Genomic DNA, 70960 nt, shown 5'->3' on the forward strand with positions numbered 1-70960 from the left:
CACAAAGGACCAAAATTTTGAATAATTATAAAAACGTCCGATTGTCTTCAAATTACACACGTCACAATAGTTTTATTAACCCAAGGTCTGGCGTGAAGATGAAATATATCGGCGCACTCTTTCTCCCCCCACAAAGGACTCATAATTTTGAATGTCCACGGAGCTCATAAAACGGGAAATTAACATCCGATTCCATTCAGACTTGTACCATCTCAATATTTCCATCAACACAAGATCTGTTATAAAGATTGTAGAGATCGGAGAATTTCATTTTGTACCTCCCCCACAAAATGTCAACATTTTCAAATAAAATAATTTATTGCACCGAAAGAGAAAGAATAATCCGATTTTGCTCCAACTTTGCAAAACTCAATATTTGCGAAAATGGACAATATGACTATCCCACATATCTGCTACCATCAAATATCTCTCCAACAAAGATTCAATGTTTTGAATAACAAAAACGATCATAAAATCCGAAACAAGCATCTGGATATCTTTAAATTACACACATCACAATATTTTTATTAACCCAAGGTCTAGTGTGAAGATGGAATACGCCGGTCTACTCCTTCTTGTACCTCCTACACAAAGAGTCAAAATTTTAGATATTCATGAAGCTCATAAAACGCGAAAATAACATCCGATTCCATTCAGACTTGGTACATCTCAATATTTGCCTCAACACAAGATCTGTTATAAAGATGGTACAGATCGGACCATATCTTCTGGTACCTCCCCCACAAAGGGTGAAAGTTTTGAACAACCAAAATGATCATAAAATCCGATATATGCATCCTGTTTTCTTCACACATCCAAATAGTTTTACTAACGCAAGATCTGTTGTAAAGATGATATATATCTTCCAACCCCTTCTGGTACCTCACCCACAAAGGGTGACAATTTCCAATACTTATATCTGTCATAACCTGCAAAACAAGTTGGCGATTCTTTACAACTTGCTATATCTAAATATTTTTCTTAACCAGAAATCTGATGTGACTGTCTAATTTATCGAAATTAATGATTCTGCATAAAATTGGATATAAATGTTCGATTTCCTTCAAAATTTTGCACATACCAACATTTTTGTCTGTATTAGATGAAGTATGAAAATAGAAACGGACCGCTATATCTGTTAGCTCACGCATATTTCCATATTTTCCAAAAATCTGAACATATCTCATATAAAGTACAGGCAGTGGTCGATATAGTCCAAATCTGTCACGTTGTAATATTTAAATCAGTCATATGTCGGATACAAATTTGTCAACATTGGCCAATTGCTTTGAAACTTCCCCCCCCAAAAAGGTCAATACTTTGAATAATCATAACTCAAAACTGGGGGTATACATCTGTCGGCAAAACCGATTTTTTACTTGTTTTAATACATTACATTACAATTAAAGAGTACATAACAAAAAAGAAAACACTTTTGAAAAATCCACACCAGAGTTCATAGAGTTTATCATCACAACAATAATCTTGAAACCACATTCATGAGTACATAAAATTGGGGAAATTCACAAAAGACATAACTGGTCACCACTTGATGATATGGAATATATGCATATATAAACATATATATGTATCTCAGCTTATGTAAAAGTTAACCGCACACCCACTCTCCAATCAGTGCCAGGACCTTAAGAGATCAGAAGTTATTTGCGTTTCCTATAGTCATGATGAATACGTATTGATCCCGAATAACGGCTATTACCATTTTGCAAAGAGTTCGAGCGATGTATCACTTTAGCCGAACCATCAATTTGTGTTCGACCATCGGAACTGCGATATAAATTGGCAATGGCCTCCAAGGCCAATTCCGTTTCATCCTCCTTCTCATCGTGCTCGGCTGAGAGGGTTAAATCTATTTGACGTTTTACTCGAACAGCTGCTGGTCCTGTAATGGATTTGTGTCGCAGTGTGGAAGCATTGCTAATGATTACCATCGCGGCCAATAGAAAAAATATTGTATGTAAAATCGAAAATCTATTCACCGTGAGCATTATTTGAAATCTTTTGAGGTGACAGACGGGGGTGCCTATGTTCAATGTTTGAGTATTGTTTTAAGACTGATTTCATATTTTGAAAATAATCTTGAATTTTTGTTGTATTCGTCGATGTATTCGTCTGGAGCTTGATTTTCATTTTTGCTGATAACAGATCAGGGTGAATGTAGGCCATGTTCATGAGTTTCTCTCTTGTTTGTGTAAATTATTTCCCCCCATGGGAAGGTTTCGGATGTTTCATTCGTTTTCTCTCTAACTATATTACACTAAATTTTAATGGAAGCATTTAAAATAAATTGTGAATCAGGTGGGTCATGTTCACCTAATGGTACAATAAGGAGGTAGAAGATCTTCGCAAACACTAGACTATGCCCGTTTTTTGTCAAAATAATTCAAATAATATGCAACAAGTTGTTTTTATTTATTTGATATTTTTCCTTATTTTTAAGACCAGAAACGAATGTTTAGAAGTCGGGCGGCCCTACACCCCTTTGCATACAGGATGAGATAAAAAAAAACTGAAATAAAGTCAAAGGCCATAATTTTACAAAAAATGTGGGAAATATCATAAAATTTTAGAATAAGTTTAGATTTGTTCGATCTGGTCACCTTTGGCACGAATTATGGCCTTCAAACGGCCAATGAAACCGTCACACGCTGCCCGAATGTTGCACTGCGGTATTTTGGCCCGTTCCCGGCGAAGCCCTTGCTTGAGGTGATCGAAACTTTGGCATTTTTTTAGTGCCAACCTTGCTTTTGAAAATACTCCAGACAAATTTTGGTGGCCATTGTGCGCTGGAAATGAATCGGGGAACCTCATTTTGTAATAATGTGCTGAGTGCAATGGCGTTGAGTCCTGTTGAAATGTCCAAGGTCTGCAGCTAAAATGTTTGCGTGCCCAAGGCTTTAATACACCCTCCAGAATATTTTCGCGATTATATTTGGCATTTATTCTGATACCACGGTCGATTAATACGAGAGGAGAGCAACCATCGGCTGTTATGGCGGCCCACACTATCACCTTGGCCGGCGCTTGAGTTCTAGTGGACAACCGAAGGTGCACATTTCCAGCTGACCTCTTTGGCAAATAAACACGATCATTTTGTTATTTTGTTTGTTTACAAACTGCTGGACAACGAATGTTTTCTCATCGGAAAAACCGAAATCGTCAGTTCGCCACTTTCGGTTAGGCCAAGCGAAGTAACTCTTTAGCTTTTTGAGTCTCTTTTGAGGCGGTGTAAGTTTTTGCCCTTTTTAAAATGTCAATGGCTTTACACCGAGCTCATTTTTCAATATTTGCCGAATGGAATATTGCGATATGTTCAGCTCACGAGCTATTTTTCGGCCACTGCGACGCTGTTTCGATCGCTTCTTTATTTTTCGAACAATTTCAGCTGATTTTGCTGTTTTCTACCGTTCACTTAGTATCACGTAATCGGTAAACTGTACGAGACACAAAAGTTTTATTCACATTTAAATGCTGGAATGCTCTAACGATAGCCACTTGTGGTTTTCCAGGATAATATAAAGAAATCACTCTATCACGCTTGAATTTCATCACGAATTACTTTTTTTCTGGAAAATTCTCACCAAAATGCTTTTGTACGCTTTTAAACAATATAATGAGCTGTCACTGGAATAATTTTAACAGCTGTCGGACGAGTGACTTAGAAATGACAGCAGTCTGAAGTTCATCTCACCCTGTATGGTCCTCGGCAAAATATGGGATCGTAGCAAGTCAAAAAATTCTACAAAATTATTTGTTATAAATGTCTACTATAGGTTCCAGAATACACCAAAAGTCTATATCTTACCTACATGCCAGGAATTCGTAACACATTTTAGGGCTATAATCGTACTTTGTGTGAATTTATGGAAAAATCTACTACAAAGCATCATTTTCGAAGGATGACTTCAAAGACAAAAATTTTCGTCATTAAATTTTATTATAAGTCACCAAGATAAGATTTCAATTGAATATCAAAAAATTCTTACATTAATGTTCCTAAAAACTCTAGAAAACATTTCCAAATTTTTGTGATCAATTTTTCGAGTTGATACCTTAAAAGTAACATAAAATTTCATTTGCGGCCGAAGGTGTCAAAAGAAGAAATATTATATACAAAATTTCACTGTAAATCTCAGAATAAACCATACATCTAGGTACCATTGTTTTTAAGGAAATGACGTTCAACACATGTAAAAATTATGTATTTATATTTTTTACTGCTAACATTAAGACCATTCCACTCTACGGCAAAAAAAAAATCCCTTAATACTTTAGTTATTGGTGAAAGGGTTAAAGTAAGAAATATCCTACATCCAATTTCACTATAAATCGATATCGAAAGCGTCACCAACTTTTACTTTATTAAACGCTGTAAAGCACCACAGCTATATTGGCAAACATCTATTTACCAACTATATTGGCAAACATTTATTTACCAACTAAATTTAGGAAATAATCACAAAGTGCTTGCAAATAAACGGTATATTATTTATTGGGCTCTTTCTTATTTGCGCTCCAGACAACTCGCATCTGAAGCCTGCCATTATGCTGTTCAAAGTCTACATTATTCTTGGGAGAAAATATTCCATATAACAAAATCTTACAAATGTACTTTCATTACGATGAATTTCATTCACTAAACAAAAGGAAACAATTTCTAATTCACTTTAAAGTTTTGGTTCGCTGATTTGGGCTGGTGGCCAATCCCATTGCTTGGCTGGGGCAGGCTGAACCAATTTTTCCCATGGTTTCCAACCCAACATTTTGCGGGCCAATACCAATTCATTTTCAGCCTGGACAATAAGTTCTTCGACTTGGCCACAGCCAATGGCCTTCTCTAAAGAGGAGATATCTTTGTGCTGAAAGGAAAAATAACAACAAAATTAATTTAATATAAGAAAAACGATAAATACAACAAATCACCTACAGTTTCCACAGCTTTCGAACGTTGTTGGACAATTTGTTCGGTGTATTTACGGTAGGCAGCATCTTGTGGCATTTTGGCCACGGCTCTCAAAATTTTACCATACAAAGCCGATAGTGTGTGATGGGGATTGGCGGCAACGGCCAATCCAGTTAAACCGGTGCTCTGTAAGAGGATATATTAATAATTGTTGGCAGATAAGGTTAGAACATTTAAACCCCACTAAATATTTAGAAATCTAAAATACTCTGCCCTCCAGTTATGACATAACAATAACAAATACAATTCGCATAGCCTGAATATAGCATGTACGTATACCAATTTCTGTTTATTGTATATTGGGAAATAAAAGGTATTTATTCTTCAGAACTTACGGCTTTAAGTATTTTAGACATTTTTATTTAGTATTTGCAAGTCAAATTAATACTAGCAAAACTGTGCCGTGGTTGTTTCCAAAAAAATCCGATTAGACCAATTTGACAGTTCTGCTTCTTCTTCTTCTTCTCTTGTCATAATTTCTTTCGATAAATGCTCTCATTTGCTAAGTATGGGGTACATGTTATCGGTGTTCCATGGTAGAAGAAAACAGGTAGGTGATACATGTAAGCATGGTAGAATTAAGAAGGAAATGTCATGCAATTATATGTTTTCAATTGTTTCAAAATTATACATTTGATGTCTTGTTGTCATAATGTATATTTATGAATTCATTGTACATACACAAATCAGAGATGGGAACCTTTCTTCTCTGCAGTGAAATTTGACAAAGTACATTACAGAAAATGCATAGATGGGTGTACTTATTTGAAATGACTTTACCTTCTTTATTTTACTACGCATGTAAACATTGAAATGCCAAAAATATTAAAAATAAAAAATATGTATTCCAAAATTTCGGCGTGATAGCTACTTTCTAAAGCTAAAAGCTTTGGGTGTATGTCAATGACATAAAAAATATTTGATATAAAACCCCAAATATATTTTCATTCGACAACCGAATTTTCCTTTATGATATCAAAAAAAAATATAAAACTGATAGATTCTTGCAGGTTCTGGAACACAGCAATTGTTAATAAAATAGTAAAAATAATGTAACGACGTTATAACAAGTAAAAAAGCTGTGAGTTCGGCCTGTCTGAAATTTGAATACCCTCCACCATGTGAAAAGAATTTGGCAATTTTCGAAAAAAAAAAAATCCGTTAAAAATTTTGTTAAAATCTTAAAAATACCAAATGTATTTGTCATATTAGAGTCTAAACGACGACGTGGACTTGCATAGGCAACTTTTTGTCACAAGCCATTACAATATTCAAATGCCAAACTTAAAAAAAAATCCGCGAATAATGTAGCTAAAATCATCCATATAGGGAGGTGTACAGACAATTTTCTGCCTTAGGCTGTAGTATCCATTACGAACTTCAAATATCAAATTTGAAACAATTCCGATGAATAATGCCGCTAAAAATCATCAAAATACCGAATATAGGGAGGTATCGTTATATGGGGGCTATAAGAAGACGTGAACCTGCAAAGACAATTTTCTGTAATAGGATTTAGTATTCATTACGAACTTCAAATACTAAATTTGAAACAATTCCGGTGAATAATGTCGCTAAAATCTTCAAAAAAAAAAACCGAATATCGAAAGGTCCCGTTATATGGGGCTATAAGAAGACGTGGATCTGCGCACATAATTTTCTGTCTTAGGTTGAGTATCCATTTCAACCTTCAAATACCAAATTTTAAATAATTCCGGTGAATAATGTCGCAAAAATCATCAAAATACCTATTATCGGGAGGTACGGTTATATGGGAGCTATACCAAAACGTGTACCTACATGCCTCATTTTCAACACTAAAAGACCTGCAGACATAATATACATTTGAAGTTTATCAATCTACTTCATTTCGTTTGGAGCTAGAGTGATTTCCAAAGACGGGCAGAACCGACATAGAATTTTATGCTGATCAAGAATATAGATACTTTGTGGGGTCTAAAATGTATATTTCGAGGGGTTACAAATGGAATGCCAAACGCAATATACCCTCCATGCTATGGTGGAGGGTATAAGAAATTGTGTGTTTGCGGATTAATGATGAATTTCAATATAAAATCTCTTACATTCATTGGTTTATTTACATTTTCTGACATACTCTTTCCAACATTTCAGCCTAGTAAGTGCATGGCAAGAATCTAATAGATTTGCAATTTTTTTCAATATCATAAAGGAAAAATCCGCTGTCATGGCAAGAAGTTTTACATTCTTGCAGTTCTGGAACAATAATAGGTAAAAAAATCACCCAGATTTTTTTGAAGGATTGTCATCTAATTTTGGCAAAACAGTTCTCTCAGAACGAATTTAATATTTCTCTTTTATTTCTTAGTTAGCTTTTCGTTCCCCTACTTTCTGCAAAATTAACATATTATTCTTTTGTTTCTTTAAATAAAGACCGCCAATCATGGTAGAAGAATATCTGTAGACGCATAGACACAGCTGCTGGGACAATCAAATGTCAAACTAATTTTGGAATTGAAAAAGTTGAATGAAAAGTTATTTAAATTTGTAAAAAATGTTGAAATACACGAATTATAATTACCTCCGAATGACGTCGTATAAGAAAACATATAAAAATCTACTTATATTTGAAAAAAAACATTTAATTTTTTTCACATATCAATGCTTCCAAGCGTTCTTGTATTTACCTGTATTCTTCTGCCATGCCGCCAATGCAAGTGTGCATGGCAGAAGAATACAGGTAGATGCATCAAAGCTTGGGAGCATTGATATGTCAAAAAATTTTAAATGTTTTTTTTAAATATAAAGATTTTTATACGTTTTCTTATACGACGTCATTCGGAGGCTATTATAATTCGTGTTTTTCAACAATTTTTACAAATTTAAATAATTTTTCATTCAACATTTTCAATTCCAAAATTGGTTTGACAGTTCATTGTTTCAGCAGCTGTGTCGATGCGTTTACCTATATTCTTCTACCATGCAAGTGTGTGTTTATGTTTTTAACATTCCGTATGAACATGACATAAAAGACAAATTCCAAATGGCGACTCCACAGTGTGAACATCCTTTCGATAATCCACCAAATAATCTTCTTATTAGGGCATACTCTGAGAGAAACGGTACAAAAATCCAACTCTCATTCAATGAGTGCATGTTTTTTTTTTTTTCAATAATATTTAATATTTTATTGATGTCAAGTGTTATTAAGTATGTATATTTTTTTGAACTAGATGATTAAATGCAATACACTCTATACTGAAGATGTTGCATAAAAACCACGTTATCAATAAATGATTAGGCACTGAAGGAAACCCAATGTAAACATATGAATGTGAATTGTGTGTGCGTGACACCGACCGCCTGAGTTCTGATACTACACAGAGAGTGGCTGGCGATAGCACTGCAGAACCCAAAGCAATCATAACTTTATCAAGAACACACGAATAAAAGCTATAGCCAGAGCAAATTTACTCCCAGTCTGAAATAAACGTCTTGGTTTGCGGTGGTCGTGTGTGCTGGCGGAACTTCTATACCCGTGAGTAGTGAGAGTGACTGTTATGATGAAGAAGAAAAAGCTAAGAAAGTTTAGGGGGAAAACAAGTGAAATTGTTAATGAACTCTACTGCAAATTCGCAAATTCTTTGAATGTTGATGAGTGTGTGCGTATGTCGTTAATAACTGTGGAATACTGGAAGGCACTGAAAAGGGGCGTTAAGACGTGGAAACTTCAAAAAATCCAAACAAATCTATTATTAACGGAGGTCAGCATCTTTTCCACTTGACCAATGAATTGAATGAGTTTTGTGGATGAGTGTGGTGTCGTCTTTGTTGCCGTTGTTGTTGCGCTTTTAATTTTTGAATTAAAATGACGATGTCTGACAAGCAGCTGCTCATCTTCCTCAACATCTACTCACCTTGCCTGGTGCGTCTAGTACACAAACAAAATACGATACAACCGCTCATGTTGTTTTGGGGGGGAGATTTTGTTGTCTGACCGGTAGAGTACAATCACATCTTCAACGACGATGATGATGACGATGATGTTGATCATCATCATCAGCGCCACTGTTTCCAAACAATATTAGACGACAACACTGACAACGTGTTTGTTTACACACCAGCAGCAGAGGAACTATTTGATATTTGGTGGATCATTGGCCAGCAACGGAAATAACGGCAAGAACTTGTGTAAAATATTCAAATTATAACACCTAAGCTCGTTCGTACATACAAAAGTAGCCGAGAGCAAATACAACAATTATTATTGCCAGTTCATCAATTATTTTTGTTCGCAATTGTTGTGGTATTGATGAAATATAATTCAGTTGATTCGGATTGTTCTGTTTTTTTAAGTTTTGCTGACGTCAATTGTTTGGAATAAATCAAGCCTATCGATCTGTATTTTACTGTGAAATTTTATCTACTTACACTTTCGTTTTCCTTCACTGTTCCAGTTTTAATAAATAACCACAAGAACAACAACAACAAGTAGCATAATGGCTCCCCCAACTGTTCTGGTAACCGGAGGAGCTGGTTATATTGGCTCACACACAGTTCTGGAGATGCTCAATGCTGGCTACAATGTCGTCTGCGTTGACAATCTATGTAATGCATATAGTTCCGGTACAGCAAAACTACCCGAAGCCCTAAATCGTGTCCAAGAGATAACCGGAAAGAAGGTCCACTTTTATCGTGTGGATATAACAGATCGTGAACAAGTTCGATCGGTATTTCAAGAGGTATGTTGAATCAAAAAAAAAAAAATTTTTTTTTATTTATTTTATTTCTAAGTTCAGCGAACGTTCTTTGAAATTCGTCATTAATATTGAGAAGACGTGTGCGCATGTATTTATATGGAGTGGGTAATGAAAATACGTATATATGTAGTAACGTATATGTATGCGGTTCATTGACCGATATTTAACCTAATTTTTTACATAAGTAGTTTAGGTTTTATAACCGGTTTAGAAAAGTTTTTCAAGAGTATTTCTCATATGTTATATGAATATTTTTATACCCTCTGCCATATGGCTACAGAGGGTACATATCATTTGATATATCATCAGCCATATGGCTACATAGGGTATATATCATTTGAGACGGCCAAAAGGTACCCCATCGAAATAACGGTTTTTTTTTTACCCTAGGTCTCTTTGAACCAAATCCGTTTCAGGACATTTGGTGCGCACCATAACTGTCGAAGGGAGCATCCGATTCGATCTAAACTTGGTACATGGTAATATTGTTATCAAACTAAGAGCGAGTTTGAAGATGGGCAATATCGGTACAGCCCTTCTGTTACGTCCCCGACGAAAGGTCAAAATTTCCACAGGAAATATTTTACTGCACACGAAGAGAAAGGAAAATCCAATTTTGCTCCAACTTTGAAAATCCTAATCAGTGCTAGGTCAGGTGCGAAAATGAACAATATTGGTCCACTCATTCAAGTACATCCCCACAAAGGGTAAAATTTTGAATAAATAAAACTCTTATAAAATGTGATTTAAGAATCCGATTGTCTTCAATTTACACACATCACAATATTTTTATTAACTCAACTTATCCATTCCTTCTGGTACCTCCCCCACAAAGGGTCAAAATTTTGAATATCTATGAAGCATAAGATGCGATATTAACATCCGATTCCATTCAGACTTGACACATCGCAATATTTCTATCAACACAAGATGTGTTATAAAGATGGTAGGGATCGGACCACTCCTTCTGGTACCTCCACCCAAAAAGAGTCAACATTTTGAAAAACCAAAATGATGAAAAAATCGGAAATAAGCATAATAATATTTTTATTAGCTTAAGGTCTGGTGTGAAGATGGGATATATCGTTCCACTACTTCAGGTACCTCCCCCACAAAGGGTCATGGTTTCGAATAACCAAAACGATTATTAAATCCGAAATAAGTATCCGGTTCTATTCATTTTTCACACATCCCATTATTTCTACTAACACAAGATCTGCTGTGAAGGTGGGATATATCGGTCCACTCCAGGTACCTCCCCAACAAAGGCTCAAGATTTTCAGAAACCATGAAGCTCATAAAACGCGAAATTAGCATTCGATTCCATTCAAACTTGGCACATCTCAATATTTCTATCAACACAAGATCTGTTATAAAGATGGAAGAGATCGGTCCACTCCATCTAGTACCTTCCCCACAAAGGGTCAAAGTTTTGAATAACAAAAACAATCATAAAATCCGAAACAAGCATCCGGTTCTCTTCAAATTACACTTATCACAATATTTTTATTAACCCAAGGTCTGGTGCTAAGATGGAACATACCGGTCCCTTCCTTCTGGTACCTTTTCTACAAAGGGCCAACATTTTGAATAACTATGAAGCTCATAAAACTCGAAATTAACATCCGATTACATTCAGACTTGGTACATCTCAATATTTCTATTAACACAAGATCTGTTATTAAGATGGTAGAGATCGGACAATTCCTTCAACCTACCTCCCCCACAAAGAGTTCAAGAGTTCGAGATTTTGAAATAAAAAAACGCTCAAAGGTAGCGAAATAAGCATCCAACTCTCTTCAAATTTCACACATCCAAATGTTTTTGCTAGCGCAAGATCTGTTGTCTAGATGGAATATAACGGTCCCCTCCTTCTGGTACCTGTCCCACAAAGGGTCAAAGTTTTCAATACTTTTGTCTGTGAGATGAAAAACTGCAACAAAGTCTAACGCCTTAATTTTTACATTTTTTTTAAATTTTGTGCGCCGGAAATGAAGCGATGAACCTCAGTCTTTAGTGGCGCGTGCTGAGTGCGATGGAGCTGAGTCCTGCTGGAATGTCCAAGGTCTACGGCCAAAATGTTTGCGTGCCCAAGGCTTTAATTAATCCTCCAGAATATTTTCTCCATAATATTCGGCATTTATTCTGATGCCACGGTCGATTAATAGGAGCGGAGAGCGACCATCGGCAGTTATGGCGGCCCACGCCATCACAAAATAATTCGTTATATTAGCAAATTTAGAATCACCAGAATATGCAAAGCTTTGATATGAATTTGTTGCAATAACAATCGGCATTAAATGCACTATTATTATAGTTTCCTTTTTATATTATATTGCATATTTATATGACATTTTTTATTTGGCATAAATGCAAAAAGTATGCGCGTGTGTCTGTGTGGAAGTCCGACGAGCAATAATAATAAAAAAAACAAAGTACACTTTTGTATCCACTTAAGTTTTTCCCGCAGCAGATTGTGTACGTGATTGAAATGTCGATTTGGCCGACCTTAGAACAGAACATCACATTTATAGGTGAGCAAATAAATAAAAAGCAAATAACAATGTTTATAGTATCTGTGTGTGTTAAGAGATAACTACAACTGCTAAATGTAATATTTGCACAATTGCTCTTCAAGTGGGGGAATGAAAAGCCTAAAGCCTATCTATTGGTATTTTGTAATTGTAATCATTTTCACAACTATACTATGTGGTGCTATAGATATTACATTTTATATGATGTTAATGCAGATCACGATTAATAAGACATTCCTTAATTTCCATGATGCTTGGAGTGTTCAAAGCATATGTAACAATTTTAATATCAATATAAAGATATTGTACCTAAAGGGACTGTGATGAATCTTAATCAAATCAAATTGAATAATCGCTATTTAAAGATTAACAAAATTATATAATTTGTTTAACCACATGCTCTTCCTATGTTATCTGTTAGCAATTTTTTAATTGCACATTATTTCCCAGAAATGATAAGTAAAGGTACTTCAAGTATGTATAGGGTGATATGAAAAAACTGCAACCAACTTCAAATTGCTGTCATTTCTAAGCCACTCGCCCGACAGCTGGTAAAATTCTTTCAGTTACAGCTCATTATATTGTTTACAAGCGTACAAAAGCATTTTGGTGAGAATTTTCCCGACAAAAAAGTTTTTCGTGATGGAATTCAAGCGTGATGGAGTGATTTCTTTATATTTGGCTGAAAAGCCACAAGTGGCTATCGTTAAAGCATTCCAGCACTTAATTGTGAATAAATCTTTTGTGTCTCGTACCATCGCTCGTTACCGTTACGGTATCGCGTCGCAGTGGCCGAAAAGCTAAAGAGTTGTCTCACTTGTCCTGGCCGAAAGTGGTGAACTGCCGAATTTGGTTTTTTCCCATGAGAAAAGATTCGTTGTCCAACAGTTTGTAAACAAACAAAATGATCGTGTTTACTTGCCAATGAGGTCAGTTGCACCTTCGGTTGGCCACCAGAACTCAAGCGCCGGCTATGGTCATGGTGTAGGCCGCCATAACAGCCGATGGTCGCTCTCCGCTCGTATAAATCGACCGTGGCATCGGAATAAATGCCGAATATTATCGCGAAAATATTTTGGAGGGTGTATTAAAGCCTTGGGCACCCAAACATTTTGGCTGCAGACCATGGTCATTCCAACAGGACTGAGTACCATCGCACTCAGCACGCGCCACCCAAGAATGGTTAATGAGGTCCCTCGCTTCATTTCCAGCGCACAATGGCCACCAAAATCTCCGGATACCAATCCGTTAGACTATTGTGTCTGGAGTATTTTGGAAAGCAAGGTTGGCACTGAAAAATACACACTTTCACACTTTATCTATAAAATATTGCTATGGGAATGAGCTAAATGGATGTTCAAAATATTTACCCTTTGTGGCTTAGGTACTAGAAGGAGTGCACCGATATATCCCATCTTTACAGCACGTCTTGTGTTAGTTGAAACAATGTGTTGTGTGAAATATGAAAAGAACCGGATGCTTATTTCGTTTTTTATGATCGTTTTGGTTATTTAAAACGTTGACCCTTTGTGGGGTAGGTACCATAAGGGATGGTCCGATATGTACCATCTTTCTAACAGGTCTTGTGTTGCTGAAAATATTGAGATGCGCCTACTCTGAATAGAATCGGATGGAGGTATTTGATGGAGTGGACTGATGTTTTTTGCACCTAGTATTGATGCAAATATTAGGATCTGGCAAGCTGGAGCAAATTTGGATTATCGTTTCTCTTTCTGTGCAGTAAAACATTTTTTTTTTAAATTTCGGCCCTTTGTGGGGTCCGATATTGCCCATCTTCGAACTCGATTTAAGTTTGATAATAATATTACGATTTACCAAGTTTGGACCACCAGCCAGATAGTCGGAAATCGCTAGATCGACTGTCCTGCAACAGATTTGGTCCAAAGAGACCTAGGGCCGTAAACTGTTATTTCGATAAGGCCCGTTTTTACTATATCAAATGAAAATATTTTTTTGAAAATTTCGACCTTTTTTTGTGGACGGAACCGAAAGGAGTGGACCGATATTGCTTATCTCCGAACTCGATCTAAGTTTAATAACAATATTACCATGTACCAAGTTTAGATCGAATCGGATACTCCCTTCGAGAGTTATCGTGCGCACCAGCCAGACAGACGGGAGGACGGACATCGCTAGATTGACTCCAAATGTCCTGAAACGGATTTGGTCCAAAGAGACCTAGGGTCTAAAATCGTTATTTCGATAAGGCGCTTTTTTGCTGTATCTGTAGTCATATGGCTGAGGGTATAAATAGCAAAAATGTGTAACAGAAATTGGATAAAGTATGACATTTCTTTTTTCGAATTAGTCAAACTGAAAATTGTGGAACGCATTGAATATTATGACTTTCATTTTTTTGTTTAGCGAAGAAATACATTTCTTTTCGTTTTTCAAGTAATTTTTAATGCAGTAACAGTGATAAACAAATAGTCCATGATAACAAAAATGTCTTGAGTAAAGAATGTCTTATCTCGAGTTCTTTTTTACCCTCACTTTCAATACATACCAATTGTGTTGGTTTTTTTTAACACGTATGCAGTACATGAGGAAATGTAGATATCAAGTGTGACGTTGTCGGTAGTTTGTTATATGTTTATTTGCTCATGAAGCAATATTATGGACCCACAAAAATATACAATCAAACTCAAGCAATGCCAACCAATTTCTTTCCTTTAAAAAAAAAAAAAAAAAACAAAAAAAAAACAAAAAAAGAACATATTCAACTGTAAATATTTGCTATGTCTATGTTTCCTGTTTCAGAAGGGGAACTTCCAACTGAGTTTCAAAAAAAAAAAAAAAGAACTGAAAAAATATTTATCTAATGACATTTTATCTAGCTAAAAATAAAACTTCTTTTGTAATTCTTTCACTGTGGAATATTGAGAAATGATTTTATCAAACAAGATAATAGATCTAATTGATAATTGATATTGAACTTTTTTAACATTACTCAGTATTACAAATCATTTCAAAATGCACAATTACATCAATACGTATTTTCATTGACAATTCGAAATATATTAGCCGCAAGGCTGATAGTAATTTTGAATGAAAGAACCAAGGCTCCAGGCCTACATACAGCGTGAGATAAAAAAAACTGCAACAAAGTCAAACGCCATAATTTTTACATTTTTTTTTAATTTTATTGAATGAAATCAAGAAATGTCGGAATAGCATCAAATTTTAGAACAAGTTAAGATTTGTTCGAATTGGTCACCTTTGACACGAATTATGGTCTTCAAACGGCCAATGAAGCCGTCACACGCTGCCCGAATGTTGCTCTGCGGTATTTTGGCTCATTCCTGGCGAAGCGCTTGCTTGAGGTGATCGACATTTTGGTATTTTTCAATGCCAACCTTGCTTTTGAAAATACTCCAGACATAATAGTCCAACAGATTGGTATCCGGAGATTTTGGTCGCCATTGTGCGCTGGAAATGAAGCGAGGAAGCTCAATTTGTAACCATTCTTGGGTGGTGCGTGTTGAGTGCGATGGTGCGGAGTCCTGTTGGAATGTCCAAAGTCTGTGGCCAAAATGTTTGCGTGCTCAAGGCTTTAATACACCCTCCAGAGTATTTTCGCGATAATATTCGGCATTTATTCTGATACCACGGTCGATAAATACGAGTGGAGAGCGACCATCGGCTGTTATGGCGGCCCACACCGCTTGAGTTTTGGTGGCCAACCGAAACACGATCATTTTGTTTGTTTACAAACTGCTGGACAACGAATGTTTCCTCGCCGGAGATACCTAAATTCGGCAGTTCACCACTTTCGGCCAAGCGAAGCATTTCTTTAGCCCTTTTGAGTCTATTTTCATTCTGTTGCGGTGTAAGTTCTTGCACTTTTTGGAATTTTAATGGCTTTACCCCGAGCTCATTTTTCAATATTTGCAGATTGGAATATTGCGTTATGCTCAGCTCACGAGCCATTTATCGGCCACTGCGACGGCGGTTTCGATCAAGTCGCTTCTTTACTTTTAGAACCACTTCTGCTGATGTTGCTGTTTTCTTCCGTCCACTTCCTTGACGTCGGGCTACGCTACCAGTATCACGGTAACGAGCTATGGTACGAGACAAAAAAAAATTATTCACATTTTAATGCTGGAGTGCTCTAACGATAGCCACTTGTGGTTTTCCAGCCAAATCACACTATCACGCTTGAATTCCATCACGAATAACTTTTTTGTCGAGAAAATTCTCACCAAAATTCTTTTGAACGCTTGTAAACAATATAATGCGCTGCCACTGGAATAATTTTAACAGCTGTCGGACGAGTGGCTTAGAAATGACAGCAGTCTGAAGTTGGTTGCAGTTTTTTCATCTCACCCTTTTGACCCTTTGTGGAGTGTCCGATATTGTCAATTTTCGCAAGCAAAATCAGATTATCCTTTTTCTGTCTGTGCAGTAAAACATTTTCTTTGAAAAGCTCGAACTTTGTGGGGGCGGTACCAGAAGTAGTGGACGGATATTGCCCATCTCCGAACTCGATCTAAGTTTGATAATATTATTACCATGTACCAAGTTAGGACCAAATCGGATACTCCCTCCGAGAGTTATCGTACGCACCAGCCAGATAGACGGACGGACGGATATCGCTAGATCGACTCCAAGTGTCCTGAAATGGATTTGGTCCAAGAGACGGCACGAGGAACGTTTTGGCCTCTCTAGCCATATGGCTAAGGGCATAAAAATTAAAAGGTCGAAAAAAGGAAGCATTAATTTTAAAAAGAACAAATGTTTAAAAATTACAACAAATCCTTAAAAATTTGTTTACCTCCCTCCAAGAGTATTGTTTTGTCATTTTTAATATTAATCTGTTTCTGTCTTCCTTTCTTTTTTTGCAGCATAAAATTGATATGGTTGCACATTTTGCTGCCCTCAAAGCTGTCGGAGAGTCATGCCGCATTCCATTGCAATATTATCACAACAATATGACGGGGACAAATGTTTTATTGGAAGCTATGGCCGATAATAATGTCTTCAAATTTGTGTACAGTTCCAGTGCCACCGTCTATGGTGAGCCACAATTTTTGCCCGTTACCGAAGAACATCCGGTAGGCAATTGCACAAGTCCTTATGGTAAAACCAAATACTTTACCGAAGAAATTCTCAAGGATTTGTGTAAATCTGATAAGGTATGAGAAATACAATATGTTTACACATTTTAATACATTCAAATATGATGCTTTTCATTTTAGCGTTGGGCCGTTGTTTCGTTACGCTACTTCAACCCGGTTGGTGCCCATCCCAGCGGCCGTATCGGTGAAGATCCCAATGGTGAGCCCAACAACCTGATGCCATACATTGCCCAAGTGGCTGTGGGCAGACGTGACTGCTTGCAGGTGTACGGTTCAGATTTCCCAACCAAAGATGGCACTGGCGTACGTGATTACATTCACATAGTAGACTTGGCCGAAGGTCATGTCAAGGCCTTGGATAAATTACGCAACATTGCTGAGACGGGCTTCTTTGCCTACAATTTGGGCACCGGCGTTGGCTATTCGGTATTGGAAATGGTGCATGCCTTCCAAAAGGCTTCGGGCAGAAATATCAACTATAAATTGGTTGATCGACGTTCCGGTGATGTGGCAACGTGTTATGCCGATGCCAGCCTTGCTGAAAAGGCTTTGGGTTGGAAGGCTACTCGTGGTGTGGATGAAATGTGTGTCGACACATGGCGCTGGCAAAGCAATAACCCCAATGGCTATGCCATAAAATGATTTACTAACTGCATTTGCTTTTATGCATTTTTTTGCTATTTCACATATTTTAAACGAAACATTCTTTAAACAAATGTATTACTTTATGTTTATATATTTTTGTTTTCCGTTGTATTTTTGTTTGTGTTATGTGTTGTGAGTGCTTCTTGCCTAATATGGAAATAATTGTGCAAATGATGATGATGATTGAGAAAAAATTATATATTTTTTTCAAATGCATCCGTAATATAGCTTTTGTTTGTTTTTGATGTTTCTTCCCTTCTTTCTTCCTTTCTGTTACTATGCGTCGCAAATATACACAAAACATAGTCATTGTTTATAAAAAGTAAACATTTTCTTTAGTATATCCGTCTTAAAATGTTTCTTCAAATGTATTTCCCAAAAAAAAAAAAACAAAATAAAAATACTGTTTTTAGTTATTAGCAAATTAAATTTTAAATCAGCTCATATTTAGTTAAATTTTTAATCAAGTAAAAGAATTGAAATCATTAATGCATTTAAGCATTTTAACTATGAAAATAATAAAAAATATATATGTATAAAAATTTACAAACATATGTGTATGATAATGATAAGAAATGTATTTATGTAACAAAAGAAAGATACTTTTGCAAAATATATTTTGTACATAAAGTATAAATTGGTTGGTATTTTTGTTTTAAATGTAAATTAGTATACCCTCAGCCATATGGCTAGAGAGCGGGTACATACCGGGTGAGATGAAAAAACTGCAACCAACTTCACCACTGCTGTCATTTCTAAGCCACTCGTCCGACAGCTGTTAAAATTATTCCAGTGATAGGTCATTACATTGTTTATAAGCATACAAAAGTATCTTGGTGAGAAGTTTGCTGACAAAAAAAGTTATTCGTAAAGGAATTCAAGCGTGATAGTGTGATTTCTTTATATTTGGCTGGAAAATCACCACAGGTGGCTATTGTTAGAGCACTCCAGCATTTAAATGCGAATTAATCTTTTGTGTCCCGTACCATCGCTCGTTACCAATTACGTGATACTGGTAGCGTAGCCCGACGTCGAAAAGTAAAGAAGCCACTTGATCGATACCCGCGTCGCAGTGGCCAAAAAATGTCTCGTGAGCTGAACATATCGCAATATTCCTTTCGCCAAATGTTGAAAAATAAGCTCGGGGTAATGTCATTGAAACACCAAAAAGTACAAGAATTTACACCGCATCAGAAAGAAAATAGACTCAAAAGAGTTGCATCGCTTGGCCGAAAGTGGTGAACTGCCGAATTAGGTTTTCTCCGATGAGAAAACATTCGTTGTCCAGCAGTTTTTAAACAAACAAAATGATCGTGTTTACTTGCCAAAGAGGTCAGCTGAAAATGTGCATCTTCGGTTGGCCACCAGAACGCAAGCGTCGGCCATGGTAATGTTGTGGGCCGCCATAACAGCCGATGGTCGCTCTCCGCTCGTATTAATCGATCGTGGCATCAGAATAAATGCCCAATATATTCTGGAGGAGGTGGCACACAAACATTTTGGTCGCAGACCTTGGACATTCCAACAGGACTCAGCACGCACCACCCAAGAATAGTTACAAAATGAGGTTCCTCGCTTCATTTCCAGCGCACAATGGCCAACAAAATCTCCGGATACCAATTTTGGGCCAAAATACTGCAGAGCAATATTCTAGCAGCGCGTTACAGTTTCATTGGCCGTTTAAAGGCCATAATTCCTTGTTCGATTTTGAAGTCAGATATCTGATACTGCAGTGGTTAGTCATGATGACTTCCACAATCCTTAGATCAGACCTACTAAGTGATAGAACGGAGCTTTTTCTTCTCAGCAAAATTATCGGCCAGATGGCCTTAGATACCCTACAGCCGGTCTCTTCTTCCAGCTTCTTCGATAAGAGTTGTTTTGAAGCATCTGACATAATAGCTTATTGCTTAATAATTTCCCGTCGTGGAAAAAACTATTTTTTCTGTTTATCTTTCCTCTTTAATATAGGACCAGCAGGACTCCGAGTGGAGCAGTTGTCTTAATTGCACATGCTTAAACCTAATCTCCAAGATATCGGTCACAACATTATCAACTCGTCTAATTAAAAATTTAAAGGGCGAATTCCTCCTGTCCAATCCGCCTCTTTTTAAAACTAGTATCTAGTGCCGAATTAGAATTGAGTTACCTAGTCTACAACTGGTTCCTATGTTTGAACAGTTGACTTTTTCTACATGGTTTTTAAAAATATAATATTATTGTTTGACATGGACTGTCTTTCTCACTTATACAATTTCTTACACTTCTGTATGTTGGGCTTATTAGGCAGGAAGACTTATTGCAACATGTACTGTTCAAGATAGGGAAAACATACTTGAATTTATCAAAAGTGTGTGTGTGTTGTAATCTTTGTCACTCTGAACTTCTTTGATTCCTACAAAGATCATGCCTCAGATCTTTTCCCTACGTTCATGGAAATACTAAAATCACATATATTTAAGAGAGCAATAAACCATTTTCCCTTTTGTTGGAATATAGTATTCTAATTTATTTTACAAACACGAACTAAATTATAAAATGTACATGTACCTAACGAAAATAAAGGTATGTTTACAACACTAGGTACCACTTATTACAATACAATATGAAAACCTTAAGATAAAAGATACTTTCGACCATATAGCTGTGCCTTTTTCTCGAATGTTGGTGACTTAATGGGAGTGTTGATTTTATAAAAGGAATTCATGGAATACTTAACATACGTTTCATACATTTCGTTAAAGAAATTCTTGATGCCCTCATCATTTTTCTGGTCGTGGACGATAATGAAACGTATCTGACTGGCTGTAACAAATGCCGAGACGAACCATTGATTGAATCGATCAATCGATTTTAAATACATATTGGGTGTCTTCCACTTGTGTTCGTCCACCAAATCAAGAGCAGCATGCGCGATAAATTGGCTGAGATGACGATGATCCTCTTTCTGGAATGATATGAAGACATATTAACGATGATGAATTAGATTAGGGGAGTATGGTCTGTTCCGAAACATGCAAGAATCTACTAGTTTTGCATTTCTTTTCGATATCATAAAGAGAATATCGGTTATCGTAGTAAAAACATTTACATTCTTGCAGTAGTTCTGGAACAGATTGGATGCCAAAGAATTCCATACCCTCATCTCTTTGCTCACTGCTGGGAATTCCATTTCAAATATGGGATTGTCTTGATGACCCACAATCACGAAATAGAATGTGGGCATTTTGATTGTAAGCCAGGAACTGCGTCAATTGGATTTCCTTAGATATGTTGCAATCGGGAGCAGCTCCTCCGTGTTCTCCAATGTTTTATTTTCGTCTAATTGTAGGGACCAATAGACTGAAAGGCGACACTATGTAGGAATCAATAGATTGAAAAACGACTTTGAGGCGACACTGTAGAGATCAACAGATTGAAAACAGACACTATGTAGGGATCAATAGATTGAAAAGCGAAACTCTGCTGTTAGCTAATAAAACAGTTGTTATAGGGAAGTGGTGTAATTATAGCAATTATGTGGATACCAAGTACTTGACACTTGCTAAAATATAAAACAATAGAATTATAGGAGTTACTGGACGAACATATATATAGGCCATAATTTAAGCTTTATTAAATTGAACATTTCGGTACAAACGACAAAATATCGATTGTTCGCATCGAACACCAGATGTTTCTACCAAAATTTTCATTTATTTTTCAATCTAAAGCCAGTAAAGGAAGGCCAAAATCGGGCTTCGCCGACTTTATAATACCATACATCACTTTTCATATATAGTAGAGTTACATATAACAAATAAACGGGGAATTTATAAGAATTAACAAGATATATATGGGTAGCTATATCCAAATCTGAACCGATCTCTATAAAATTGAGCAGAGAAATTTATATGCTGTATCTGATATTTGACACAAAATATCTTTGTTGTGGAGAGTATTTTAAGGGTGTGAGGGAGTAAAATACAAAATCGAAAGAAACATATATATGGGACCTATAGCTACAACCGATTTTCACCAAATTTTATACACCTTCTTCCAGGATAAATTCGTTAGTATGTTCCAAAAATCCATTAAATTCGGGTTTATATAAACCATTTGGTGACCAAAAAACTGAAATCGAGTTAAGATATATAGCTATATCCAAATTTGAACCAATATCGATAAAATTTGGCAAAAGTATTTCTGAGATGTATTTGATAAATTTCTCCGAGTATCGTTGTTATGGAGTGCACACTACGGCTGTGGAGGAGAAATTTAACAAATCGGATGAAAAATATATTTGGTAGCTAGAGTCTGAACCGATTTCGATCAAATTTGAAACATTTAGGGTCTTTTTGGTTATATGTGCAAAATTCCATACTAATTCGAAGATATATATGGGAGCTATATCTAAATTTTGACCGATTATCTCCAATTTCCTTGGGCAAAACAAACGATTTGTGCAAAATATCATTTCGATCGGACAATAAATGCGACCTGTACTTTGTTTACAAACATACATTGACAGGCGGACATGCATAAATCGTCTAAAAATGTGATTCTATGCAGATCATCAAAAGAAACAATGGGGGGTAACTCGCTTCCTTCTCTATGTTACAAACAAATGCACAAAGACCACAGTGTGGTATAGGGTATAATGAGCTTAAAAACAAATTTCTATTTTTTTCGATATTAAATATTAGAATCTGGGCCCTGCAAATTTTAAACGGTAAAATTAAGTAACAAATATGTTTTTTTATTTTTTTATTACACAGTATTACAAATAGGAAAGGCAAGTAAAATCGCTATATATATTATTTATGTCGATTTTGTGAACAACATCTAAATAAAAAAAACATGCATACACAATATAATTAAATAAATACTTCTTTGTACATAGAGAGATTGCAAAATATAATAATAATTACACATTATTGCCTAAAACATAAACATTTTCTTAATTAAAATTATATAATATAATCGATTTTATTTTGATGTTGAACTTGGCGGTTCATAGTCGCCGTTATTGGGAGATGATAGGCCAACTTTTTCCATAAGTTCCGTTAGTTTTTGTGCCTTACGATCCTCATTGTGGGCTATGACGGTACACAGATGTTCTGTCAGCAGTTCCTTTTTCTCTGAGGCATTATGCAAATCCATTTTGGCTTTCAGAAATTGTGCCTCAATTTTTAAATAATTTTTTCTGCAATTAAATATTATTGAATTAAAAATTAGTTATTAATTATTTTTTCGATTTATGAGCCGGCAAATACTTACTCAATATTGGAGAAATGTATGCATGCCGCTTCGATTTGTTTCCTTAGTACGGCCACATCAACTGCCAGATCGTTGTCCAATTTGGAAAGCTCTGCCTTTATTTCTGCAATTTTTCGAGCTTCTGCAGCGGTTTTTTGGGAACTATAAATATAAGTGAATGATATAGAAATAAAAAGTTACTCTATCTTATTTTACTACAAACGAGAATTAACAATATACAAAATACTAAACGAAAATAATTCTTTTTGATTGCCTATAAAAATTTGCTATAAAAATTATATGTAGGCGTTTCACATTCGAATAAACAGCGGGTTCTCCCCTAGCTTATTTTACTTTTCCATTTTCACAAATTTCATATCAAATTAATAGTAGAATGGGGGATTAAACAACCTCAAGTTAAGGTTCTCAAACTGATAACATAATATTTGTTTATCGAAAATAGTTCGGGGACTTTTTCATAATGTTTCTGTACTTACTGTTGTTCAATGATTTTGTAGAGCATATCTTTTTTCTGGCGATTTTGTTCTTCAATCATTTTTCGATGAGTCTCGAAATCTTTCAATGATATTCCCCTAAAAGGCGATTGCACATTCAACGAACTAGGTGGGACAAAGGCATCATTGGTTTTCTCATCTGCCGCGGAGGGTAAAATGGACTCATCATCATCCATGCTATTGGAACACGTTGAAGATATTTTGCTTTCATCTTCCAAGTTCAATTTCAATATGGAAGATGTATTAGATGTTTGTTGCTGTTGTTGTTGTGAATCTAACTCTTTGTGAGTATATGGCTGGCCAGCAGCAATATTCGGACGTGACGTTGTCAATGTTGGTGTTCTTGCCATGGTGTTAGTAGCTGGTGTTTTTGATGTCGTCGTCGTTGTTTCGTTTGACTGCTGTTGTGATTTCTCTGGCGGTTTGTAGAATAAAGCTTCTTCTATCGACTTAGAAAGACTGCTGTCCAGATTTATTTCCTCCATGGAGTCAATTGTGTCCATTTGCTGAATTTTATCTGCTAGATTCTTTTTATTTGCTGCCATATTACCTTGCATTTTCTGTAGGCGATTGATTTCACTTTTGTCTGGCATACGTCTGATGCCACCGTGTCCACGAAATGTTGCTGGTTTAACTAGAATCAGAAAATATATCCATAATAAGAGATTCAACTTAGAACTTGAATAGACAACTTTGTCAACATTTATCTTAGGGGCAACATCGCAACATCATGTAAATTTTGCCTCTGTTCCAAATACTCACTGCCATTGTCAATTGGAAGTTTTTTATTCTTTTGGCCAGAAACACGATTTATCTCATCTTGACTAAATCCATTGAATTTATCGGACATTTTTGTTTAATTGTGCCACTAGTACTTGCGAGAATTACACTTTTTCTTTTATAAAAAAAAAAACACTAAAACTAGAACGTTGTATACATGTATGCACAATTAATTAAAAATACAAACAAACGAGCGAAAGCAACATACTAAAGAATATACTGGATATAGGAGGAGAGACAGTGAGAGAGCTTAGATTGTAAACGTCAAATTGTGCATGATCACTCAGTGTTGCCAACTATCTGTGGGAGTAATCGTAGATAATATTTCGATGACTTGCAGAGATATAAATCGAAACCAGTAAGGAAAGCTCAAAAGTCGGGCGGGGCCGACTATATGATACCCTACACCACTATGCATATTTATTAGAGCTCTCGTAAAAAGGTTTATACAGGACATTTCAGAGCTCTATGAGATATTTGGTACAAAATCAAAATCTATCAAATTCTATCGTGCATTTTACGAACTATAGCTATCTCTGAACCGGGTTTCTCCAAATTTGACGTATTTGCTTCTAGACTAAATTCGGTCTTATGTACGAAAATTCAGGTGATTTGGGCTGATATTGACCATTTAGTGCACAATTAACCTGAAATCGATAGAATAATGTGAAGAGTATGCTATGCTATGCTATGCTATATCCAAATCTGAACAGATTTTGATAAAATTAAAATCGACTATTTTTGGGCTTTATCTGATATTTGATATTTGATAAGATGTATATGGGAGGCCAATCCAAATCGAAACAGATTTTAATAAAATTAAAATCAACCATTTTTGGGCTTTATCTGATATCTGGTACCAAATATCATTCCTGTGGAGTTCATATTACGAATGTGAGGGACCTAAAGGCCAAATCGGATGAAAGATACATATGGGAGCTATAGCTATATCTGAACCGATTTTTACTAAAATTGGTGTACTTGCTTCTAAGCTGGTTTCGGTCGGATTTGCCAAAATTGACGCTATTACGGCCATTTGGTGGTCAATCACCCGAAATCGGATGAAGATATATATGGGAGCTATATCCAAATCTGAACCGATTTCGATGAAATTAAAAACAGCTATTCCTGTGCTCCATCTAATACCTGGTACCAAATATCACGGTTGTGGAGTGAATATTACGAATGTAAGCCATTTGGGCTGATATTGGCCATTTCATGCACAATTAACACGAAATCGGATGAAACATATATATGGTTGCTATATCTATACCTGAACCGATTTTCACTAAATTTGATTTACTTGCTTCTCGGTTGAATTTAGTCCGATGTACTAAAATTCAGTCCATTTGGACTTATATCGGCCATTTGGTGCACAATTAACCCGAAATCGGATAAAGATATATATGGGAGCTATATCCAAATCTGAACCGATTTCGATAAAATTACAAACAGCTATTTCTGGGCTGTTTCTTATATCTGGTACCAAATATCATTCTTGTGGAGTGCATATTACGAATGTGAGAGGCTTAAACACCAAATCGGATAAAACATATATATGGGAGCTATAGCTGTTTCTGAACCGATTTTCTCCAAATTTGATATACTTGCTTCTAGGCCGAACTCGGTTGGGTGTGCCAAAATTCAGGTAATTTGGACTGATAGTGGACATTTGGTGCACATTTAACCCGAAATCGGATGAATATATATATGGGAGCTATAGCTGTTTCTGAACCGATTTTCTCCAAATTTGTTGTATTTGCTTTAAGGCTAATCTCGGTCACATGTGCCAAAATTCGGGCCATTTGGGCTGATATTGGCCATTTGGTGGTCAATTAACCCGAAATCGGATGAAGATATATATGGGAGCTATATCCAAATCTGAACCGATTTCGATAAAATTTGAAACAGCTATTTCTGTGCTCCATCTAATACCTGGTACCAAATATCACGGTTGTGGAGTGCATAGTAGGAATGTGAGGGACTTAAAGATCAAATCGGATGAAAGATATATATGGGAGCTATAGCTATATCTGAACCGATTTTCTCCAAATTTGATATACTTGCTTCTAGGCCGAACTCGGTTGGGTGTGCCAAAATTCAGGTAATTTGGACTGATATTGGATATTTGGTGCACATTTAACCCGAAATCGGATGAAGATATATATGGGAGCTATATCTAAATTTGATCCGATTCTCACCAATTTCAATAGGGTTCGTCCTTGGGCCAAAAAAATGTTGTTTGGAAAATTTCATCTCAATCGGATAATAAATGCGACCTGCATTTTGTTCACAAGAATACATGGACAGACGGACGGACGGACGGACGGACGGACGGACGGACGGACGGACAGACGGACTGACATGCATAAATCGACTCAGAAAGTGATTCTATGAAGGTTCTCAAAAGTAACTATGGGTCTATCTCGTTTCCTTCTCCATGTTACAAACAAATGCACAAAGACATAATACCCTTACCACTATGTGGTGTAGGGTATAAAAAACAAAAGGTGGTGGATTTCTCTGACTTTCTTTACCGTTACTGTCAAATTTAAAGCAAGATTTAAATTTATTAAGGTAAATTAATCAAAACTTCAGTGGGGGAGATATATTATAGGAGTGTTTAATAAGATCTCGCAAATTCCACAAGTTATTAGTTTCAAATGTTTATTTAAAATGGTATTTAATATTTTGTATTTAAAAATTTCTTTGTCCGGGAACATTAGTAAGCAACATGGGAACGTTCGAAAAATGATACTCAGAAAGCCCATCTGACTATCAATGTTGCTGGATTAAGCAATTAATCTTAATAGTGTAGGTTAATCAGGATACAATTTTGTATCTAAACGCGCTATGACAGATTATAACGAGTTTGACCACCAATCAATTTGTGACTTTTTTATTCCAATTGTATTAACATCTATTATTTATCTATTTACTAAATTATACAATAGAAATGTTGAGAAATTTTCGAACAAACTTGCTTTTTACTAGACCTAATTTCAAGGCCGAATATATACATTAACACATTTATGGGTATATTAATATAATTAATAGTAACAAGAATCTGCATTCATTTTAATATTTTTATTTACTGTTTCTTGGCTTTTACTAATGTTGTTATTTGTAATTCCTGGCGTAATTCATTGACATCTTGTTCCCAACGTTCCTCCCAGAAAACAGACATCAAAGGTTTGGCCTCTTTGCCATTCTTAATGGCCCAGGGTAAATATGTGGATAGGTATTGCTTGCGTTGTCTGGAATAACAAAAACACATTTATAAAGAATCACCACCTTCTTAAAAAAATTAAACTACATACTTTGGTCGCAAACGCAAAGCACCGAAAACGGCACCACCATAACACATCGGCAGACCCGTATTCAAAGCCTCCACCCATTTAACAGCAACTTCGCCCAACATATTTGTTGGCATATCGAGTATGGCATGAACCAAGTCGTGGCATTCTCGATATCTGGTCATAATATAGGCCAATTCGGGGTCATCCATGAAACGAACTTCCATGCGAGAGTCAGGAGTGACTTGCTGTTTTTTAAAAAGAAGAAGAATATTAAGTTGAAGCTTTGAATTGTTTGTTTACTCACATTGTCATCCAAAAACTGTACATATGCCCTTCCGAATGTGTTGTCCGGCAACTGACGCAATCTCTCGAGATTAACTGTGCGCGTATTGATACGTGGCTTCTGTTGCAATATACGTTGACCTTCATCGCTGGCTCTCATAGTGTGCAAAATTTGTTGCAATGCATGTTCACCTGTTGTTTCGCCCAAACAGGCGATCATATCATGTCTAGTAGCAAATGTCAATGGATATTAGGGTTGGGTGGAAAACAAAGTCACTGATCTTTTACCTTCGTGGATCCACCAAAGCTGCAATGGAAGAGCCAGCTCCCAGCAATATCTTCTGAAACGAGTTCATTTCGATGCGATTCTCCATAAATTCCTTTGTAAATGCATCCCATTGTTGCCCATCGTGTTCGGTGTGTTCAATATTTTGCTCTGTCTTGGCCAATGATGTGGCAATGGTGCGAGAAAATTGTTGATTTTTTCCGTTTAAAATTCTCAGAAATGTTAGGGGAAAGGCTCTCGGCAACATTATGATGGACTAGAATATAGATTATTAGAAAAAGAATTTAAATAAAATTAGGCTTGGTCATGGTGAATATAGGCGAAAATACATCGAACGCTTTTTTGACTGGGCTAAGTCATCGGCTGGCTTCTTCGTAGAATAACATAGGAGTTTTAGGTTGACTTAGTCCGAAGAAGCCAGTCGATGACTTACTCTCAGCTTAAAGGTCGGAATACATAAAGCGCTTATTTGGCTTGGTCTATCTAAAACTACTTTGTTCCTCTACGAAGAAACCAGCCGACGCACAGAGGGGTGAAATCACAAAACACGGAGATTAATTGAAAAACAAGTAAAAAAGCAGTAAGTTCGACCGGGCCGAACTTTGAATACCCTCCACCATTTGGAACGAATTAGAAAATTTTCAAAAAAAAAAAATCCTTTAAAAATTATTTTAAAATCTTTAAAATATCTAATATAGGAAGGTGCCGATATGGGGGGATATACGATATTGTGGACCTATAAAGACAAATCTATGTCTGCGTGTAAAGTACTCACAAGATATCGTGGACCGTTATAGCCCATCTTTGAACTTGACCTGCCTGCAGACAAAAGAGAGATCTGTGCAAAATTTTAGCTTCCTATCTTAATTCGTTTAGACTGTAGCATGATTACAACAGACGGACAGGGCTAAATCGTCTTAGAATTTTACGCTGATCAAGAATATATATATACTTTGTTGGGTCTAAAATGATTATTTCGATGAGTTACAAATGGAATGACGAACTTAATATACCCTCCATACTTTTTTTGGTGGAGTGTATAATAAAACTCGTAATTTGGAATAAATGTTTTTAAACTATTATTAACTATTAACTTTGTCATTCCGTTTGTAACTCCTCGAAATACTCATGTCAGACCCAACAAAGTATATATATTCTTGATCAGTGTAAAGTCGATTTAGCCATGTCTGTTGTAATCACGCTATCTTTCGAACGAATAGAGATAGAAGGCTAAAAATTAGCGACATTATTCACCGAAATTGCTTCAACTTTGGTATTTGAAGTTCGAAATGGATACGACAGCCTATGACAGAAAATTATTTGGGCAGGTCCAACTCTTCGTATAGCCCCCATATAACGGTACCTCCCGATATTCGGTATTGTGATGATTTTAACGACATTATTCACCGGGATTGTTTTAAATTTGGTATTTGAAGTTCGTAATGAATACTACAGCATAAGGCAGAAATTTGGCGGTGCAGGTCCACGTCTTCGTATAGGCCCCATATATCAGTACCTTTCATATTCGGTATTTTGACGAGTTTAGGTACAATACCCACTGAAATTGTTTGAGATATCGTATTTGACGTTAGTAATGGATGCTATAGCCTGTGACAGAAAATTGTCTATGCTGGTCCAGGTCTTCGCACAGCTCCGATATAACGGTACCTCCCTATATACGATATTTTGATGATTTAACTACATTATTCACCGTTTATTTCAAGTTTCGAATTTAAATATGACAATGGCTAATGGCAAACAATGCCTATGTAGGTCCACGTCGTATAGACCCCAATATGACGGCTATATTCGGTATTTTTAACATTTTAACAGAATTTTTTAAGGATTTTATTTTTTTAAATTTGCAAATTCGTTCCAAATGGTGGAGGGTATTCAAAGATCGGCCCGGCCAAACTTACTGCTTCTTAACTTGTTTGAATTATTTTAATTAGTTTTTTTTCTCATCAAAAGAGATCATTTTAAATTTAAAACTTCAAATACAGGTAGTTATTAGTGTTTTAAAATAAAAAAGTTTTAAAAATAATGATGTAAAAATATTTTAAAAAATAATTCAAAATATTACCATATTTTAAAAATTAATTCAAAATATTACCATATTTTCGCCATATCCGAAAAGTTCTAAAAAAATAATATCGAGAAGGTTTTAAAATTTTTATTGTGTATTTTAGAATGAAATGTCATATTTAAAAATGGTGAAAATAGTCCACTGATTTTGCGATTAATGTACTTTGATCTAGTACTCTGTTTTATTTTTTTTTTGTTGCCCTTTCTAAATAGGTTTCTCTTGCGTTTTTATCTTGTTATTAACTGGAATTTTAAACAATATATAAAAATATTCCAGTCTCTTTAAAAAATCAGTGGTGAGGTTACTTGCCTCACCCTCAATTTTAACTGATGATCCAATTAAAGACAATGAGAGAGATTTAAGGGAGGATGATAAGTATGATTTCTTAAATGTCAGTCATATATATTTTTTTCTAAATATTTTAATAAGGTTATAGTCTATTTCAGATAGGGAGGCTTAGGCTTAATTTCCAGCCAGTTTTGTATATTTATATTTTTTTATAATTATTCCTTTCTCATAAAATATGTAGTCTTTTTGTCTTCAGATTTCAGAAGGTTTTGCAAAGGATAAATTATTTTTTCTGGCTTTACTCAAATGTCGGATTTATACAGGCAATTTTTGTAATTTTTCCATCCATCCATTTGAAAACAAGATACCAAATAACACGTTTGTAAAAAACTCTGTCTGAAACCTTCAAAATACCTAATATTGGGAAGTACCTTATATATATATTGTAGGGAGAAATTCCCAAAATACCTACAATTTGTAAGTGCCGTTATATATGGTCAATACTTAATAGTGGATTTATCTTCACAAAATTTAGCAGGGAAAGGTTTTGTCCGCTCAGAACTCAAGATTTAAAAATACTCATGATTGGGTTTGAAATTGTGGCCGAAACCTTCAAAATACCAAAAAATCAGGAAGTATCGCTATATGGGAAGCTTACCGAAACGTGGAACGATATGTATATTTTTAATGCCAAACAAATAACAGGTAATTTTAATCTCTGAGCAAAATTTCAGAGCAATATAATGCTAATTTCGTTTTTATTTTTAAAACGTGTAAAATTGATGGTGCTACCTTTTTTTTAATTCTTTTACTGGAAGTCATCTGTGAACACAAAAATTCTTCAAAAAGGAGAGCGATTTGAGAAGGAAATGTTGACAGTTCTTTCACTGAGAGTTTGCACATTCTTTCTTCATGCAATCACTCGTAACTCTTTTTCTTCTCCTTCCGGTGATTTATATTAGGGTAAGCAATTTCAAAATACCTTTCATTGGCCATAATGTTATGTTACTCGATAATTTATACCGAACAAATTTTGCTAACTCTCAGTAACTCAAATGTCAAAATTACACTGATTACTATCTCTCGATTACTCGGCTATCTAGTTTAAACATTAATGTGGGGTTTATAGTTAATTCCATTGTAAACAACTGTCATAATACCGTACAGCGAGACTGTAAATACAAACTTCTCACATAGAGTCATGTCTGTCCGCATAGCCACAAACATTTATAAGTGCTTCTCTATAAAATACCAACACTTGAAAGTTCTCAGTAATAACGTCTGCCGGTATGTATGTATGTATGCATGTACATAGGTACTACCGCTATTGATTGAAACACCAATTAATTTGCCTTAGCGCAAAAACCAAAAAAACAATACAAATCATTTCTACCTTGAAGGCATCGAGGTAGTTTTGTTTGTCTATTCTGAATGTTTGTTTTTATGATGAGTGTTATGACGAAATATCCATCCACCCAGCAACCGGTTGTCTTTCTTAGGTGGTGGTACTTAAGACCAAGAGTTTACCTACAAAACAAATTCTTTAGATATGACAGAATTGAATGGATTACATACATATATGTATATATACACAATTATGTACATATGTAAGAATTTAAAGTGACCTCAGCAATTTTGAGTAAACTTTAGTATAGGAGTACTTTTTGTACTCGAATCGGCGGAAGGTCACCGTTAACAGCTGTGGGGTGTTGGTGAATTATGAAAATTCTGTGATTGGTTAATGCTTATGTGATTCCAATAGTATTCAAATGAATTGAGCTTCTAAAACGCAAGCCTAAAACCTTCTTACCAATAAGCCGTTGGGAACCGGGAACATCCCTGCCACTCCAAGCAGCCAATACAAAATAACAAAAAATAATTTTCTTTAACGACACTAATACTAATAATATAAGATTGTACCTTGTTTTTTTTTTAAGGAAACTCAGTATAGAATTAAGAATATTTATATTTATATGCATTTTTTCTAAATTATTCTTTTGACAACATCTCATTATCAAAATGTTTATTTATAAATCCAAATCATCAAAATTAGTATCTAAGGTAACGGTTATGACTATGGTGTTATGGTATGTCACATAATCAATTACATTAGGTTCGTTCGTTTACTTTCCCAGTAACATTTACTCAGTAAGAAGTTACAGAGGAAAAAATACGATTTCTTCTCTCTCTCTCTCTTTCGAGAAAAAATTACAAAAAGTAAACGCACAACATTTTGCAAAACATTTCTAATAATATAGCTGATTGATCAAAACAAATTTGGCGCAAATCTTAACAGCAGATATACACGGTGAGATAAAAAAACTGCAACAAAGTCAAAAGCCATAATTTTTACATTTCTTTTTTAATTTTATTGAATGAAAACAAAAAAATGTCGGAAATAGCATCAAATTTTAGAATAAATTTAGATTTGTTCGAATTGGTCACCTTTGACACGAATTATGGCTTTCAAACGGCCAATGAAACCGCCACACGCTGTCCGAATGTTGTTCTGCGGTATTTTGGCCCATTCCCCGCGAAGCGTTTACTTGAGGTGATCGGCACTTTGGTATTTTTTAGTGTCAACCTTGCTTTCCAAAATACTACAGACACAATAGTCCAACGGATTGGTATCCGGAGATTTTGGTGGTCATTGTGCGCTGGAAATGAAGAGAGCAACCTCATTTTGTAACCATGCTGAGTGTGATGGTGCTGAGTCCTGTTGAAATGTCCAAGGTCTGTGGCCAAAATGTTTGCGTGCCCGAGGCTTTAATACACTCTCCAGAATATTTTCGCGATAATATTCGGTATTTATTCTGATGCCACGGTCGATTAACACGAGCGATTATCGGCTGTTATGGCGGCCCACACCATCACCATGGCCAGCGCTTGAGTTCTGGTGGCCAACCGAAGGTGCACATTTTCAGCTGAACTCTTTGGCAAGTAAACACGATCATTTTGTTTGTTTACAAACTGCTGGACAACGAATGTTTTCTTATTGGAGGCGGAGAAAACCAAACTCTTTAGCTCTTTTGAGTCTAATTTCTTTCTGTTGCGGTGTAAGTTCTTGCACTTTTTGGAATTTCAATGGCTTTACCCCGAGCTCATTTTTCAATATTTGCCAAATGGAACATTGCGATATGTTCAACTCACGAGCCATTTTCCCGTCACTGCGACGCGGTGCCATTTCTTTACAAAACAGCCATTTCTTTACTAAACAACAGCTGATGTGAATGGATAATTCTTACTGGGAAAATTTTCCCAGTGAGAATTTGCAAACTCCATGGTATAATAAAGGTAAGGTAGAGCTATCAGCTGTTTACAATTTTTTTTTTCAAAGTGTGCCCGACTTCTGCCAATTTTGTGTATGTTTTTGTGTTGTTTCGAAAAATGAAAACAAAATATTTTCAAAACCAATCATTGGAAGACACGTAGAATTCGGCTCGCGCAATTAAGCTATTAAGCAGTTTAGCCATTAAATTGAAAGATTGAACAGTTTGGATCATGTTTTTGAGAGAAAATCACTCACTTTAAATTGAGAAAAATATGAAAAAAAAATGAAAACAATTTGTTTCATATAATTTTGAATGAGTCTGACAGGAAACGGGCATAGCCTCAAGGCTGTATTTCTGTAGTTTTACTAAGCTGTTGTACCTCCTTATTGTACCATGGCAAACTCTCAGAGACTCAAATGTCAAACTGTATCCCCCTTTCTGAGTTTTTGGGTAAACGAAAAGCTTCCAGAAAAAATTTTGTACAAATTATCGAGTAAACAAACACTCCTATTATACCGCATAAGATTGGTTTGAACAGCTGTTTTATATAGTTATTCCACATTTCATTTAACCTTTTTAAAATTTAAAAATAAATATTATTTCATTCAACTCAAGCCAGGGCCCAATTTCTTAACAAATTCCCAATATTCCTGGAATTTCCCTCAAATATAGATTGTGTAGTCACTGTTACCCACCTGCTTGCTAATTTTTGTGAATTCATGAAATAACAACAACTACATCACACGTGAGCAAATAATTTCTTTACTCTTAAATTCAGTTAGGAGATCAGTCTATTTTGCGCTCTCATTGCTCCCATTGTTTTCAATTAGACAGGTGAAAACAACAACGATTTTATTAGAGCAAAGATCAACGACTTATTGTTTAAGGTGAGAGTAGTGTATTTGTATATAGGTTAAGTACTTGCCAAAAGTGGTGTTGTGCGTGTAGAATTTGATTTTTATCAATATACATAGTAAATATTCATTTCTTATTGGTATTTTAACGTTTTTGATTTCAATTTGATGCTGATAAAATAACCATGCTTATTTGTATAACTTTTAAGCTGATATCGTGCCGTAATCACTTTTCGAAACCAGGTTTTCGCAATTTTCATAATGTAATTATTAGGTGTGTCTGGTTACTTTTCCAGCAGGAATTGTCCAGCAACTTCTTTCTGAGAGAGTAAGGTAGTTTTATTCTCTTTTGTAAGGAAAATGCGAAAAGTAAACAGACGGTATTCCTGCAGAAGTTTGCAAATAATCAGCTGATTTGTCAAAACAAACCAATTTGTCCCCATAAGGAGAATTAAAACAAAGGAAGCAATACTAATTTTACAAGTTTTTTAAATAAAAATGTTGGAAATAGTCTTTTATTTTCTTATTACATATTAATATTTACTTTTTTCACATTCTTTTACGTTGTTCTCAAATTGAAACTAAACAAACAATAGAAAACATCTGATTGAATGTCGATGCATGAGAAGAAGAAGAGTTGCAAGTGATTGCAAGAAGAAATTTGTCCAGCAAGAATTTGCAAACTCTCACTGAAAGAACTGTCAAAATTTCTCTCTCCAACCGCTCTCTTTTGCAGAACTTTCGGGTTAACAGACGACTTCCAGTAACAATTTGTAACAATTGTTACAAATTTTAGAGTAACCAGACACACCTATTGAAGTTAAAAATCGAGTGCCATTTTGAAATGTTGTAGCGTGTTGTATTGTTGAATAAAAACATCGAGTAATACACATTTATAGTATTTTTTTAAATATATATATATATATTTAATTTTCTAAAAACATATTCGTTGTCTTTTTACAGATGTTAATTTGTTTAATGTTGTTTACCAATGCAGTAGTGTATGTATGTATGATAATTTGGCAAACTTTTTAACTACAGTACATAATAGAAATAAATAAGTCAATGGTCAGGCTGGGCCGACTATGTGATATATTAGACCTTTACAGGGTGAGATGAAAAAACTGCAACCAACTTCAGACTGCTTTCATTTCCAAGCCACTCGTCCGACAGCTGTTTTCTAAAAAAAGTTATTCGTGATGGAATTAGGTGTGTCTGGTTACCCTAAAATTTGTAACAATTGTTACAAATTGTTACTGGAAGTCGTCTGTTAACCCAAAAGTTCTGCAAAAGAGAGCGGTTGGAGAGAGAAATTTTGACAGTTCTTTCAGTGAGAGTTAGCAAATTCTTGCTGGAAAAATTTCTTCTTGCAATCACTTGCAACTCTTCTTCTTCTCATTCATCGACATTCAATCAGATGTTTTCTATTGTTTGTTTATTTATTTTTGTGCTTTCAATTTGAATTTTTTTTTTTTTTTTGGAATTAGCAAGACTAATAGTTTTGGAGAAAAACTTTACAAAATGTGAAAAACGTAAATGTTAATATGTAATAAGAAAATAAAAGACTATTTCTAACATTTTTATTTAAAAAACTTGTAAAATTAGTATTGCTTCCTTTTTTTAATTCTCCTTATGGGGGACAAATTGGTTTGTTTTGATTTGATCAGCTGATTAGTTGCAAGCTTCTGCAGGAATACCGTCTGTTTACTTTTCGCATTTTCCTTGCAAAAGAGAATAAAACTATCTTACTCTCTCAGAAAGAAGTTACTGGACAATTCCTGCAGGAAAAGTAACCAGACACACCTATTTAAGCGTGACTTCTTTATATTTGGCTGGAAAACCACAAGTCGCTATCTTTAGAGCACTCCATCATTTAAATGTGAATATTTTTTGTGTCTCGTACCATCGCTCGTTACCGCGATACTGGTAGCGTCAAGGAAGTGGACGGAAGAAAACAGCAACATCAGCAGAAATGTTTCGAAAAGTAAAGAAGCGACTTGATCAAAATCCGCGCCGCAGTGGCCGAAAACTATATTAAAGCTCATGTCAATACAGACGAAGCATTTAAGCTGGGAACACATAAAGCGCTTATTTGGCTGGCTTAAGTCATCGGCTGGCTTCTTCGGAAATGAACAAAGGAGCCTAGGGCCAAAATCGAACTAGGTCAACCTAAAACTCCTTTGTTCATCTACGAAGAAGCTAGCCGATGACTTAAGCCAGCCAAATATGCGCTTTATGTATTTCCAGCCTTATTCGTGAGATACGGGCCGTTGGTAAGGGTATGCCCAAAATTGGACTAAGTGGGTGGACCATTTGCATAAAATTATCTTCAAACATTAAATTATATGGACCGAACAATCAATTCAAGTAAAAATAATGAAATTCATTCAATTTTCTGAATGTTTGATTTTTATTAATACTTTCCCATAACTCTTAAATATAGAATCGCCCTTTAGTTTATTTCTTCGCTGCAATATAAAATTAAAAATTAAAACAGTCTTTGTTTTGTATTTATTTTTCTACAAATGTATGGCTTTTTATTGTTAAACAGCTTTTTTTAGACATAACGAATTATAATGCAAAACAAACTTTATACAAATATTACAAATTTTTTAATTTATATTTTATAATTTATAATTTAAAAACAAAAGGGATAGAGATATTTTTTATGTGGTAACTATTTCTATTACTAGGTACATACAAATATATACATATACACATTTTTTATTATTATTTTATTAAAATGTTTTTTTTTTTTTCATATTATATCTAAAAACGTATTTCTAAGCCCCAAAATTTCTTAACATTAATAGGTGTGTCTGGTTAATTTAAAACTTGTAACTATTGTTACTGGGAGTTGTCTTTTAACCCAAAAAAAGACTATTTCCAACATTTTTAGACAAACGCCGATTAAAGGATTCCGGGGAACACATCAAATGTATCTTTCTTTTATTGCTCATATTTTTATTTTATTATTAATTTCCTTTTTATTTATAAAACTTTTAAAATTGGTGGTGCTTCCTTTCTTTTAATTCTTTAAATGGGGGCAAATTGGTTTGTTTTGACAAATCAGCTGATTAGTTGCAAGTTTCTGCGGGAATACCGTCTGTTTACTTTTCGCATTTTCCACGCAAAGGAGAATAAAACTACCCTACTCCCTCAGAAAGATGTTGCTGGAAAATTTCTTCAGGAAAAATAACCAGACACACCTTTTAATGTATGGTAAAACAATTTTACATCTGGATGTAACGGAAGGAGAAGAGTTGCAAGAGATTTGCAAGCTTTCAGTGAAAGAACTGTCCAAATTTTAGATAACTTTTGTGTTAACAGACGAATTCAAGAACAATTTGCAATCATTTTTACAAATTTTAGAATATTCAGACACACCTATTCTCTATCTGCTTCTGATAGCAAAATAATTATGTTAAAATTTATTTAACATTCATTTACAGATTTTTATGGCTTTGGTCACTAGTTTTCATTAATTATATACACATAATGTTTATATATGATTACAATGTAAATACACATAAATAAAATGACTTATAACACAATATTAGTTGTTAACTTTTTAAATATTAGTTTTTATTTACTTTTTTATACAACAATTGCTCGATGCAATGATATGATGATGAGCGTGTCAAAGCGATGTAAAAAACACGACGTGGTACGCAAACACTTGAAAAATCAACAATTTAATATTTTAAATTATTTCATTTATTATTTCAAACTATAAATTTCCGTCACTAAAAACATGACAAATGCATTTCTACATTAAAAAAAAAAAAAAAAAACAGATAACGTTTATCAGTGTTTAAACTAAAAGTAGAAACATTCTTGATAATATTTTGAGGAGAAAACTTCAGAGAAACAAGTAAAATGTCTATGGAGAAAATAGCATGGGGTAAATACATAAATGATTTTATACGGTAAAAGTCATCTGCTGTCTGGCTTCCTATTTAAAAAAAAAAAAAAAAAAAAACACTTAAAAAAGCAGTAAGTTCGGTCGGGCCGAACTTTAAATACCCTCCATCATTTGAAACTAATTTGAAAATTTTCAAAAAATAACATCCGCTAAAAATTCTGTTAAAATCCTAAAAATACCGTATGTAGCAGTTATATTGGGGTCTATAGACAACTTTTGTCATAAGCAATTACAATATTCAAATATGAAAATTGAGAAAAAAAATCCGGTGAATAATGTAGCTAAAACCATTAAAATACCGAATATAGGGAGGTACCGATACATTGGGCCCTTACGAAGTCCTGGACCTACATAGACAACTTTCTGTCATAGACTGTAGTTCTCATTACGAACTCTTAATAAGAAATTTGAAACAACACCGGTGAATAATGTCGCTAACATCATCAAAATATCGAATATTGGGGGTACCGCATATGGAGACCATACGAAGATGTGGGCCTGCAAACGCAATTTTTTTTGTCATAGACTGTAGTACCCTTTATGAATTCTAAATACGAAATTTGAAACAACTCCGGTGAATAATGTATCTAAAATACTCTGAGGGTGTACGCAAACATTTTGGCCCCAGACCTTGGAAATTCCAACTGGACTCAACACCATCGCACTCAGCACGCGCCGCCCAAGTATGGTCATAAAATGAGGTTTCTCGCATTATTTCCAGCGCCCAAAGGCCACCTCAAATCTCCGGATACCAATCCGTTGGACTATTGTGTCTGGAGTATTTTGGAAAGTGTCGATCACCTCAAGCAAGCGCTTCGCGGTGAATGGCCAAAATACCGCAGAGCAACATTCGGGCAGCGTGTGACGGTTTCATTGGCCGTTTGGAGGCCATAATTCGTGCCAAAGGTGGCCAATTCTAACAAGTCTAAACTTATTCAAAAATTAGTTGCTTTTTCCTAGATTTTTTGAAATAAAAAAAAAATACCGAATATTTGGTGGTGGGGGGGGGGGGGGGTTTACCGCCTATGGAGACCATACGAAGACGTCGGCCTGCATACGCATTTTTGGTCATAGTCTGTAGTACCCTTTATGAATTCTAAATACAAAATTTGAAACCACTCCGGTGAATAATATCCCTAAAATCGTCAAAATATCAAATAGTGGGGGGGGTTCCGTTGTATGTGGGCTATATGATATCGTGGACCTCTATAGAATTTTCTCTTCCAGGGAGTAAAGTGCTTGGAAAGAACTTCTAGTATGGATGTTTAGGCAATTCCATTGAAAAATGTAGCTAAAGTCATCAAAATACCGAATATCGGGGGTATCTTTGTTATTATTTCGATGAGTTACAAACGAAATCACGAACTTAATATACCCTCCATACTATGTATGGTAAATGGTATAAAAATAGGCCCGTTCGTTTAGTTTCGCAATAAAATGGGAAAGGGTAAGATGAAAAGGTAACATGGGTTTGTACAAATGATCAAGAACACTACTTTTGTCGCCCGAACTGTCGTATTCATATTTTTGAGCTAACATCAGCAATTGTGAAAGAAAAAAAAAACTAAATGCTACCGAGACTGAACAACGCTAACAGAAAAAACTCATAGTTATGCTATGCTATGCAGAAATATCGCCACTTCTGGCAAATGGTAATATTATCACTTCCTTTCGTTTCAATTTTAACTTTTACACACACTCATGTTTCTAGGCTACACTGTTCGAATGTAACAAAACTAACTGAATGGTTTTGTTTTTTAATTTTTCCTCATTTAATTAAATTCAAAATGAATTAAATTTCAAAAAAATGTTAATCAATATTATTAGATAAAAAAATGTTGGTAAAATTTTTAATCAATCAATAGAAATTGTTTACTACTATGCATGTTCAGCAGAACTGCCCGCAACAAATATACATCTATATCAGGTCTGTCCGGTCACTTTTTTGACAGGAATTTCTACAAATTTTTTTCAATTCCAAATAGGGTGTGACAGTTCATTGTCCTAGCAGCTAAGTCGATGCGTCTACCTATATTCTTCTACCATGATTCCTGCAAAAATTTGTACTCAGCTGACTCATCAAAACAAAGCTAAATTTCCGCCAAAAAAGTAAAGCACTGAAACTTTTTGTATTTTATTTAAAATTGAATATCACTCCGTTTGTAATACCTCAAAATAAGCATTTTGGACCCAATAAAGTATATAATTCTTGATCAGCATAAAATTCTATGTCGATTTAAAGCTGACCGTCCGTCTGTGAAAATCACTCTAGCTTCCGAATGAATTGAAGTAGGTTGATAAAATTTTACTCAAATGTGTGTTTGGTCTGTAGAACTTTTGGTATTGAAAATGGGCTTTATAGGTCCACGTTTAGGTATAGCCCCCACATAACTGAACCTCCCTATTTTAGGTATTTTGCTGATTTCAGCGACATTATTCACCGGAATTGTTTCAAATTTCGTATTTGAAGTTCCTAATAGGTACTACAGCCTATGACTGAGAATTGTCTATGCAGATCCATGTCTTCGTATAGCCCCCATATACCGGAACCTCCCTACATTGGGTATTTTGCTGAATCCGGCGACATTATTCCGGAACTGTAAAAATGTTTGCGTGGCCAAGACTTTAATACACCCTCCAGAATATTTTCGCGGTAATATTCGGCATTTATTCTGAGGTCACGGTCGATTAATACGAACGGAGAGCGACCATTGGCTGTTATGGCGGCCCACACCATGGCCGGCGCTTGAGTTCTGGTGGCCAACCGAAGGTACACATTTTCAGCTGACCTCTTTGGCAAGTAAACACAAGAAAATTCGGCAATTCACCACTTTCGGCCAGGTCAAGCGAAGCAACGCTCTTTTGAATCTATTTTCTTTTGTTGTCTGTTGCGGTGTAAGTTCTTGCACTTTTTAGAATTAAAATAGCTTTACCCCGAGCTCATTTTTCAATATTTGCCAAATGGAATATTGCGATATGTTCAGCTCACGAGCCATTTTTCGGCCACTGCGACGCGAGTTTCGATCAAGTCGCTTCTATACTTTTCGAACAATTTCTGATGATGTGGCTGTTTCTCCGTCCACTTCCTTGATGTCGGGCTACGCTACCAGTATCACGGTTAAGAGCGATGGTACGAGACACAAAAGATTTCTTCACATTTAACTGCTGGAGTGCTATAACTATAGTCACTTGCGATTTTCCAGCCAAATATAAAGAAATCACACTATTACGCTTGAATACCATCACGAATAACTTTTTTTCTGGAAAATTCTCACCAAAATGCTTTTGTACGCTTGTAAACAATATAATGAGCTGTCACTCGAATGGTGTCAGCTGTCGGACGAGTGGCTTAGAAATGACAGCAGTCTGAAGTTGTTTGCAGTTTTTTCATCTCACCCTGTACAGATTTTCGCGGAATTTATATTCGCCTCTACCATTAATTTTGATAAAGTTTTTCTTAGGATTTGAAAAATTAGCAATATTTTATCTCAACGAGGTTGTTTTTTTTTTCGTATTTTGCAAACGTCTGATAACTAGCATATATGATCGAAGGGAAGGACGGGGAAGGGCATAAAACGAACTGGGAAGTATTTCTAAGTAGGCTATCAAAAGTAGCTCTTTTACCACTTTGTTTTTTTTAGTAATAACGTTTAATTACGTCTTTTTTAAAATTAAAATTGAATTAATTCAGTTTTTTTTTTTTTCTTTCGAAGTTTATTTGGTCAATGCAGTTTCGTTTCTCGACTGATAAGTTTTACACATTGAAATTCTTCAGAGAAAATTCCTCGTGAACTTGTTAATTTCGAAAATATTTATCCTATAATGATATTATACAAATGCTTATCGTTTAGAGGTCCATATAATTTACAAAATCGATAATAACTTTTGGCACATGAATAATATTAGAACAAAAAAAAACTAAATAATTCTTAAAAGCAAAATCTTCGTAATCAATTGTTGTTATATCTAATTTAATAACACACATTAAAAATTCATCATTCAGTACAGCCTACTATACACAAACATGATATAAATTATAATACAAAAAGAAGGAGGAAGATGAAGATGAAGGCGTTAAAAGCAAAATTAATTTATAACTAATTCTAATCATCGTGACGTACATTTACCGCATTGGAGTCGACGAGTGTTTAGTACACAACGGCCAATGGTTGGAAAACATTGTATTCATTGGGATCACAGCAAATAAACAACAGCCGCAGCAGCAGCACACGATTGTGTGCTCCATTTTCAGGTCTAACATCCCCAGCACAACAACAATGTGACACATTAAACTCTAGACGGCGGCTATGTATGTACTCATTTCACGTTCCCCATATCTCTTGACGAAATGTTCAACGGCCGTTGCTTCGCCTATTTGCCTCACAACGCCAACAACACTAATAATAGGGACAAGAAAGTAGTGCGTATTCGGAAATCTCTAAACCGCTTCACCTTTTGTTGTTGTGGGCAATAGTAGCTCCTTATCGGGTGACTGTTTCCGCCGGAACGTGACGTATGTATAGAGAAGACTAGCAAATACACTGATATTGATACCGATGCAGTTCAGCCAAGAGAAAACATAGTCGCCACCGATGAACATACCCAAATATGTGACACATATGTTTTTGAGGCAGCCAACTATGGTTGTTGTCAAGGCCGAATTGTATTGCGTACATAAGATTGTGCTGTAGGACAGGATGAAGCCCATGAAACAGCTCATTAGGAACTGGATAACAAAGTAGGGATTGTGCCATTGACCGAATGCAATGGATTTTTCCCAATCGCCGGTGGCGTAGGTAATCAGCATGGCGGGTAAGAACATGAACAGGGAATTGTAGAACATAAGTCCGTATTTCCCTATTTCCGAGGTATCCAACTTCTTTTTGACGAACACGCCATTGGCTGCGGTCATGGCATTTGTTATCATCACATAGGCATATCCTTGCATATTGAATGACAGGTCATCGGAGGCAGCCAACAGAGCACCACCAATCATGCCATAAACACTGATCTGAACGGCAGTCGAAGGTCGTATGCCCAAAATCTTCAATTCCAAGAGCATGGTCATTAATATGGAAAATCTGCGCAGAGCTGCAAACATGGGCAAACTTAAGGCCTGAGTGCCACCCAAGCCGAACATCATGTTACCCAGAAATATCAACGGCAGCGGGAATATTTTCCTGAATGTGTTCCGCTGCAGTGGGGCAAACGATACAATTTTCAGTCGTTTGCCCAGACCAAGTACCACAATACTGGCAGCCAGCTGCCCCAAACTTAGAAATAGGAATGACGGAAATTTGTATGAGGTCAATACAGTTTTATTCACAACTGTTATCATGAAGGAGGCCATGCCATAGAACAGGGCACTGCCAATCTTTTTGAAATACAATGTGACATCTTCTTTTTGTTGTCTAGCCTCTTTGGAGTTCAGGCTGGAGGTGCTGCCTGTAAGGTTGTTGCTGCTATTGATACTGCCCAATTCTAATGTAGTCAATCCGCTGTTGTTAGCAGCACGGTGATTGTCCATTGTGCCGCTGCGTCAGGCACAACGTGTCTGTCTTTGTTGTACTCCACTGAAGGCACGCACCCAGCTCTTTTGACAACGTCAATTACCCGTTCGTTCACTTGAATTGCGTTTTTCTCTGAATCTGCAAATCTGTCTGCCACCCAACAAGTAAGCCGTTGCTGCTCCAATTCAATGGATGGTGTTATTGTTACTGTGTTCACTTGACTACGTAATAAAACTTTTTTCTCTTCTTTGTTTTTCTTTGGTATCGCTTCTAATTTATCATCGTTTTTTGATGGCTTCTATCACTTTTAATAAAAAATTAAATTTACTTTTTGGAAACATCTTTTATCAGTTTCTCTTTTCCATGTGTTTGTCGGTATCGTATGGCTTATCATTTAAATGAATAAGAATAGTTATTTCTCAATTAAAAATATTTCCGGCTTTCGCACAAAATAATGTAACATCGCGGCGCACGTACAAATATAAATTAATTTTTTTTTCTTTCTTCAAGTACTCACATACAAAAATAAAGAAATGAGAAACCATATTTCTCTCAAATAAGTTGGCTGTTTTCGTTGCTCTCACTCTCTCTCTCTCTCGAGAATCATGCATGTGTGAGCATTATGTCAGTTGTTTGTTTATATTTGTTGATTTTAACCTAGTTTCGATTTTGCATAAATGAAGATGTTTCACCTACCTTTACCTTTGTCCTATGTATATTTTATGTACAATCGAGTAACACTTAATTAATATTCAATTTGTTGTTGAATATGAATAAATTGCACTGTTTTTTGGGGGAATTGAGATAACTTCAATCAGCTGATGTATAAACAGAGTTGCTTGTAACTGCCAACACAATTTGAAGGGTACTGGGCACACATCAAACGAAGTATACGTGTAAAGTGAGATAAACACAATCGAATATATTTGTAATTTGGTCGAATGTGTGTTTGATTTGTTTAATGGAGAAAGCCACAGGAGAATAGACGAAATATTTCCTTTTATCCTAAATAGTTAGGCTTAATCCTATTGTTGTTACATAGGCTTAATTATCTATTATTACTTATTATTCTACAACAACCTTATAGAAATGTGTTATTTTAAGCATGGTACAATAAAAAGGTAAGGTAGCGCTACCAGCTGATTATAATTTTGCCAATTTTGTGTATATATTATTATTTTGTGTATATATTTATTGTTTTGAAAAATGAAAACAAAATTTTTCAAAATGATGATTGGAAGACACGTAGACTGCGGCTCGCACATTAAAGTTATCATCCATTTTAGCCACGAAATTGAAAGATTGATTTTTCGCGTTATTTAACTCATTTTAAAAAATGAGAAAAAATATGAAAAAAAAAGGAAAACAACTTTTTGCATATAATTTTGAATGATAGGAAGCGGGCATAGCATGTATTCCTGTAGTTTTACGAAGCTGAAAATGCAGAGATGGGAATGCTTGTTTGAAATGACGTTACCTTCTGAATTTTACCATGCAAGTGTTAGAGTTATATGAAAACAAAAGAAAATAATTTCAATAAATTACTTTAATTTAAAAAATGTACATTTTGCTAATTCGGATTGTTAAATTGAAAATGCAGAACGAAAATTACTAATGTGCCTAATTTTAATGCTTTTATATTATATCTTTTATTGCATAGTTGTCAGCTTTATGTACAAAAATCTTGTAACACTGTAAGAAATTGTAAGCAAATCGTGGAAAAAGTGACATATATTTCCATTTGAAATCACAGTCATAAGGCTCACTACATGTTGCAAATTTAGAAAGCACAAAAATTTGACTATTCGAGAAAAATCCATCCGCACGATTGGTGTTTGGCGTTTTATCTATTATTATGACAAAATCCTCCACATTTCACAGACGTGAAATTTTATATTAAATAAAGAATATAAAAAAGCGAATAAAGACGTGACGTACGTAAGCAGCTTGGCATCATTGCTAGGCGTATTAATGTCAAATTATAATGAAAACTGACGGCAGGATTCGAATTCGCTGTGGCATTCTTTAATGTTATGTCACAAATTATACCATGCGACGACTACTAGCTGCTTATGTAGCCTTTGCACACAATAATTCAAGTGGCTTTCAATAGACAATTCGATTTTGTTTACGCCATATGAAATCCACTGGATTTGAGAGTCGATTTGTTTTTTTTTAAAGGCGTTATAAACAAGATTCAACTTCATAAACTTTAAATCCTTGTGAAGGTCAAAGCATTTTTCGACATTTATTTTCTGATCGTCTTTGCTCTTATATCATGATATGAAAAGAACGTGCAAAACTGGAAGGAAGATTATGTCACACCCTTCCTCCACAATACCATATATTAGGTTTTTGATACCGCTTGTAGCTGGTCGAAATAAGCACTTTAGGCCTCACATAGTATGTATATATATTCTTCATCAAGACAAAATTCTATGTCGATTTAGCCCTAATCCTCCGTCAGTCTGTGTGTCTGTCACTTTTTTTCGAGAGGAATAAAGTAGAAACATTTTACGCTAGTTCCGCGCTCATTTTAATGAATTTTTCAGCTGATTGCGTTGTCCTCACATCTCATTCTCTCGGCTATGCCTTATACTCATTCGTAAACAATAGATTTTTTGGAGTTTTTGCTCTCTGTTTATTTAGTTTATTATGGTGGCATTATTCATTATTTGCATTTGTTTTGCCTTTTTATTTGTTTCGTTGGTACGCTTTTTATTTTGGTTGGTGGTTCGCAGATGAACATAAGAGACACGACTTTTATACGGGAAAGCCAAACTAATAAATTTACTTTAATTTAAATTTATTTACAAATTTTAAATGATCAAATAAGATAAATATGCATAAAACAAAAAAGAAAACCGCTAAAATACCCAAACCGATCAAGATCAAGAAAGAGAAGACTGATGAAGATCGAATGCCGCAATCAATGATGTACTACATCGATGATAGATTGGAATTGGTTAAACAAATCTTTGGATCTTTGAAACCAAAAACTATAATGAATCTGGCACCGGAATTTTTAAAGGTACGTTATATATTATTACGCTAAAGGCATTAGATATCTAAAATTAGTTCTTTATTTAGACCCAAAGTTTGGAAGAAATCGAAGAAGCGTGTCTCAATGAGCTCTTGTGTATATCAACAAAGCGCTTAAAATCGATAATAACAGCAACCAAGTGTCCCACAGACACCGAATCGTCTGAGGATGAAGATGTCCAAAGAAAGGAAGGTGAGTTCACGCCGCATATTGAACTTGGAAGTGTTTTTGTAATGTTTTCCATTTGAATTTGCAGAGCATGTCTCACTGGAAGAAATATCCTCGGATAGTGAAATTGAAGGTGGCACATCGAAAAAAGGTAATTATTGAAGAGGAGATAATGTAATATGCGTAACTATAAATGGACTTGTACATAAGTTTTGCAGATGCATGCTAATCGGCATTAAAGGTTTCAAGAACAGACTCTTTTTGCAATATTATTTACCAGTGGGAGCAATTTTTTTCCATATCCTACAAAAAGAGCCTTTGCGACAATTTGTCTAATGTAAATGGGAACTGAGAATCCTAATTGGGCTCCTTGCAGGTCGATTATTTTTTTTTTAATTATATGCGAGCAGGCCCTTTGCTTCACAATTCTATAATTAAAGTACATGCAGGTATTAGTTAATGCAATGTAGAACTAAAATATTGACAGATCGAGGAATCGTACCAGTCATCCTGGTACGACCCTGCTCGTTCAAGAATTTGTTTCTTTCAGATCCAAGGGAATGGAGTCTGAGTTGTCAACAGCCCCCTCGTTTTCTTTCCGGCCTGTTTCCGGTCGTCTACACTTCAGCACTACGTCAAATTTGCATCTGAAAGTTCTAATGTCTACTCGAGGCGTTTTACCATTCCCATAGGTACGGGTCGGTCTATTTATACAATCCACAATAGTATGGAGGGTATATTAAGTTTGTCATTCCGTTTGTCCCCATATAACTGGACCTCCCGATATTCCGTATTTTAATGATTTTAGCGACATTTTTCACCAGAATTGTTTCAAATTTGGTATTTGAAGTTTGTAATGGATACTACAGCCTAAGACCGAAAATTGACCATGCAGGTCCACGTCTTATAATAGCCTTCATATAACGGCACCTCCCGATGTTCGGTATTTTGATGATTTTTGCGACATTATTCACTGGAATTGTTTCAAATTTGGTATTTGAAGTTCGTAATGGTTATTAAAGCCCATGACAGAAAATTGTCTGTGAAGGTCCACCCATCCATCTACCCATCCCTAAACCTAATCTTACCTAACAACGCCTGTAGACCTCATGGTCCATATTGGGGAATAAAAACTTGATTTGAGTAATCCTTAGTCACAGATTTCATAACAAACCTGCGGATGAATGAAGCTGGACATTTCGATTTCTAAGTAACTAAAACGCAGTTTATATTATCATTTTAACAGCACATTTGTATTACAGATTTTCAAGTTTTTTTTTCTTTTATTAACAAATTAATTTTTCACCCACACTCTTTGGAGGTACATAAAAGGCACGCATGATTACAACATCCTCATCAACACCCAATTGAACAGAATCTTCGCCACCATATGTATCCATGTCGATTGTAATTATGAAATCACCCACTTCAATGGCACCACAGCCACGGGCGTATTCAATGCCATAATCGAGGGGCGTGTAGTCACAAAAATTCATTGCCTTATTGTAAATTATCAGGCGCAAGTTTCGCTTGAAATTCAAAATCTTGGCAATTTTTTCTTCATCATTGTTCAGAACGTTATCTTGTGTGGCTATGATTACAAAGACAGGGCAATAGATTTCCAGGCAACCCAATGCTGCAGCAGCTTTTTCACATTTTGTACGAAGAAATATGGCTTGACATTCTATTGTGCTGATTGTTCGTATGATAAAATTGACTGCCGATTGATATGAAGAAAGGGGTTCACGTAATGCAGCTGATGCTGGAGCAACTCCTCGTCGATAATCTTTAATTGGCAATAACTTTTTTACAATCAATGGGTATTTGTTACACCATTCACTTTTCTCGATGAAAATACAATCGATTTTTGTTAGAAAATCATGATTTTCGAAAATACGAAAATCACTGCATCTTTTCAGGGGCACTGTTCCAATCAAAGGCTTTTTCCAACATTTGGCAGCGGGTATTACATCCTGGCAAATATAGTTGTAGATCTCCGGTGTTAAATCAAATAAATTACTGAGCCAAAGAAAGTCAAGCAGCTTTATTAGAGCTAAAATATCCAACATTTTGCGATTCACATATTCCAAATCGATTATACCAATTATTTGGAATCTAAAATGTTCTTTTATGTGATAGCGTAACATTTTCAATACACTTTTGCAACGTATTTGTGGTATTACCAAAAAGTCGGCATTTAATGTTGCGGCCAAATCAAGATCTTGTGAGAACACATTTGTTGCCTTTTGTAAATTTAATAACTTGCATTGTTGCGGAAGTTCTAGGTAATCATAGGAATTGATTATGCCAGGTTCATCTATCATTAAGGATATGGAGTTTTTCAATATTTTCGTAATACGTCCCCTAACCTCGCTGCCAATTTTGATTTCATCGTTCAATTTTAAACTTGGCAAATAGTGTTGCAGATTAATGACATGGCAAATTTCCTTGAACCCGGAATATTTGTAGGATCTGTCACTTGTCAATGTTATATTGCTGGCAATTTCTACAAATATTGAGCAATTATTTCGCAAACGACCAATGCGACAACAATCACCATTTATTTCAATGGCTAAACCCACTGCCAAAATGGCGTTGGGATCCTGAGTTTGAACTTCTTCCACTGTTGCTCTCAACAAATTTGCCATCTTTTCAAGTTCCTCTGCCCGATTTCTCACGGCATCGAGTAAAAAAGTTCTTGTACCATTTTTTATTAGATTTTTTATTTCATCGGCTGTGGTATTGCATGCCAGCTTTGCCATTAAAGCCAAATTATAATAACGACGTTTACAGCGTTTGCGAGCGTGCTTGTCATGTGCATTGCACTGTTGCATGAAGTCATTCCATTGTTCATCCAAATCTCGTTGTCCATTTAATAGAACCGTAAATTTGCTATGTTCATCGGCAACAGATTCCATATTGCGTTTTTTTTAATAGTGATTTTGAATAAATTTTTATTTCTCGTATTGCAGGAAAGAAAAAGAAAGCTTCGAAATTGGAGGACAAAAATAAAGCGGGAGCCAAAAATGATCCACAAAAATCAGCAGAAAAGAATGAAGGTAATTTGAGAAATAATAAAAAACAAAAGTGTCATAAAAATTAAAAAAAAAATGATTTAAAAAATTTTTAGCAATTCAAAATCAACTTTAAACTCTTAATTAAGTCAGAGGTAGTTTTTAATGGGCGCTATAGGAAAAAGTTAAAAAAACGACAATATTAGCAAAATTTGAAAATAAACCAACGTGGGAATGGCCATACCATGTAAAATTCAGTACCAGAAGTAAGAAGTAAGAAAGGTTGGAAATTTGCCCGCAGATCCTCCTCAGGGGTAATTTGTTTATTAACACGAGAAGATTTGAAAGTAGAAGATTTTGAAAGTAGAGCTAAAAATGAAAGATACGTTTATCGAAGGTCTACATAGCAAAGTTACCTGAACAAAGGGATCAAGTTTCCCTATCTTCCAACTTTTATACCCCTAGCCATATGGCTAGCGAGGGTATAGAGGGTGTGATAAAACAAATCTGCAACAAAGTCAAACGCCATAATTTTTTAAATTTCATTGAATGAAAGGAAAAATGTCGGAAATGGCATCAAATTTTAAAATAAGTTTAGATTTGTTCGAATTGGTCACCTTTGGCACGAATTATGACCTTCAAACGGCCAATGAAACCGTCACACGCTGACCGAATGTTAGGGTATTTTGGCCCATTCACGGCGAAGCGCTTGTTTGAGGTGATCGACACTTTGGTATTTTTTTGTGCCAACCTTGATTTTCCCAATACTCCAGACACAAAAGTCCAACGGATTGGTATCCGGAGATTTTGGTGGCCATTGCGCGTTGGAAATGAAGCGAATAACCTCATTTTGTAACCACTCTTGGGTGGCACGTGCTGAGTCCTGTTGGAATGTCCAAGGTCTGCGGCCAAAATGTTTGCGTGCCCAGAATATCTTCGCTATAATATTCGGCATTTATTCTCTTTGAGTTTATTTTCTTACTGACTCAAGACATAAGAGTTTGAGGCTCAAACTCATCTGTATAGAAGAGTTTGAGGCGCAAACTCATCTGTATAGAAGATTTTGAGGCTCAAACTCATCTGTATAGAAGAGTTTGAGCCTCAAACTCAACTGTATGGAAGAGTTTGAGCCTCAAACTCAACTGCATGGAAGAGTTTGAGGCTTAAACTCATCTGTATGGAAGAGTTTGAGGCTTAAACTCATCTGTATGGAAGAGTTTGAGGCTCAAACTCATCTGTATGGAAGAGTTTGAGGCTCAAACTCATCTGTATGGAAAAGTTTGAGGCTCAAACTCATCTGTATGGAGAGAATTTGAGGTTCAAACTCATCTCATCAAGATAGGCTAAAATAAATCTCGTATTATCAAACTCTTCTATACAGATGAACTCTTCTATACAGATGAGTTTGAGCCTCAAACTCTTCTATACAGATGAGTTTGAGCCTCAAACTCTTCTATACAGATGAGTTTGAGCCTCAAACTCTTCCATACAGATGAGTTTGAGCCTCAAACTCGTCTGTATAGAATAGTTTGAGGCTCAAACTCATCTGTTTGGAAGGGTTTGAGGCTCAAATTCATCTGTTTAGAAGGGTTTGAGGCTCAAACTCATCTGTATAGAAGAGTTTGAGGCTCAAACTCATCTGTATAGAAGAGTTTGAGGCTCAAACTCATCTGTATAGAAGAGTTTGAGGCTCAAACTCATCTGTATAGAAGAGTTTGAAGCTCAAACTCATCTGTATAGAAGAGTTTGAGGCTCAAACTCATCTGTATAGAAGAGTTCATCTGTATAGAAGAGTTTGATAATACGAGATTTATTTTAGCCAAACAAGTTAACCTTCCAAATTAATTCAATTTCAATTTCTGCTCTTTCAGAGGAGGGACAAATCAGCGTCTTGGAATTACTCGAATTGCAAGCCAGGGCCAGAGCAATACGATCACAATTAGCCCTGGAGCCTGTTACAAAAATTGAAGTTGATTCCGATAAAGAGGATGGACCGGATCGCGATGAGCAAAGTTCATCGAAAAAATCGAAAAAGCCACACAAAAGCGATAAGAATGAGAGGAAGCGAACTTCGAGTACACGAGAATCACAAGATTCATCCAATAATATTTCCAGATCGTCTGATAAAGAAAGTGAAACACGTAAAACTAAAAAGGTTAAGCTAAAGCGTAACTATAGAAACTCTTCGGCCCACAACAACGAAGATGAGGAGGGTGAAAAAACCAAAAGCACAGAAACAACAGCAAATGAAACCTCAATTTCGAAAGACAATGATGCAAGCGAAAAACGAACGGCGAATTCCTCGTCCCAGCAGGAATCTGTTGAAAAGATTAAAAAAGAAAAGGCTAGTCGTTCACCTTCGCCGGATGTTATACCCATTGTTGCCGAGCCGGAAACATTGTTGATAAATGATTCTTCTGATGAAGAAACTGGGAAAAATAGGCAAACAGATGAGAGTGCCAAAATTGAGGAACCCCTGCAAAAGGAGGGTGGCAAAGATCGAAAGATATCCGAAATGGAAGATGGTGAGGTTGATGAATACGGTGAAGGTCGGGAGAAAACATCAAACAAGTTTGAACAGCAGCCGGAAAAGGAAGACGAATCGAATAATGTCAATGAAGCAACGGAAAATGATAAAGATAAACATCAAGAAGAATCAATGGCGTCCGAAGATTCCAGCGTTAAAGATCAAGAAAAAGAAACTAAAGTTTTAGCTGCCGAGGAGGAATATGAGGATCGAAATGATGACGTCATATCACTGGGTGAAGATTTGGAGGATGAAATGGATGAACAGTTGGAAAATATAACAAAAGCCGATAATATGGACAAAGATTCGGCAGCATCCTCTTCGCCAGCAAAATCCAAAAAGAAGAAATATTCCGAGGAAAAGAATAAAACCGAAGACAATCAGGTGAGTCGTATTGTAAAAAAAAAACTAATTAATTAAAAAACAAAATTTAATTTTCAATTTTTAGTCCTGGCATGACCGTTACATGAAAAGCTCTAAGGTAAGCAAAGTTTTGGCTGCATCGCGTCTGGGCAAGAAGGTGCGAGACAAAATCAAAAAGTCCAAAGAGGCTCCTCGAGAAAGTTCTGACAAGGCCGAGGAAAAAGAGGAAGTATTTACATCCAAACACGAAGAGGGCTCGCTGGAACAGTATAAAGAACTGTTGGAGTTGCGTCAACGCAAGTCAAAGTGAAGTGGATGCTTCTTTTTTATTTGAAATAATTTATTTTACAAAACAAGAACTGTAAAATTTAAATAATAAATATTTATAAGTATTTTTTTTTAAATAATATTTTGTATTAATATTTATGTTGATTACCTTTGAATTACTTATTTATACCCACTACAACAGCAGCAGCAGAATTAAGGGCTTATTTGAAGTTGTGTTCTTTGCCCCAGGGTAATGAACAGTAAATTGTTGTGCGTTCATTTAATAATGACCATTGAAATAATCGCTCTCGCAAATATTTGTTGGTGAATAAAAAAAAACTTATTCAAAGTGTAATAGAAAGACCACAGACTATGTTGAACTTACAAGTTGCCGCGATATTAGCATTTTTCAGTGGTGTGGTATTCGGTAAGAATTGTGATTCCATAAAATTGAACGAAGACGGATATTTGTCGAATAAACGTTGAATTTTAAGAGATATTTTATAAAGCCTGTCATAACTTTGAGAATAATTTTGAAAGGTCCATCAGAAGAAAAATAATTGTGGATTCTTAGAACAACTTAAGAAGGCCTATAGAAGCAGAGAGTGTGTATTTTTATACCCTACACCACAAGGTGGTCAGGGTATTATGTCTTTGTGCATTTGTTTGTAACAGGCAAAAAGAAACGAGATAGACCCATAGTTCCGTTTGATGATCTGCATAGAATCACTTTCTGGGTTGATTTATGCATGTCAGTCCGTCTGTCCATGTATTCTTGTGTACAAAATGCAGTTAGCATTTATTATCCGATTGAGATGAAATTTTTCAAACAACATTTTTTTGGTCCAAGGACGAACCCTATTGAAATTGGAGACAATCGGTAAAAATTTAGATATAGCTCCCATATATATCTTCGTCCGATTTGCTTTTTATTGTGCACCAAACGTGTAATATCAGCCCGAATAGCATGGAATTTTGCACATACAACCAAATTAGGCCTGAAAATAAGTATGCCAAATTTGATCGAAATCGGTTCAGATATAGCTATAGCTCCCATATATATTGTTCATCCGATTTGTTATTTTTGTCCTCCGCAGCCGTAATATGCACTCTGTAACAACAATATTTGTGGAAATATATCAAATACAGCTCAGAAATACCTTTGCTAAATTTTATCGAGATCGGTTCAGATTTGGATATAGCTCCCATATATAACTTCGTCCGATTTACCTTTTATTGTGCACCAAACGTCTAATATTTGTCCAAATGGGATGGAATTTGACACATACCACCGAATTGAGTCTAAAAGGTAGTATGCCAAATTTGGTGAAGATCGGTTCAGACATAGCTATAGCTCCCATATATATTGTTCATCCGATTTGTTGTATTTATTACCCACAGCCGTAATATGCACTCCGTAACAACGATATTCAAAGAAATATATCAAATACAGCTCAGAAATATCTTTGCCAATTTTTATCGAGATCGGTTCAGATTTGGATATAGCTCCCATATATATCCTTATGTGATTTCAAATTAATTTTGCACCAAATGGGCAATACAAGTCCGAATTTAAAAGATACAAATGCTTCGGCATATTTAGTCCTTTAAACTTTAAATTATAATTATAATCATAAGGTGTATGATTGAATTCTCCCATAAAAACTTTTAATTGTTATGTGGAGCTCAACAAAATTAGCAAAGTGGTGTAGGGTATCATAAAATCGGCCCCGCCCGACTTTAGGACTTTTTTTACTGGTTTTACAATAATTTTGAAACGCCTATCAGACCAATAACGTGCTTTCTTTGAGAAAAAATATTGATGGCCCATCAGAGTAAAAACTATCGCAGATTCTTAGAATAACTTTAGAAGGCCTATAGAAGCAGAAAGTGGGTATTTTTTAAGTAATTTTTAAATGTAAAAAAAGGTATTTTTCAAAAGTAATTTTAAAACGCCTATCAGTGCAATAACATGTTTACTTTAAGAAAAATTATTGATGACCTATTAGAGCAAGATTTGTGGGGTTTTAATAATAATTTCAAAAAAGTCCTACCGGAAAAATTCTCATGGAATTTTTACGAATACTTTTGAAATGTCCATTTCTGCAGGAATCGTGAACATTTTTTTTAAAAATAATAATAAGACAGCTTTAACGACGCTTTGAAAGTAGTGCAATATTATTAATAACAACACGAGGATTATTTTAGTGGAAAATTTTAACCCTACCTAAAAACTCCCTTTAAACGGAAATAATAATATAATAGCAAGACAAAATATTCGGACCCATTACGGTTGTCGACGTCGTCGCAAAATGAAGTCGAGGCGATGAATGATTGCTATTATCATTGTCGATGCGAAAGTCGATGGGAAATCCTTTTTAGGGAATATCTGTGGCCGTAAAAAATTGTGACGACATTGTATTTTCTAGTCGACGTTCATATTTTAACCATTTTCTATTTGATATTTGACCATGAAAATAACAACAACAAAACAATTTGGAAATATTGAAATCATTTCCGACACTGGTCTATCCTATCCTAGCACTAAAAACCTTGAAAGTCCGGGTTCAATACCTGGATCCATTTACCCGATATTGGCAATATGGGTATCGTTTGAAAGCTATTTAACAAGTGGTCACATAATGGGATCGAAGGCCGGCTACTTACAACAAGTGTTATATTTAGCACTTTGTGTGCCCGGATACTGTACGTAATATATTTATTTATTTATTTATTTATTTATTAATCCATTTGTAATAAAAAGGCCTAATAGACCATACATAATTATTACATAGCCTACCTTAAACCTGAGTTAAAAAACAATTCAATAATAAAAGTAAATAAATTCACAATTTCATGATATATACATACGTACATACATTATACTACTATATAAAGTACTTGTTATTATTATTATTATTATTGTTATTGGCTCCCCAGCCATAAAAATTTGAATACAAGGTAATTAATGTCCATGTTAACAATAACTTTTAGATTAGATAGCAAAAAAAAAAAAAAAAAAAAAAAAAAATCAAGTAATAAAACTGCTACATATAACAACAACAATTAGGATGCAAGATGTTGAAACAGTTTTAATCGAAAAACATTGTTAGAATGTGAAAAAACTCTTAATTCCTGGGGTAATGTGTTCCAACATCGCGCGACCCGTACCAGAAACGATCGTGCATAATCATTTCTAAAGATCCTAGGAATAAAAATTTGAGGGTTTCTAGTTGAATGGCAAAGTATATGGTCTGTTCCCGAACTGCAAGAATTTAAACGTTTCTACTACGATGAGCGATTTTCCCTTTCTGACATCGAAAGAAATTGTAAAAATAGTAGATTCTTGCTATTTGATATTTGACCATGAAAATAAAAACAACAAAACAATTTGGAAATATTGAAATCATTTCCGACACTGGTCTATCCTATCCTAGCACTAAAAACCTTGAAAGTCCGGGTTCAATACCTGGATCCATTTACCCGATATTGGCAATATGGGTATCGTTTGAAAGCTATTTAACAAGTGGTCACATAATGGGATCGAAGGCCGGCTACTTACAACAAGTGTTATATTTAGAAAACTTTAGTTCGAGTAGCCGGTCTAACATACCCAGAAGAGAACATCTCTGGACCCAGAAAAGGTATTAGCAAAATTGTAGAATCTTGGGAAGGTAGCTATAATTTGGCATTAATTTTGTTGGGCCCTTATTCGTCTTTTTGGGGGTTTTATAAATAATCCGGGTCAAAAAATCAATGATTTGACTATAACGTCCGAACCGGTTTAAATAACCCCATCAAGTGACCAGTTTTATTCCATTCGGCAAATATTGAAATATGAGTTCGGTGTAAAGCCATTGAAATTCCAAAAAGTGCAAGAAATTATACCGCAACAGAAAAAACAAGTAAAAAAGCTGTAAGTTCGGCCGGGCCGAACCTTTAATACCCTCCACCATTTGGTACAAATTTGACAATTTCCAAAAAAAAAAAAAAAATAAATAAATAAATAAATAAATAAATAAAATAAAATCCGTTAAAAATTCTGTTAAAATATTAAAAATACCGAATGCCTATACGACGACGTGGACCTGCATAGGCAACTTTTGTCATAAGTTATCACAATATTTAAATGCGAAACTTGAAGAAAAATCTGTTTATAATGTAGCTAAAATCATCAAAATACCGAATATAGGGGGTACCGTTATATGGGGGCTATACGGAGACGTGGACCTGCACAGACAATTTTCTGGCATGGGCTGAAGTATCCATTACGAACTTCACATGCGAAAATTGAAACAATCCCGGTAAATAATGTCGCTACGGTATATGGAGCCTATACGAAGACGTGGACCTACATGGCCCATTTTCTGTTTTATGCTGCAGTATTTATTACGAACTTCAAATACCAAATTTCCGTTAAATAATATCGCTAAAATCATGAAAATACCGAATATCGGAGGGTACCGTTATATGGGGCTATATGAAGACGTGGACCTACATGGTTCATTTTTTGACTTAGGATGTGATATCCATTATCCATTTTGACTTAGGATAATAGTATCCTAAAGAGTTGTTTCGCATGGCCGAAAGTGGTGAACTGCCGAATTTGGTTTTCTCCGATGAGAAAACATTCGTTGTCCAGCAGTTTGTAAACAAACAAAATGATCGCGTTTACTTGCCAAAGAGGTGAGCTGAAAATGTGCACCTTCGGTTGGCCACCAGAAATCAAGCAGCGGCCATGGTGATGGTATGGGCCGCCATAACAGCCGATGGTCGCTCTGCGCTCGTATTAATCTGCCATGGCATCAGAATAAATGCGGAATATTATTGTGAAAATATTTTGGAGGGTGTATTAATGACTTGGGCACGCAAATATTTTGCCGAAAGTTATTGCGAAAATATTCTGGAAGGTGTACTAAAGCCTTGGGCACGCAATCATTTTGAGAGCAGACCTTGGATATTCCAACAGGACTCAGCACCATCGCATTCAGCACGCGCCACCCACAAAAAGGTTACAAAATTAGGTTCCTCGCTTCATTTCCAGGGTACAATGGCCACCAAAATCTCCGGATTTTGGAAAGCAAGGTTGGGGCTAGAAAATACCAAAGTGTTGACCACCTCAAGTAAGCGCTTCGCCAGGAATGGACCAAAATACCGCAGAGCAACATTCGAGCAGCGTGTGACGGTATTATTGGCCGTTTGAAGGCCATAATTCGTGCCAAAGGTGACCAATTCGAACAAATCTAAACTTATTCTAAAATTTGATGCTATTTCCGACTTTTTTTGCTTTCTTTTTGCCGTTTTTTATCTCACCCTGTATATCTATGTATATCATTTTCGAGAACTCTTTCATAGTTCCAGCTTCGAATCTCCGCTGTCCTGGAAAATATTACATACCCTACCGGGACAACAAAACCAACTTTGTCATACGAACTTTTGATGAAATCGAAAGGAGTAACTTCAGTAGACATCCCATTGAGGGTACCATGGAGAATAATGGCCAGGGAATTATTGTGAAATACAAATACAAAGACGGCCAGAGACCGACAATATCGAAAGGACCATTTGGCAATGAAACATATCGTTTTGAATTCTTATATCTGCATTGGATTAGTAAAAATATGGCGGATTATATCTATGATCTGGAGAAGTTTGAGGAGAGAGAATCCCATGTTCAGGTTGAGTTGCATATGGTCTTTGCCCATGTCAATTGAATTGGCGACAAGGACAAATTTTGGAAAAGTAGTCTTCCAGGCCAAACCAGGAGGTTTGGCCTGGAAGACAACTTTTAAACAAAGATTTGACAATAAGATAAAGATAAAAGTTCTCTATTGTGATTTGACACAACAAACTTCGTTGCCAGATGGGATTTCTGGCCGACCCCATGTAAGCCTTGGATAGGTAGTGGTTTTTTTCTTTGGTTCGAATGGAAATATATGTAAATATGTTCTTGTGTTTTTCATTAGCTGTCATCGAATCTGAATTATGATAATCCCGTATACGAAGCATTGCCTAATATAACGAAACCAAATCAAAAGTGGACATGGATTTATGGTTCCTCACTTGCCGAAATAGGTTATCAGACACATACCTACAGTGTGTATATAGGAAAGAGTGTATTTGCTACACAGCGGCAATCGTCTTGCAGTGGTGACGTTATCTGGATAGAGAATGATGACAACATATTTGTGTGCCCGGATACTGTACGTAATGTATGACCTGTTCCCGAACTGCAAGAATTTAAACGTTTTTACTACGATGAGCGATTTTCCCTTTATGACATCGAAAGAAATTGTAAAAATAGTAGATTCTTGCAGGTTCTGGAACAGAGCAATAATGTAATAAATGTTGTTTTAATTTTTTATATCCTTCACTATAGTATGATCTGTCGATTCCCTCCGCCTATGTCGATTCCCTCCGCCTGTCCGTCTGTGTAAATCACTCTAGCTTCCGAACGAAATGAACTAGGTTGATAAAATTTTACTCATATGTATATTATGTCTGCAGGACTTTTGGTATTGGAAATGGGCCATGTAGGTTCACGTTTTGGTATAGCCCCCATACAACGGTACCTCCCGATATTCGGAATTTAGATGATTTTAGCGACATTATTCACCGGAATTGTTTCAAATTTGGTATTTGAAGTTCGTAATAGGTACTACTGCCTATGTCCGAAAATTGTCTATGCAGGTCCACGTTTTGGTATAGCCCCCATACAACGGTACCTCCCGATATTCGGTATTTTGGTGATTTTAGCGATATTATTCACCGGAATAGTTTCAAATTTGGCATTTGAAGTTCGAAATGGATACTACAGCCTAAGACAGAAAATTGTCTGTGCAGGTCCACGTCTTCGCATAGCCCTCATATAATGGTATCTCTCGATATTCGGTATTTTGACGATTTTTGCGACATTATTCTCCGGAATTGTTTCAAATTTGGTATTTGAAGTTCGTAATGGATACTACAGCCTAAGACAGAAAATTGTCTGTGCAGGTTCACGTCTTCGTATAGCCCCCATATAACAGTACCTCCCGATATTCGGTATTTTGATGATTTTAGCGACATTATTTACCGGAAATGTTTCAAATTTTGTATTTGAAGTTCGTAATAGGTACTACTGCCTATGTCCGAAAATTGTCTATGCAGGTCCACGTTTTGGTATAGCCCCCATACAACGGTACCTCCCGATATTCGGTATTTTGGTGATTTTAGCGATATTATTCACCGGAATAGTTTCAAATTTGGCATTTGAAGTTCGTAATGGATACTACAGCCTGTGACTGAAAATTGTCTGTGCAGGTTCACGTCTTTATATAGCTCCCATATAAAGGTACGTCCCTATTTTCGGAATTTTTTAAGGATTTTAGCGTCACTATTCACCGGAATTGTTTAAAATTTGGTATTTAAAGTTCGTAATGGATACTAAAGCCTGAGACAGCAAATTGTCTGTGCAGGCTTATGACGAAAGTTGCGTATGCAGGTCCATGTCGTCGTATAGACCCTAATATAACAGCTACATTCGGTATTTTTAAGAGTTTAACAGAATTTTTAACGGATTTTATTTTTTTTTGAAAATTTCTAAATTTGTACCAAACGGTGGAGGGTATTCAAAGTTCAGCCCGGCCGAACTTACAGCTTTTTTACTTGTTTTTTTCTTTTATTTCTAGGTGCGATTATTTTCTCAACTCGAATCAGGCGACGGTACCATGTACATAAACAAACCACCAATAGATGGCGGCTATGTACCGCCGAATTCCACAATTTATAAAACATCATTTCTAATAGACGACGAGGAAAAATTCGAAAATTTCGAAGGATTTCCCATCGAAGTTTACTCTGGAACAAACCAAAGATTGAAAATATTGTTGAGAGTGAATGTCATTCAGTTAATGTTGCTAAAATTAATTTTGGAATAAAAATAAAAAAACATTTATTTATGGCCACTACAACAGCAGCAGAATTTATGGCTTATTTGAAATGGGGTTCTTTGCCCCAGGGTAATAAACACTAAATTGTTATGCGTTCATTCAATAGAATCCCTTGAAACAAAACGCTCTTGAAAATATTTGCTCTCGAATAAAAAAAATTATTCAAAGTGAAATCGAAAGACCAAAGACTATGTCGGACTTACAAGTTGCCGTGATATTCGTATTTTTAAGCGTCATGGTATTCGGTAAGAATTGTGGTACCTTTCAAATTTAATTAAGGCGAATATTTGTTGAATAACCGTTAATTTTTAGAAATACTTCATAAAGGCTACCATAACTTTTAGGGCTATATGATTAGAAATTGTGTATTTTGTATTGGGTATCCATCAGAGTAAGAATAATCGTGGATTCTTAGAATAACTTTAGAAGGTAGTGTTGAAGAGTCTTTTTTATACTGTCAGTCATTTGGCTAGAGAGGGTATGATTTTAGCGATATTATTCACCGGAATTGTTTAAAATTTGGTATTTGAAATACGTAACGGATTCTACATTCTATGACAGAAAATTGTCTATGCAGGTTCACGTCTTTATAAAGCATCCATATAATGGTACCTCCCTATTTTCGGTATTTTGGTGATTTTAGTGACCCTATTCACGGAAATGTTTGAAATTTGGTATAGAGACGTGCCTCATCGAAAAAACGTTTTTAGAACGCTAGGTCTCTTTGGACAAAATCCGTTTTAGGATATTTGGAGTCGATCTAGTGATGTCCCTCCGTCCTTCCGTCTGTATGGCTGGTACACATGATAACTCTCGAAGGAAGTATCTGATTTGGTCCAAGCTTGGTACATCGTAATATTATTAACAAACTTATATCGAGTTCGAAGATGGGCAATATCGTTCCACTCCTTCTGGTACCTCCATCAATATTTTCAAAGAAAATACTTTACTGCACACAAAGAGAAATGATAATCCGTCTTTGTTCCAACTTTGGGAATCCTAATATTTTCATCAGTGCTAGGTCAGGTGCGAAAACAGACGATATCGGTCCATTCCTTCTGGTACCTCACACACTAAGGGCCAACATTTTAAATAATTATAGCTCTTATAAAATTACACACATCACAATATTTTTTATAAAGCCAAGGTCTGGTGTGAAGATGGAATATATCGGTCCACTCCTTCTGGTGCCTCCTTAACAAAGGGTCAAAATTTGAAATATTCATGAATCAGTTGTATTTATTATCCGATTGAGATGAAATTTTCCAAAACAATATTTGTTTGGCCTAAGGACGAACCCCATTGAAATTGGTGATAATCGGATCAGTTTTGGACATAGCTCCCATATATATCTTTATCCGATTTTGGGTTAATTGTGCACCAAATGGCCAATATCTGCCCAAATGACCTGAATTTTAGCACATTCAACCCAAATTAGGCTAGAAGCAGGTACATCAAATTTGGTGAAAATCGGTTCAGATATAGCTATAGCTCCCATATATATGTTTCATCCGATTTGGTGTTTAAGTCCCTCACATGCATAATAAGCACTTCACAACAATGATATTTGGTACCAGATATCTTATAAAGCTCGGAAATACCTCTGCCAAATTTTATAAAGATCGGTTCAGATTTAGATATAGCTCCCATATATATCCTCAACCGATTTCGGATGAGTTGTGCACCAAATGGTCAATATAAGTTCAAATGACCGGAATTTTGGCACATTCAACCCAAATTAGGCTAGAAGCAAGTACATCAAATTTGGTGAAAATCGGTTCAGATATAGCTATAGCTCCCATATATACGTTTCATTCGATTTGCGGTTTTACGTCCCTCACATGCGTAATAAGCACTTCACAGCAGTGATATTTGATTCCAGATATCGGATACAGCCCAAAAATACCTCTGCCAAATTTTATCAAGATCGGTTCAGTTTTGGAGATAGCTCCCATATATATCTTCAACCGATTTCCGGGTTAATTGTCCACCAAATGGCCAATATCTGCCCATAAGTCCAGAATTTTGGTCCATCCAACCGAATTCAGTCTAAAAGAAAATACATCAAATGTGGTGAAAGTAGGTTCAGATATAGCCATAGATCCCATATATATGTTTCATCCGAATTGGTTTTAAGTCCCTCAAATTCGTAATATCCATTCGACAACAATGATTTTTGGTACCAGATATCTTATAAAGCTCGGAAATACCTCTGCCAAATTTTATCAAGATCGGTTGAGATTTGGACATAACTCCCATATATATCTTCAACCGTTTTCGGGTTAATTGTGCACCAAAAAGCCAATATTAGTCCTGAATGACCTGCATTTTGGCATATCCGACCGAATTCAGTCTAGAAGCAGGTACATCAAATTTGGTGAAAATCGGTTCAGATATAGCTATAGCTCCCATATATGTTTCATCCGATTTGGTATTTAAGTCCCTCAAATTCGTAATATCCATTCGACAACAATGATATTTGGTATCAGATATCTTATAGAGTTCGGAAATACCTCTGCCAAATTTTATTAAGATCGGTTTAGATTTGGACATAGCTCACATATATATCTTCAACCGATTTCGGGTTAATTGTGACCAATATCTGCGCAAAAGTCCTGAATTTTGGTACATCCGACCGAATTCAGTCTAAAAGCAGGTACATTAAATTTGGAAAAAATCGCTTCAGATATTGCTATAGCTCCCATATATACGTTTCATTCGATTTGGTGTTTAAGCCCCTCAAATTCGTAATATCCATTCAACAAAAATGATATTTGGTATCAGGTATCGTATAGAGTTCGGAAATATTTTTGCCAAATTTTACCGAGATCGGCTAAGATTTGGATATAGCTCCCATATATATCCTTAATCCGATTTCAGGTTTATTGTGCAAATAATGACTAATATCAGCCCAAGTGGAGTGAATTTCGGCACGTACGTTTCCATTTTGTAGAAATTTTTTTAATATTATCCTTCCCATGCACCCGATAGCCATGTTATTTGGTATAAAAGATTAAAATGTCTTCATCAAATTTAGTAAAAATCGATTCAGAATTGGATATGGCTCCCATATATTAGTTTCCTCTGAAATCATAATATAAGTGCTCTAAAGTCAAATGTTGATAGGTGGTATTATCTACTTCAAATAAATTTTTTTGTTACGGGAGCTCTACTAAATATGCATAGTGGTGTAGGGTATCATATAGACGGCCCCGCCCGACTTTTGACTTTTCCTTACTGGTTTTTTTATTTCTTCACTCTTTTTTCTTTAGCTGCTGCCATGACATCAGGAAAACCTCTCTGCCCGGGAAAATACTACATACCTCGCGATGAAAGTAATTTTACGATTTTCCAAAGAAACATAAGTGACATAGCATCTAATGGGCATTTTCGTAGCCCTATTGGCGGTACAATGAAAAATACTGGTGAAACTATACGAATGGAATTTTTCTATCCATCCACAGATGAACCGGTATATATGGGTGGACCATTTGAAAATGAGACATATCGAATCGGTTTTATGTATTTTCATTGGTTCAATGATAGCTTTATCGACGATAAGCATGAATATGAACCAATTGAACTTCATATGGTATTTATAAATACTCGATTTGCATATTATGAATTGGCCTCGAGGCAAGATTTTGCAGTACTTATCTTTGTATTTAAACATTCGGTAAGTGTCATGGGACAAATCGGCTGCAAAAAAAAAAAAGAAACAAAATAATAAACAAATTAAATAAAAAAATAAGATATTTGGAGAATTTCAAAAGTTATAATCTTTTTTTATTCCCCCGAAACAGCTAACAATTGGACCTTTTGCAAATGACTACTATGATCACCTTAAAAAAGTTCGTTATCCAAATGATGGCCTTAAATTGAGTGGAACACAGGCTTCATCGATTTTCAAAATGACATCTTTATCCGAAATATACAATACTAGCTGAACCCGGTGCGCTTCGCTACCCCTTTTGATTTTATATGCATTCAAAATTTTATTTACGAATATATGTTGGTTAAAAAAAAACAAATTTTATAATTAAAAAAAAAATTATTGCACTACTTTAATGCGTAAATATACAAAACCATTAGAAAAACGGTAACATGACATACATACACGAAGGGTTTGTCCTTCGGATTTATTTATTTCATAGCAAATACCAAGCGTGCAGTAAACTGCAATCTTTTGAAGTTGAGTGGTATTTCTGTTGCAATTAATGAATTCAAGATAGCAACATACTTCGCCGTAATAAGCGTATTTCAAATTAATTGTTGTGTTGTTTTTTAGTGTTAGCCTAAGGCGTTGTGGGTCAATGGTTCTTATTAAAATCATATCCCAATCTGATCCGATTTAAATATAATTTTAAAAAAAATACTTTTACACCAAATTCCGCCACACCTTTCATATTTCATTGAAATTGGTGCGTCAAATACGTGAAATCGGCCGAGAATATATATATATGGGAGCTATATCCAAATCTTAACTAATTTCCAATTAATTTGTCACATTTATTATTGTAACCACACATATGTTAGCTATACCCAAACCTCAACTGATTTCAATAAAATTTGGCAATTTTTTCTGGTGCCAGATTTCGTCTTTCTCGCTTTGGGTGCATCAAATATGTGAAATCGGCTGAGTATATATGTGGGAGCTATAATTAAATCCGAGCGTATTTGAATATAATTTGTCAAATTTATTTTTGTACCAAGTTTAGCCACTCATGCCGAATTTCATTGGAATCGGAAATACGTATCGTGTTTTGTGCATCAAATATGTGAAATCGGCGGAAAATATATATGGGAGCTATATCCAAATCTGAACCGATTTTAATATAATTTGACTAATTCATTTTCTAATCAAAATCCCGTTACATATTCCAAATTTCTTTGGAATCGAACATACATATCGTGCATGGTGCATAAAATACATGAAATCGGTCGAAAATATATATGAGAGCTATATCCAAATCTGAACCGATTTTACTATAATTTGACAAATGTATATTCGTTTTAATTTCCCCTACAGATTCCAAATTTCATTGAAATTAGAGATACATAGCGTGTTTGGTGCATCAAATACATGAAATCGGTCGAAAATATATATGGGAGCTATATCCAAATCTGAACCGATTTCAATATAATTTGAAAAATTCATTTTTGCTCCCGATTCCGTTACTTATTTTAAATTTCATTAAATTTGGACATACATATCTTATTTGGACCACCAAATACATGAAATCGGCCGAAAATATATATGGGAGCTATATCCAACTCTGAACCGATTTCAATATAATTTGGGAAATAAATTTTTTTTAGATAAAATCTATCACACGTTTCAAATTTCATTGAAATTGGGGATACATAGCGTGTTTGGTGCATCAAATGCTTGAAATCGGCCGAAAATATATATGGGAGCTATATCCAAATCTGAACCGATTTCAATATAATTTGACAAATTTATTTTCGGATCAAATCCAGTCACATATTCCAAATTTCATTGCAATCATAGCAAATACCAAGCGTGCAGTAAACTGCAATCTTTTGAAGTTGAGTGGCATTTCTGTTGCAATTAATGAATTCGAGATAGCAACATACTTCGCCGTAATAAGCGTATTTCAAATTAATTGTTGTGTTGTTTTTTAGTGTTAGCCTAAGGCGTTGTGGGTCAATGGTTCTTATTAAAATCATATCCCAATCTGATACGATTTAAATATAATTTTAAAAAAATTACTTTTACACCAAATTCCGCCACACCTTTCATATTTCATTGAAATTAGTGCGTCAAATACGTGAAATCGGCCGAGAATATATATATATGGGAGCTGTATCCAAATCTTAACTAATTTCCAATTAATTTGTCACATTTATTATTGTAACCACACATATGTTAGCTATACCCAAACCTCAACTGATTTCAATAAAATTTGGAAATTTTTTCTGGTGCCAGATTTCGTCTTTCTCGCTTTGGGTGCATCAAATATGTGAAATCGGCTGAGTATATATATGGGAGCTATAATTAAATCTGAGCGTATTTGAATATAATTTTTCAAATTTATTTTTGTACCAAATTTAGCCACTCATGCCGAATTTCATTGGAATTGGAAATACGTATCGTGTTTTGTGCATCAAATATGTGAAATCGGCGGAAAATATATATGGGAGCTATATCCAAATCTGAACCGATTTCAATATAATTTGAAAAATTCATTTTTGCTCCCGATTCCGTTACTTATTTTAAATTTCATTAAATTTGGACATACATATCTTATTTGGTCCACTAAATACATGAAATCGGCCGAAAATATATATGGGAGTTATATCCAAATCTGAACCGATTTCAATATAATTTGGGAAATAAATTTTTTTAGATAAAATCTATCACACGTTTCAAATTTCATTGAAATTGGGGATACATAGCGTGTTTGGTGCATCAAATGCTTGAAATCGGCCGAAAATATATATGGGAGCTATATCCAAATCTGAACCGATTTCAATATAATTTGACAAATTTATTTTCGGATCAAATCCCGTCACATATTCCAAATTTCATTGGAATCGAACATTCATATTGTGTTTGAGGCTTCAAATGAACGAAATCGGTCGAAAATATATATGGGAGCTATATCCAAATCTGAACCGATTACAATATAATTTAGCAAACTTATTTTTGTTCCAAATTCCGTTACACATTCCAAATTTGTAGACTGTATCTTTAACCGATCAATAGATATGTGCATATAAAATCTAAATTTTTGGGAGGTACCTCCGATTCTGATGCTATATCTCCAGTTCCAAGTGGAAATTCAAAAATGTATATAGCCTATGTTACTTTCAGGCGATGTTGCAGTATATATGGAAATTTTCAGAAAAATCTATTCAGCAGTTTTCGAGTCCATAAATTACAAACAAACAAACAAACAAACAAACGTACAAACATTTTCCTCTTTTATAGATATAGATATACGTTGGAAAATCGACATTTCCACATGATCGAACCTGCAGTGCTAATGTTATATGGATAGAAGGCGACTACATTATCCATCTTACCGGGGATCAGGTATGTATGTTTTCAAAGTCAGGGACACAATGAAGAATGAAAAAAAAAACAAATTTGATATTTGAAACGAATTATTTGTAGCCCTTCCCCAAGAAATACAATTAACTAAAGGTACGTTTACACATCACGTTAAAATTTTTAGATAAAATGGATTTTTCAAACTTTGTTCACAATTCAATTCTAGAATTCAAATTTCAGAATTTCAACTCTGTCCCTGTACCCAATACCAAATGTTGTTCCATTTACTACTTTTCGTAAAATTATGGCACACATTTCTAATACCTCCTCCACATCTCAATTCCAGATACTAACAGAAACTTCAATATGAAATTTCAGAATTTCAACTCTATCCCTTCATTCAATACCAATTATGGTACCATTTAGTACTTTTCGTACTATTATTGTACACATTTCCAAAACCTCCTCCACATCTCAATTCCAGATACCAACAGAGACCTTAATATAAAATTTCTGAATTTCAACTCTATTCCTCTATACCCAATACCAAATTCTTTTCAATTTAGTACTTTTCGTACAATTATAGCACACATTTCTAATACCTCCGCCACATCTCAATTTCAGATACCAACAGAGATCTCAATATCAAATTTCAGCATTTCAGCTCTATCCCTTCACCAAATACCAAATTTAGTACCATTTAGTACGTTTCGAACAATTATAGTACACACTTTCAAAACTTCCTCCATATCTCAATTCCAGATACCAACAGGGATCCAAATATCAAATTTCAGAATTTTAGCTCTATCCCTTTAACAAATACCGAATTTAGTACCATTTTGCACTTTTCGTACTATTATAGCACACATTTCCAAAAAGATCCTTCACATCTCAATTCCAGATACCAACATAGACCTCAATATCAAATTTGAAGATCTCAGCCTTATCCCTTCACCCAATACCAAATTTAGTACCATTTAGTACTTTTCGAAAAATTATAGTACACATTTCCAAAACCTTCTCCATATCTCAATTCCAGATACAAACAGAGACCTCAATATCAAATTTAAGGATTCGAGCAATCAAGATCAAATCTAGTACCATTTTGTACTTTTTGCATAATTATAGTACACATTTCCAAACCTCCTCCACATCTCAATTCCAAATACTTACGGAGACCTTAATATTAATTTTCAGAATTTTATCTCTATCCCTTCACCCAATACCAAATTTAGTACCATTAACTACTTTTCGTACAAATATAGAAACATTTTCAACACCACCGCCAAATCTCAAACTCAGATCCATTAGTAATCTAAATATCTTTTCTGCATTCCATCAATGACTCTCATTCCAAATCTCAGAGTTCTAGCTCATTCCGTTTGTCCAATACAAAGTATTCAATTTTAAGTACATTTTAGTACTTTTCGTAAATTTGTTTAGTACGAATATCCCAAAACCCAGTCAGTCCCAGTCAGTCCTTCAGTTAGGAAAAATTGTGTGTGGCGCCTAAAAGTATGCTATAAAAAGCTGAAAAAGCCAAATGCACATTCCCGTCGCCGATATAAAATCATGATACCTATTCTCTACTAATAGGTATCATGATTTTATATCGGCGACGGGAATGCAAATATTGCAAAACTCTCAGATTTGTTTAAAAAAACATTGCTCTCTCTCCCTCTCTCTCTCTTTCTTTCTCTCTCCTCTCTCTTTAAAATAGAGTAATATGAAGTTAAGGCAGTGGGGTAATACTCTAGATTTAAATTGATTGAATCTTCAATTTAACAAAAAAAAAAAAACCGTAAGGAAAAGTCAAATATCGGGCGACGCCGACTATATGCTACCCTACACCACTATGCATATTTAGTAGAGCTCCCGTAACAAAATAATTTATTTGAAGTAGATCATACCACCTATCAACTTTTGGCTTTAGAGCACTTATATTATGATTTCAGAGGGAACTAATATATGGGATGCATATCCAATTGGTACAAATATCTCAAAACCCAGCTTTATAAAATTTGAAGATTCTAGGTTGAGCCGTTTCGTCGGGTCGTTGATTCTCAGTCAGTCTTTCAGTTAGGAAAAATTGTGCGTGGCGCCTAAAAGTATGCTATAAAAACCTGAAAAAGCCCAATGCACATTCCCTTCGCCGATATAAAATCATGATACCTATTAGTAGAGATCAGCAAATATTGCAAAACTCTCAGATTTGTTTAAAAAAAACATTGCTCTCTCTCCCTCTCTCTTTCTTTCTCTCTCCTCTCTCTTCAAAATAGAGTAATATGAAGTT

General features: G+C 35.3%; 9 protein-coding genes across 13 annotated transcripts; 2 read left to right on the forward strand and 7 right to left on the reverse strand.

Moving 5' to 3' along the window:
* Positions 1-1342: 1342 nt before the first annotated feature.
* On the reverse strand, positions 1343-2202 carry LOC101888779 (uncharacterized). 2 transcript variants are annotated; one of them, XM_020038057.2, is made up of 3 exons: positions 2001-2202; positions 1721-1903; positions 1343-1645 (listed from the first exon to the last, which is right to left on the reverse strand). In XM_020038057.2, the coding sequence occupies exons 1-3, from the start codon at positions 2191-2193 to the stop codon at positions 1599-1601; spliced, it is 423 nt and encodes a 140-aa protein (XP_019893616.1). In that variant the 5' UTR covers positions 2194-2202; the 3' UTR covers positions 1343-1598. The 2 variants fall into 2 exon arrangements, with proteins under 2 accessions (XP_019893616.1, XP_019893615.1); XM_020038056.2 differs by having other exon boundaries at positions 1343-1903.
* A 2286-nt stretch (positions 2203-4488) lies between these two features.
* LOC101888956 (NADH dehydrogenase [ubiquinone] 1 alpha subcomplex subunit 5) lies at positions 4489-5482 on the reverse strand. The gene is made up of 3 exons (XM_005187053.4): positions 5320-5482; positions 4949-5110; positions 4489-4880 (listed from the first exon to the last, which is right to left on the reverse strand). Exons 1-3 carry the CDS (start codon positions 5338-5340, stop codon positions 4689-4691), a joined length of 375 nt encoding a protein of 124 aa, XP_005187110.1. The 5' UTR covers positions 5341-5482; the 3' UTR covers positions 4489-4688.
* Positions 5483-8126: 2644 nt separating this feature from the next.
* On the forward strand, positions 8127-18092 carry LOC101889139 (UDP-glucose 4-epimerase). The gene is made up of 4 exons (XM_005187054.4): positions 8127-8501; positions 9421-9705; positions 17123-17413; positions 17477-18092. The coding sequence occupies exons 2-4, from the start codon at positions 9463-9465 to the stop codon at positions 17996-17998; spliced, it is 1056 nt and encodes a 351-aa protein (XP_005187111.1). The 5' UTR covers positions 8127-8501; positions 9421-9462; the 3' UTR covers positions 17999-18092.
* Positions 18093-20484: 2392 nt separating this feature from the next.
* Positions 20485-21380, reverse strand: LOC101889431 (probable trafficking protein particle complex subunit 2). Its single transcript, XM_005187056.4, has 2 exons — positions 21141-21380; positions 20485-20948 (listed from the first exon to the last, which is right to left on the reverse strand). The coding sequence occupies exons 1-2, from the start codon at positions 21225-21227 to the stop codon at positions 20616-20618; spliced, it is 420 nt and encodes a 139-aa protein (XP_005187113.1). The 5' UTR covers positions 21228-21380; the 3' UTR covers positions 20485-20615.
* Positions 21381-22730: 1350 nt separating this feature from the next.
* LOC101889599 (RAB6-interacting golgin) lies at positions 22731-24769 on the reverse strand. Its single transcript, XM_005187057.4, has 4 exons — positions 24517-24769; positions 23737-24388; positions 23261-23401; positions 22731-23186 (listed from the first exon to the last, which is right to left on the reverse strand). Exons 1-4 carry the CDS (start codon positions 24602-24604, stop codon positions 22970-22972), a joined length of 1098 nt encoding a protein of 365 aa, XP_005187114.1. The 5' UTR covers positions 24605-24769; the 3' UTR covers positions 22731-22969.
* Positions 24770-27501: 2732 nt separating this feature from the next.
* On the reverse strand, positions 27502-45193 carry LOC101890441 (ubiquinone biosynthesis protein COQ4 homolog, mitochondrial). 4 transcript variants are annotated; one of them, XM_011295712.3, is made up of 5 exons: positions 45039-45193; positions 28404-28657; positions 28138-28342; positions 27855-28078; positions 27502-27791 (listed from the first exon to the last, which is right to left on the reverse strand). In XM_011295712.3, exons 2-5 carry the CDS (start codon positions 28646-28648, stop codon positions 27626-27628), a joined length of 840 nt encoding a protein of 279 aa, XP_011294014.2. In that variant the 5' UTR covers positions 28649-28657; positions 45039-45193; the 3' UTR covers positions 27502-27625. The 4 variants fall into 4 exon arrangements, with proteins under 4 accessions (XP_011294014.2, XP_005187119.2, XP_058981906.1 ...); XM_005187062.4 differs by having other exon boundaries at positions 45033-45191; XM_059125923.1 differs by lacking the exon at positions 45039-45193 and adding an exon at positions 44665-44831.
* LOC101889767 (UDP-sugar transporter UST74c) lies at positions 42518-44671 on the reverse strand. Its single transcript, XM_005187058.4, has one exon. It carries the CDS (start codon positions 44351-44353, stop codon positions 43265-43267), a length of 1089 nt encoding a protein of 362 aa, XP_005187115.1. The 5' UTR covers positions 44354-44671; the 3' UTR covers positions 42518-43264.
* Positions 45194-47052: 1859 nt separating the features above from the next.
* On the forward strand, positions 47053-53840 carry LOC101889939 (ABC transporter F family member 4). The gene is made up of 6 exons (XM_005187059.4): positions 47053-47367; positions 47427-47571; positions 47636-47698; positions 50520-50606; positions 52433-53472; positions 53537-53840. Exons 1-6 carry the CDS (start codon positions 47179-47181, stop codon positions 53759-53761), a joined length of 1749 nt encoding a protein of 582 aa, XP_005187116.2. The 5' UTR covers positions 47053-47178; the 3' UTR covers positions 53762-53840.
* Positions 48714-50513, reverse strand: LOC101890104 (uncharacterized). The gene has a single exon (XM_005187060.4). It carries the CDS (start codon positions 50463-50465, stop codon positions 48834-48836), a length of 1632 nt encoding a protein of 543 aa, XP_005187117.2. The 5' UTR covers positions 50466-50513; the 3' UTR covers positions 48714-48833.
* Positions 53841-70960: the final 17120 nt, after the last annotated feature.

Source organism: Musca domestica, unplaced genomic scaffold, assembly GCF_030504385.1.
Source record: "Musca domestica strain aabys unplaced genomic scaffold, Musca_domestica.polishedcontigs.V.1.1 36, whole genome shotgun sequence".
Classification (NCBI taxonomy): Eukaryota; Metazoa; Arthropoda; class Insecta; order Diptera; family Muscidae; genus Musca; species Musca domestica.

Coding starts and splice junctions, on each gene's coding strand:
- LOC101888779 (XM_020038056.2), bottom strand. CDS start 2,193: ATGAACATGGCCTACATTCACCCTGATCTGTTATCAGCAAAAATGAAA. Junction 1,904..2,000: donor GATTTCAAATAATGCTCACG/GTGAATAGATTT, acceptor AATCCATTACAG/GACCAGCAGCTGTTCGAGTA.
- LOC101888956 (XM_005187053.4), bottom strand. CDS start 5,340: ATGTCTAAAATACTTAAAGCC. Junction 5,111..5,319: donor TGTCTAAAATACTTAAAGCC/GTAAGTTCTGAA, acceptor ATCCTCTTACAG/AGCACCGGTTTAACTGGATT. Junction 4,881..4,948: donor GTTCGAAAGCTGTGGAAACT/GTAGGTGATTTG, acceptor TTTTCCTTTCAG/CACAAAGATATCTCCTCTTT.
- LOC101889139 (XM_005187054.4), top strand. CDS start 9,463: ATGGCTCCCCCAACTGTTCTGGTAACCGGAGGAGCTGGTTATATTGGC. Junction 9,706..17,122: donor TTCGATCGGTATTTCAAGAG/GTATGTTGAATC, acceptor CTTTTTTTGCAG/CATAAAATTGATATGGTTGC. Junction 17,414..17,476: donor ATTTGTGTAAATCTGATAAG/GTATGAGAAATA, acceptor TTTTCATTTTAG/CGTTGGGCCGTTGTTTCGTT.
- LOC101889431 (XM_005187056.4), bottom strand. CDS start 21,227: ATGCCCACATTCTATTTCGTGATTGTGGGTCATCAAGACAATCCCATA. Junction 20,949..21,140: donor CAGTGAGCAAAGAGATGAGG/GTATGGAATTCT, acceptor ATATCATTCCAG/AAAGAGGATCATCGTCATCT.
- LOC101889599 (XM_005187057.4), bottom strand. CDS start 24,604: ATGTCCGATAAATTCAATGGATTTAGTCAAGATGAGATAAATCGTGTT. Junction 24,389..24,516: donor ACTTCCAATTGACAATGGCA/GTGAGTATTTGG, acceptor TTCTGATTCTAG/TTAAACCAGCAACATTTCGT. Junction 23,187..23,260: donor ATACATTTCTCCAATATTGA/GTAAGTATTTGC, acceptor ATTTAATTGCAG/AAAAAATTATTTAAAAATTG.
- LOC101889767 (XM_005187058.4), bottom strand. CDS start 44,353: ATGGACAATCACCGTGCTGCTAACAACAGCGGATTGACTACATTAGAA.
- LOC101890441 (XM_059125923.1), bottom strand. CDS start 44,730: ATGATAAGCCATACGATACCGACAAACACATGGAAAAGAGAAACTGAT. Junction 28,658..44,664: donor ATAAAAGATGTTTCCAAAAA/GTAAATTTAATT, acceptor TCTATATTCTAG/TCCATCATAATGTTGCCGAG. Junction 28,079..28,137: donor TACAGTTTTTGGATGACAAT/GTGAGTAAACAA, acceptor TTTAAAAAACAG/CAAGTCACTCCTGACTCTCG.
- LOC101889939 (XM_005187059.4), top strand. CDS start 47,179: ATGCATAAAACAAAAAAGAAAACCGCTAAAATACCCAAACCGATCAAG. Junction 47,368..47,426: donor TGGCACCGGAATTTTTAAAG/GTACGTTATATA, acceptor TTCTTTATTTAG/ACCCAAAGTTTGGAAGAAAT. Junction 50,607..52,432: donor ATCAGCAGAAAAGAATGAAG/GTAATTTGAGAA, acceptor CTGCTCTTTCAG/AGGAGGGACAAATCAGCGTC.
- LOC101890104 (XM_005187060.4), bottom strand. CDS start 50,465: ATGGAATCTGTTGCCGATGAACATAGCAAATTTACGGTTCTATTAAAT.